General features: G+C 31.9%; 5 protein-coding genes across 7 annotated transcripts; 2 read left to right on the top strand and 3 right to left on the bottom strand.

Annotated features, from left to right (window-relative positions):
- The first annotated feature begins 18761 nt into the window (after positions 1–18761).
- LOC100263436 (protein COBRA) lies at positions 18762–23592 on the top strand. Its single transcript, XM_019225244.2, has 6 exons — positions 18762–19058; positions 20403–20482; positions 21214–21670; positions 22084–22243; positions 22366–22643; positions 22977–23592. Exons 1-6 carry the CDS (start codon positions 18956–18958, stop codon positions 23267–23269), a joined length of 1371 nt encoding a protein of 456 aa, XP_019080789.1. The 5' UTR covers positions 18762–18955; the 3' UTR covers positions 23270–23592.
- Positions 23593–23666: 74 nt separating this feature from the next.
- Positions 23667–26258, bottom strand: LOC100244586 (COBRA-like protein 4). Of its 2 annotated transcripts, XM_010662269.3 has the most exons (6): positions 25965–26258; positions 25798–25877; positions 25270–25726; positions 24692–24839; positions 24333–24610; positions 23667–24237 (listed from the first exon to the last, which is right to left on the bottom strand). In XM_010662269.3, exons 1-6 carry the CDS (start codon positions 26113–26115, stop codon positions 23957–23959), a joined length of 1395 nt encoding a protein of 464 aa, XP_010660571.1. In that variant the 5' UTR covers positions 26116–26258; the 3' UTR covers positions 23667–23956. The 2 variants fall into 2 exon arrangements, with proteins under 2 accessions (XP_010660571.1, XP_059598399.1); XM_059742416.1 differs by having other exon boundaries at positions 25798–26206.
- A 6433-nt stretch (positions 26259–32691) lies between these two features.
- LOC104881630 (uncharacterized) lies at positions 32692–34050 on the top strand. Its single transcript, XM_010662285.2, has one exon. It carries the CDS (start codon positions 32692–32694, stop codon positions 34048–34050), a length of 1359 nt encoding a protein of 452 aa, XP_010660587.2.
- Positions 34051–45667: 11617 nt separating this feature from the next.
- On the bottom strand, positions 45668–46942 carry LOC132255040 (uncharacterized). 2 transcript variants are annotated; one of them, XM_059742583.1, is made up of 6 exons: positions 46844–46942; positions 46649–46741; positions 46296–46531; positions 46127–46202; positions 45914–46033; positions 45668–45775 (listed from the first exon to the last, which is right to left on the bottom strand). In XM_059742583.1, the coding sequence occupies exons 1-5, from the start codon at positions 46913–46915 to the stop codon at positions 45920–45922; spliced, it is 591 nt and encodes a 196-aa protein (XP_059598566.1). In that variant the 5' UTR covers positions 46916–46942; the 3' UTR covers positions 45668–45775; positions 45914–45919. The 2 variants fall into 2 exon arrangements, with proteins under 2 accessions (XP_059598566.1, XP_059598565.1); XM_059742582.1 differs by having other exon boundaries at positions 45668–46033.
- On the bottom strand, positions 46921–48649 carry LOC132255079 (uncharacterized). The gene is made up of 6 exons (XM_059742725.1): positions 48317–48649; positions 48063–48203; positions 47878–47973; positions 47201–47781; positions 46999–47088; positions 46921–46924 (listed from the first exon to the last, which is right to left on the bottom strand). Exons 1-6 carry the CDS (start codon positions 48647–48649, stop codon positions 46921–46923), a joined length of 1245 nt encoding a protein of 414 aa, XP_059598708.1.
- Between the last annotated feature and the right edge of the window lie 3516 nt (positions 48650–52165).

Here is a 52165-nt window from a genome sequence, read left to right as displayed (position 1 = left end):
TATTTGAAATTATGTTTAATAAACATTTAATTTAATAAAAGTAAAAGTATGATAAATTTTGACTACAAATCACAATATCACGTTTTTTGGGTGCTAAAATCACATATATCACGTGACAATATTTTATAATGCTAATGCAATATTTAATTGAGAACGACCAACCTAACCCTATGGTGGGTTGGTGCTTTGCAATTGCATTTCTCTGAAAGGGAACATTATTTTTATTTTATTTTATTTCTTTTTTAACCTTTCCTTTATAATTTTTTTATTTATCTCATATTTTTGTTATTTTTCAATTATAAAACTCGGGCTATAGACTAAGATTTTAAAAAAGGTTAAGAGAGGTTAATTGCTGGGGTGGGCTTCAGCTACATTGACTTGGCTTATCCCCTGTTGCTTTGAATGGAAAGTTCAATTTTTGAATGGTATTATTTGGAGGCTGAACAAGGTATCCTTCCTTCCATGAATATTTTCTTTAAGTTATGACGAGCTTTGAAGATACATAATGCGAATTGATTTTAAAAGGTCAACTATAGATTTACTACTTCTTCAAATGTATTTTGCCTTTTTAAGCTTACAAAAATGGATTCCCCATTGTCTTCCTTTCATTTTTTATTTTTTTTAGAAGAAAATGTCAAAATTGTTCCGTTTATTTTAATGAAACGAAGTTGCTTTTGTTGTCTCTTTTCTGTTGGAGAATCACAAATCATATAAAATGATTATAAAATATGATCATCTAAACAATATAAATGCTAGAATCTCATGTTAAATCTATAGGATAATAATAATATCAGAAGACATACTTGAAACAATTGAAATTATGTATTTGGGTCTTTTCTTCCCCATCTGAAACGAGTATTGTAACATCGAAATAACTCACTGATGGAATGTGAATAAATAACAATTTTTCTATTTACTTTCATTTAGATTGGGGACCATAACTCTATTATACCCCTTATTATTTCATTTTATTTTATTTATTGGTTCATCATTAATAAATAAAATAAAATTGGTTTCTACACATTGCAAAACCCATACAGTCCATATATATATATATAGATGCTTTAAAGGTTCATCATTAACTTAATTGATCACATTTAATTAGGCTCAAAAATAAGATAGCTTAATGTGCTATGTGTTAATATGTACGCCCATAATTACCAAAATATTTAACAATCTCCCACTTTGGTCACATATGTCATTAAACAATTGAACATTACAAAAATGAGTTCAATATTTGCTATCTTAACCATAAGCATATCAAAACAATCTGGTCCATTAATTATACCAATATAGAATCAAAGTGATCTTCATTACATGTTTCGTAACTATAAACCCATCAATGATCACCACGTTAATACAATCAACAACATAGATCAAGTATGGATGTGTAGCATGAAAATTTCATGTAAAGTGATCTCATATCATGCCTATTTCCAATTGGTCCAACTTTATAACTCAAAAGAGTTCAACACACTTTCAAACTTTATGCAAAACTGCAATTGAAAGAATATAACTTTATTTCAGAGTTTTCAATAAGCAAAACAAGAATGATACTTAAGTCTGATAAGAAAACATATCATTAACTAATGAACATCAATCAACAAACTCCCACCACACAAGCGTATCACTAAGATGAACCACACCCATATAAGCCACATGCTCATGAAATACTTTAGGTGGTACACCTTTGGTAAGTGAATCTACAATCATGAAGTTTGTACTAGTGTGTTCAATAGACACCTAAAAACTATGAACTCTCTCTTTAACAACTAAAAACTTCAAGTTAATATGCTTTGATTTTGACAAGCTTATGTTGTTCTTAGAATATAATTCTACAACTTTGTTATCAATAATACGCAATCTAGTGATAAAATTCTACAACAATATTGTTTGGTTCAATGCCTCATAACAAGTTATAAATTATGCTTTCATGGTGAAAATGGCTATAAGTAATTGCTTAACACTCTTCCATGAGACAACTCCTTTAGCTAACATAAGTGGATCTTTTGCTATCAATGCAACTAGCAAAGTTGAAGTCGGAATACCCTATGATCTTTAAATGATTAGATCTCCGATATGTGAGCTTGAAATCTTCTATTCCCTGTAGATACTGCATGACCCATTTTGTTGCCTTCCAATGGATTATTCTTGGGTTACTTAAATATCTGTCAAGTATGCCAATTATGTACGCAATATCTAGACACGTTACAAACTTGAGCATACATGAGACTTCCTACTATTGATGCATAAGGGATGTTCTACATCTCTTTCTTATCAATTTCGTTCTTTGGGTATTGAAGCAAATTGAATTTATCAACCTTAGTAATGGGGGTATCTCATTGTGCACAATCCTTCATGCCAAATTTACTAAGCACTTTATCAATATATGCCTTTTGTGATAAGCCAAAAATACCACAAGAATGATTTCGTTAAATTTGTATGCACAAGTTTTTGGACAATTTTTATTTAGTAAAAAAGATTTTTTGAGAAATTTTATTTAAAAATCAATTCTTTGAACGATTTAACTAAAAACACTTCTGAGCAATTTTATTAAAAAAAATAATTTTTGGGCTAGTTTATTTACTAAAAAGAATTTTTCTAGACTATTTTATTTTAAAGTTGATTTTATGAATTATTTTATTTACTGAAAAAAAAATTATGGGTTGTTTTATTAGAAAATGATTTTCGGGACCTTCTTTATTTACTAAAAAGAAATTTTCTAGACTAATCTATTCTATTTAAAAATTAGTTTTGGATAGTTTTATTTGAAATTTTTTTTTGGAAGATTTATTGAAAGAAATCAAAAGAACATGAATTATTGTTTTAAAAAAAACATTACTACATGAAAACATGGATAGTATATAAAAATGAATAACTTTAACATCAATAAAACAAGTGAGAACTACTTACAATTTACAATAAATATATAGATGAATAAAAACTTAAAAGCAAATATACATAAATAGAATATTCATAGTGAATAGAAAACTCAAAGAGAAATATATGAATAGAATGTTTGCAAAATAAAAAAAATAAAAAATAAAACAAATAAAATATTCAACTATCATATACAACTAACAAATATACAACAAGTTGAAACTAAAAAAAAAAAAACCTAAAAAATGAAAACAAAACAAAAATAAAGAGGTTAGAAGGGGAAGTGTACTCGTAGGTAGCTCACAGCAAATCAATCCAAATAAAGAGACTTTTCTCAATAGTACGGTAATTTTAAAAAGTTATGCTTAAATTATTGTAGTAGAAGAAGTTATTACAAATATATGGTAATTTTTGCCACCTAGGAGAGAGGAGAGAGGGTGAACGGATAAATTTTTTTAAAATTAAAATCATCTTTTCAAATTTCAAAAGGTGAAATCGTCTTTTCAAAAGACGATTTTAAAAAAATTTCAAAAGGAAACTCGTCTCTTCAAGAGATGAGTTCCATGAAAATATATATATATATATATATATATATATATATATATATATATATATATATATATATATTTAAAAAAATTCCCCATTTATAAAAAAAAAAAAGAAAAAAAAATTCCTTAAGGGAGCTCGTCTCTTCAAGAGACGAGTTCCATGAAAAAAAAAAAATTATATATATATATATATATATATATATATATATATATATATATATATATATATTTTAAAATTCCCCATTTATAAAAAAAAAAATTCCTTAAGGGAACTCGTATTTTCAAAGAGACAAGTTCAATGAAAAAAAATATATATTTTTTTATAAAAAAAATTCCCAAATTAAAAAAATAATAATAATAACAATTCCTCAAGGGAACTCGTCTCTTGAAGAGACGAGTTCCATGAATATATATATATATATTTTAAAAAAATTCCCAAATTATAAAATAAAAAAATAAAATAAAAACAATTCCTCAAGGGAACTCGTCTCTTCAAGAGACGAGTTCCCATGGAAAAAAAAATTCCTCAAACAAAAAAAAATAACAATTCCTCAAGGGAACTCGTCTCTTCAAGAGATGAGTTCCTATGAAAAAAATATATATATATATTTTTTTAAATTCCCAAATTAAAAAAAAAAAAAAATCCTCAAGGGAACTTGTCTCTTCAAGAGACGAGTTCCATGAAAAAAAATATATATTTTTTTTTAAAAAAATTCCCAAATTATTAAAAAAAAGAAAAAAGAAAAAAAAGGCAATTCCTTAAGGGAACTCGTCTCTTCAAGAGACGAGTTCCCATGGAAAAAAAAATATTTTTTAAAAATAAAAATTCCCAAATTAAAAAAAAAAAAAGAAAAAAAAAGTTCCTCAAGGGAACTCGTCTCTTAAAGAGACAAGTTCCATGAAAAAATATATATATTTTTTTTAAATTCCCAAATTAAAAAAAAAAAAAAAAAAACAATTCGCCATGGAAAAAAATAATTCCCAAATTAAAAAAAAAATTTCCTCAAGGGAACTTCCATGAAAATATATATATATATATATATATATATATATTTTAAAAAAAAAATCCCAAATAAAAAAAAATCCCATGGAAAAAAAAATATTTTTTTTAAAATTCCCAAATTATAAAAAAAAAAAAAAATTCCTCAAGGGAACTCGTCTATTTCAAGAAACGAGTTCCCATGAAAAAAAAAATTCCCAAATTATATAAAAAATAAAAATAGAAAATAAAAAAATCCCTCATGGGAACTCGTCTCTTGAAGAGACGAGTTCCCATTTCCCATGAAAAAAAAATTGTTTAAAAAAACATTCCCAAATTATAAAAAAAATAAAAAAAATAAAAAATATTCCTCAAGGAACTCGTCTTTTCAAGAGACGAGTTCCCATGAAAAAAAATATTTTTTTTAAAAAAAAAATCTTCAAGGGAATTCGTAGAGACGAGTTCCCATGAAAAAAAAATATTTTTTTAAAAAAAAATCTTCAAGGGAATTCGTAGAGACGAGTTCCCGTGAAAAAAAAAATTTTAAAATCTCAAATTAAAAATATATATTTTCAATGTCATTAAAGCACATGTAATGGCTTGTTCTGCTCCAAAAATAAAATTATTTCAAACAAAAATTAGATTTTTAGGACATGAAATTTTTCAAGGAAAAACAAAACCGATTCAAAAATAGAATAAAGATGAAATAAAAGATAAAAAACAATTGCAAAGATTTTTAGGTTGTTTAAATTATGTTTCTGATTACTTCAAAGATTTGAGAATGAACCCTTATATAAAATACTTAGAAAAATACACCTATATGGACTGAGCATCAAAAGTCACATCAAAAGTCATGAATAGTAGTGAATAGTAGTATTTGTCTACTTTCTACTACTTGGCAAGCAACGTGGAGGATGGGAAAGTAAAGTGAATTTTTCTCTTTTCAAGTCTTTGACAAAGAAAATAAATTCTCCCTCTGCAGACTTCATTACCCAACTGTCTCTACACGTGATGGATTTCAAACTTTTTCAAGATTGCAGATTCAATAGAATTTCAAATCCGAATCCTCGCCCATAAATAGAGCCTCAACTTTCTTTATCAAGCAGAGTCGGGAAGAGAGCTTCAAGAGCAGAAAAAATTTAGAGAATGCAAAATTTTGAAAGTTCAAAAAATTTTCTCTTGCAATTTTCTTTTTTCAGTCTGAGTCATCCCTCTGCTGTAAACCAGCCTGTAATCATCAACTCTCTGTAAGGTATATTTTCAATAAACGAATTTTTCATATTCATATATTTGCGTTATTATGTTTAAATTTCTGCAATAAATTATATAGTATTATAAATTAAATATTTCTGTTTTTATACTTGAAGATTATTAGACAGAATTAATTATTACGTGCATGAATTAATTATTGTGTGCATGAATTAATTTAAATAAATTTAGTAATGGTGGTTAGTGTTAAATTATTAAAAAATTAATATTATTCTTAAATTATTGAAATAATTCTTGTAAGATATTAATAGCTAAAAATTAAAAATAAATAAAAGTAGAAATAAAACTAAATTATTATTTGATTTATTTAAATGGATATTTTAATGTTTATATATATATATATATATATATATATATATATATATATCAAAGAAATTTTCTATAATGTAACATAGTAATAGTGAGTATTAAATGTATATAATATATATATATATATATATATATATATATATTTAAATATTTAAATATTACATAAATTTAAATATCCATTTTAACAAAGAAAAGAAATATATAATTGTAAAATGTTAGAATATATAATAAAATAAAATAAATAAATTTATTAATGGTTGTTAGTGTTAAATTATTTTTTTCCATATAATATTATTTAAAAAATATTAAATTAAAAGAAATTTAAGTAGAACATTATCAAAATTATGAATTTATTTTCTCTATTTTATGAAAAATAATATTAGTATTAAATTATTGAAATAATTCTTGTAAGATATTGAGACCAAAATATAAAAAATAAATAAAACTAAAATATTATTTGATTTATTTAAATGGATATTTTAATGTATAATATATATATATATATATATATATATATATATATATATATATATATATATATATAAGTAATTTTCTATAATATAAAATAGTAACAGTGAGTATGAAAGGTATATAATATATATTTAAATGTTAAAATATTATATACATTTAAATATCCATTTTAAAAGAGAAAAGAAATATATAATTGTAAAATGTTAGAATATTAAAATATTAAAAAATATTTGAATGATGCAGGAAATACATTATCATGGATCCTGAACTAGTAGATCGTTCAGTTCTATATAACCAGGAAATACATCGATCTTCACTTATATGGGAAGGAAATGATCCCGGAAAGATCCATTGTCGACGTCGTGAAGCCAGTTTTTTTCGTAATAGTGTTTTGGATGCACGTATCATTCCATATTTGCAACAATCTGGATTCTACGGTGTTACTCGATTAGGTTTTATTTCATTGGATTGGCACCTTATTACAGTATTCATATAGAGATGGCGTCCTGAGACCCACACTTTCCATGTACCTCAGGGAGAGTGTACCATCACACTTCAAGATGTTAGCATTATTTTAGGCTTACCGATTGATGGTGTTGCAGTTACCGGTACCACGTGCTTAGATTGGAGAGAGGTGTGTGCTACATTATTAGGAGTGGTGCCTGGATATAGAGATATATCTGGACAAAGACTTCGTTTGATGTGGTTGACAGAACATTTTCCTTCATTGCCACCTGATGCTGATGTGGAGTCCGTGAGATGCTATGCTAGGGCATTCATCTTACAGTTGATTGGAGGTTTTCTTTTTGCGGATAAATCAAACAATAAGGTACACTTAATGTTTTTACCACTACTTCAGGATCTTGGAGTTACTGGTACTTACAGTTGGGGTAGTGCTTGCCTAGCTTGGCTATATCGAGAGATGTGTCGAGCATCCCGTATTGATGCACATGATGTATCAGGTCCTCTGATTTTGTTATAGTTATGGATATGGGATAGATTTCCTTTTATGGCACCTATGTGCTTACATCCGACACCACATGATGAAGTACTACCACAACCACCTTTAGGCATGCGGTATGTATTCAACCATAGTTATAGCATATGTAAACACATATATGCATAAATAAACAATTACTAAAACCTTTAATATATATTCTTTTTGTAGTTGGAGAGATGAATTCCGTACTACTTCGACGCCTATGCATGTGCTATCTCAGTATAGATATCTACTTGATCAACTTATGCCAGAGCAGGTGATAAATTCATTATTTTAAATAATTTTTTTAAACGATTTATAATGAAATTATTATTAAATAATGTGAGTTATATTTCAAATTTAATTGCAGATTATATGGGAGCCATATACTGATGATGTCATCTCTGCACTCCCAGATTACTGTACTATTGCCTCTGACTTGTGGTTGACTATTTCACCCCTTATCTGTTTCCACATAGTGGAGTGGCATAGACCTGATCATGTTTTGCGGCAATTTGGGCTAGTACAACATATTCCCGAGCAATGCGATACAGAATTGGGCTTACATAGATATGATTTGAGGGGTCGACATGATTTTGATGGGATGAGTATTCATCACCACTTATTCCAAGGTGGGAGGCTAGGTACGATCATTTTGCTAGAGCTGAGGCAACATATACTTCGTACGAGTATAACCACCCATATATGGTGTGGTATCGTTCGATTACTCGCCTTTTTTTTACTCCACATGGATCTTCGTGGGAGATAGTGGTAATTACAATGTCTTTTTATTTATTACTATATTTTCTTCTTATTACAAAAGCATCTAACTTTGTATTCTTAATTCTTACAGAACCGCAGTTTGCAACAAATACATTTATGGACTACTCCAGATACACCGAATATCGGTCATCGTGATGCAATTCATCAATTATGTGCAACCACTTTAGAGGCTATACACGAGGCTGATCGGTTAGTTATTCCCCCTAATGTTGTTGATACGGAGAGACAATCATCGGATGAGGGGGTTGGGATAAGAGCTAGTGGGGTGCGGAGTAAAGGTGGTGGGGTACGAACTAAACATTCAGAGATCCACGAGGCCGATGAGTTTCTTATTCCCCCTAATGTCATTAATGTGGAGAGACATTCATCAGATGAGGAGGTTGGGATGACAGATATTGGGGTACGGACCAGAGGTGGTGGGGTGCGGACTAGAGGTGGTGGGGTACATCCTACAAGTGGAGGCGTTTGCACTAGAGGCGGAGGTGTTCGAACACGTGGAGGCCATATTTCTGATGATCCACATTTCCATAGAGATGATGTAGCTATACATTTTCCACCATCAGCTCTACAACATTCTTCCTTCAATTTTTCTACACCACTTGACCAGTCACTGCCTTATTCATCAGTTTCATCCATTGTTGAGGGGGTGATACAGGAAGATGTTCGGACATCATTCATGCAGGAGATATTCCATTCTTATATTAATGGGCCTTCTTTTCATATACCTATGTCTTCCAGTATCGATGTATCATTTACTCCACCTACAGCACCACTCATTGCTTTGTCACCACAGTCATTAGGACATCCATTTAGAGATGATGTGGCGACACAAATGCAATACTTTCCGTCACCACTTGTTGAACAACAGCGAGAGGCACAAGTGCAAGATGAAGGACGTGGACGAGGAAGAGGTCGAGGATGATGACGAAGACGAGGAAATAAAGCAACATTAGATGGTCCCTCAGATCAATCCGAGTTGGAAAGATGTCACCAACGACCACAACGAAGAAGGAAGCCTCCTTCATGTGGCACACATTGATGACTTTTATATCTTGTATGGAACATAAATTGATGATACATGTTTTTTTTTTTTTTTTTTCGTTTATTTGTATTGATGATGAATACTAACTTTTATTGGTTGCTAGTTTATTGGAAATGATTTGCCAACAAAAAAAAAAATACAAAAAGGAAATCGTCTCTTCAATAGACAATTTCTCTTTTGGAATTTTTTTTTTAATTTGGGATTTTTTAAAAAAAAATATTAATTTTTTTTAATGGGAAATCGTCTCTTCAAGAAACGATTTCCCTTTTGCAATTTTAATAATTTTTTTTAACGGAAAATCATCTCTTCAAGAGACGATTTCCCTTTTAGAATTTTTTTTTTTAATAATTTGGGATTTTTTTAATGGGAAATCGTCTCTGGAAGAGACGAGTTCCCTTGAGGATTTTTTTTTTATTTTTATAATTGGGATTTTATTAAAAAAAATATTAATTTTCTCATGGGAACTCGTCTCTTGAAGAGACGAGTTCCTTTAAGGATTTTTTTTTTAATTTGGGATTTTTTTAAAAAAAAATATTAATTTTTTTTAATGGGAAATTGTCTCTTAAAGAGACGATTTCCCTTTTGGAAATTTTTTTTTTAATTTGGGATTTTTTGAAAAAAAATATTAATTTTTTTAATGGGAAATCGTCTCTTCAAAAGACGATTTCCCTTTTCAAATTTTTTTTTATTTGGGATTTTTTTAAAAAAAAATATATTAATTTTTTTCATGGGAACTTGTCTCTTCAAGAGATGAGTTCCTTGAGGATTTTTTTTTAATTTTTTTATTTTTATAATCTGGGATTTTTTTAAAAAAAAATATTAATTTTTTTTCATGGGAACTCGTCTCTGCAAGAGACGAGTTCTCTTGAGGAATTTTTTTTTCTATATTTGGGATTTTTTTAAAAATATATATTATTTTTTTTCATGAGAAATCGTCTCTTCAAGAGAATTTAAATTTTAAAAAAAAATAATTTAAATAATTAAATTTTCAACTAGAACTTACAATATCATTGAGCGGTTGTGTTAGAAGACTCCTCTTTGTTAAGACATTTTCACCGATTGTGACCCTCTTGTTCACAAAGCCCACATCGTAATTTAACACTTGGTTCTCTCCAATCCATTTCATTCCTAATCCTTGAAGATCTTGGTCTTCCTTTATCACGTACTAGAGTTGGATTAGGATGAACAATTGGAAAATTAGGCTCTGGCCAATAGGCTTGATGTGGAATTAGATTGAATTGAGGTGTATAGCAACAAGCATATACATCCATCCTATAATGTTTGTCAACAAATTGCCAACTATCAATCCTTGCAGGTGCACATACAGCCAACACATGTGAACATGGTATACCAAATGATTGCCATTTATTACAAGTACATGTTCTTTCTTTCAACTTTACAATTTGTATATTGTTTCTTTTATCCATATGAAACCCATGGGGAGCAGTTGTAACTTCAAATATCTCATTTGAACGATGAAAAATATTGGTAGTGTGTCCACTAGCCCTTGATTGATATTTTGTTATTTTGTTAATGGCATAGGAAGTATACAAATCTCCATTTGCCATTTGAGTTTGTATCTCTGTTCGACGAGTCTCGAAATATGAAACACAACAATAGAAAGTTAATCGAACAAGAGCAGTGATAGGCAACATTCTAGCCCCTTTGAGCACTCCATTTATGCATTCAGCAATATTTGTAGTCATCCACCCATACCGATGTCCTCCATCATGTGCCAAAGTCCATTTCTTCGTGTCCAACCTGTTAAACCATTCTAAGCATTTCTCATCTAATCGTTTTAACTTAGTCATACATGCCTCATACTTTCGTGGTTGATGTTGAGACCCTGCTCTATACACTAAGTCTTTTAACATCTTATTTCTATATTTATCATTGAAATTGCTTGTCATATGCCTAAGACAATATCGATGGTGTGCATAAGGCGGGCTCCAACCAACACTAGGATCCCTAATGGCGGCTTGTATTCCTACATGACGATCTGAAATGAGACATATGCCTTCTCTTTGTGTGACTTGAGTCCTTAATATATAAAGAAACCAAGACCAACTATTTGATGATTCCTCTTCAACTATTGCAAATGCTAGAGGGAAGATATGACCATTAGCATCGATTGATGTTGCAATCAAAAGTTTCCTTATGTATTTTCCATATAAAAAAATACCATCTATTTGTATTATTGGTCTACAATGCTTAAATCCTTCAACACATGCCCCAAAAGCCCAGAACGCACGCATAAAACGTACATTTCCATTGCAACCTGCTAGTAATGATGTCTTCCAAACAACCTTAGTCCCAGGGTTAGTAAGTTTAACAATATTCATCCACTTAGGTAAAGTTTGGTAAGATTCATCCCAATCACCAAATATCCTTATCATTGCTTTCCTCTTTGCTTCCCAAATCCTCTTGTAATGAACATTATAACCAAATTTATCTTTCACTATTTGATGTAATGCAGCAATTGAAATTGTGTGATCACTTTGGACTACATTTTGAACTTCTCATGCAATGAAGGTTGAGTCTAATTGTGAGTGGTCTTGTGATAGTTTAGGGTAAACACAAGTGTGAGGACCTATGTACTTTGTTATCTCAAACAAACCATGACATTTACGACGACATGCATGAAGCCTCCAATTACAACTCTCAGACCATTTTTTACACTTTACAGCCCAAATATCTGGCTCAGATTCAATAACAATCAAATGTTGATTCCTACATATAGAATAACGTTTAACAGCATATTGTAAGTCTACCTTACTCTCAAACCGCAAACCCTTAAACAATTCATCTGATTCATTCCATAAGCCAATGCGTGCTATTAAATCCTTGTCAGCGATGGAGTTAATTACATCCTAATTCAATTCTCTAAATATTGGGGAAGGGGCATCATGTTCACCACCACCTAGCAATGATGCATCATTTTCTGTATTTTCATTATCCTCCATGTCCATAATATCCTCATTACCATCATCTTCATCAAATAACTCTACATTGTCATCATCATTTCCAGGTAAAATATCAACATAATTTCCAACTGTCATTACAATTGACTTAGTAACCCCTGCCATATCTACCCTAACTATAGGTTCTATGTCATTATCATAACTTTGCATATACTTAGGGGAAGATGTGTTATTTTCTACCATATGTTGACTTGGACCTAGACTTTCAATATGCAATGGGATAGTAAAGCTACTAGGCATAGGGTGATAATCAATGGAAGAAGTTTGACAATACATTTCAATAGTATTTGGATGAGGAGATTGTGCGACAACGGTAAACATTATCCTTACATCACCATCATCTCGAATAGGCAAAGGGACATAATTAACAGTACCATTTCCATTTGGAAAGGGAATTAGATATCGAAACACCATATTTAACTTGGTATAAGTACGATTAATATTCAGAGCATGACACAATTTTGTTTCTAACTCATCAAATGTTATCATACTATTGATTAAAACGCCTTTATCAGGAGGACGATTATAACTTACCCCAAATTCACAATCAATAATTTCACCCCTAGTATAGCACAACACCGTGGTGTAACCGTCCATTATAAAACCTATTCAAAAGATCAACAAAAAAGTATCATCATCAATAAACTTTATGATAATAAACAATATATATTTTGCAAATCTATTTTACTAATATTATGGTGCATTGTCCATTACAATATATTTATTTTCTTTTTAAAAAGGGATATTTAAATGTATATAATATAACATTTTAAAAGTCCATTTACATATTATATAAGATAAGACCAACTCTCGGATAATGTTCTACTTATATTTCTTATATTTTTATATTTTTTTAATTAATATTATATACAAAAAAATAATTTAATACTAACAACCATTACTAAATTTATTTATTTTCTTTTATTATATATTCTAACATTTTACAAATATCTATTTCTTTTCTTTTTTAAAATAGATATGAAATGTATATAATATTTGAATATTTAAATATATATATAATATACCTTTAATACTAACGGTTACTATTTTATATTATACACAATTATTTTATACATATATATTATATTAAAATATCCAATTAAATAAATCAAATAATATTTTAAATTTATATCTACTTTAATTTATTTTTAATTTTTAGCTCTCAATTTCTTACAAGAATTTTTTCAATAATTTAAAACTAATGTTAATTTTTATAAAATATAGAATACAAACTCAAAATTTCAAATAATGTTCTACTATATTTCTTATATTTTAATATGTATACATATATATAATGTATGCAAAAAAATAATTTCAAAATAATTTCACACTAATAATATTATATATTATAACATTTTACAATTATATATTTCTTTTCTTTGTTAAAATGAACATTTAAATGTATATAATATTTTAATATTTAAATATAGATTATATACCTTTAATACTCACGGTTACTATGTTATATTATAGAAAATTACTCGTATATATATTATACATTAAATAGCCATTTAAATAAATCAAATAATATTTTAGTTTTATTTCTACTTTTATTTATTTTTATTTTCTAGCTCTCAATATCTTACAAGAATTATTTCAATAATTTAAGACTAATATTAATTTTTTTACAATATAGAAGATAAATTCATAATTTCGGATAATGTTCTACTTAAATTTCTTATATTTTAATATTTTTTTAAATAATATTAAATGCAAAAAAAATAATTTAACACTAACCACCATTACTAAATTTATTTATTTATTTTATTTTATTATATATTCTAACATTGTACAATTATATATTTCTTATCTTTTCTTTTTTAAAATGGATATTTAAATGTATATAATATTTTAATATTAAAATATATATTAGATACATTTAATAGTCACGGTTACTATTTTATATTTGTGTTAAATTACTTTATATAAAATAAATCAAATAACATTTTAGTTTTAGTTTTAGTTTTATTTTTATTTTTATTTTTATTTTTACATCTCATTTTATAACAAATTTGTCAATTATTTAACACTATTATTAATTTTAAAAAATATATAAGATCAATTCATAATTTTGGATGATATTGTATTTGTATTTTTAAAATTTTAATATTTTTTAAAATCATATATTATGCAAAATATATAGAAATATAATTATTCTATTATTATTATTTTTCATTCTCATTTTATCAATATTTTATTTTATTTTTAAATTTAAATTTTAATATTTTATTAATAAACATAAGCAATGATCCTATTATTTAATTTTAATTAAATAAACTAATATCATTTTTATTTTTTTAATGATTTAATTCATTTATCTTTATATAATGATAATTTAGAATAAATAATATTCTAACAAAATTATCATAAATCAAATAAATTTTAAAAAAAATACATATAACAACAAATATCTAATCTATCATGCATTACACAATAAATATGAAATAAAGGCAAAAATATTACCTATCAATAAAAACTGATATAATAATAAAAAGGCAAAAATATTACCTACCAATAAAAACTGATATAATAATAAAAACTATAGATCATAAAATAAAATAAGGCAAAAATATTACCTTAGAAGATATGCTCAAAGTCTACCAAAGGTGAAAAACTGAGAAGTGAAAATTTCAGTTTCAAGTGAGAAGAGTGGGAAAATGTAAGTGAAGAGTTTCAAGTGGGAAGAATGATAAAATGTAAGTGAAGAAGTTTGAAGGTGAAAATGAGAATGAAGAAGGTAATTTATAGTGTATGAGAAGTTGTAAAAATGTATGATGAGTGGTTAAAGTTTGAGTTTAAAATGGAATTGGTAGAGTGTAACGATATGATACCAAACGTTCTTCTTCGAAATAGCAAACGGGCTAGCTATGATAGCAAACAGTGTTGTTCAAAATAGCAAACGGTATTGTTCATAGCAAACGACTTACCTATGAAGAGACGATTTCCCTTTTGGATTTTTTCTTTTCTTTTTATAATTTGGGATTTTTTTATAATGAAGAGACTATTTCCCTTTTGGATTTTTTTTTTATTTTTTTTTATAATTTGGGATTTAAAAAATAAAAATAAAAATATTAATTTTTTTAAAGAGACTATTTCCCCTTTGGAATTTTTTATTTTATTTTATAATATGGGATTTTTTTAAAAAAATATATTAATTTTTTTTAGTGGGAACTCGTCTTTTCAAGAGATGATTTCCCTTTTGGATTTTTTTTTTTATATTTGGGATTTTTTTTAAAAAATATATTAATTTTTTTTCATGTGAACTCGTTTCTTCAAGAGACGAGTTCCCTTGACCATTTTTTTTCCATGGGAACTCGTCTCTTGAAGAGATGAGTTTCCTTGAGGAATTGATTTTTTTTTTTTAATAATTTGGGAATTTTTTAAAAATATATATATATATATATATATATATATATATATATATTTTTCATGGAACTCGTCTCTTGAAGAGACGAGTTCCCTTGATGAATTGTTTTTTTTTTTTTTTTTAATAATTTGGGATTTTTAAAAAATATATATATATTTTCATGGAACTTGTCTCTTCAAGAGACAAGTTCCCTTGAGGAAATATATATATTTTTTTAATTTGGGAATTTTTATATATATATATTTTTAAAAAATATTTTTTTTATGGGGAACTCGCCTCTTGAAGAGACGAGTTCCCTTGAGGAATTGTTATTATTATTATTTTTTAATTTGGGAATTTTAAAATATATATATTTTTTCATGGAACTCGTCTCTTGAAGAGACGAGTTCCCTTGAGTAAATGGGGAATTTTTAAATATATATATATATATATATATATATATATATATATATATATATATATATATATATATATATATATATATATTATGGAACTCGTCTCTTGAAGAAACGATTTCCCTTTTTAAATTTTTTTTAAAATCGTCTTTTGAAAAGACCTTTTGAAATTTGAAAAGATGATTTTGGTTTAAAAAAAAATTTATCCGTTCACCTTCTCTCCTCTCTCCTATCTCCTCTGTCCTAGTTGGCAAAAACTACCATATATTTGTAATAACTTCTTTTACTACAATAATTTAAGCATAACTTTTTTAAATTACCGTACTATTAAGAAAAGTCCCCAAATAAAAACTTTACACCTCTAATTCACTCCAAATAGGATACAAACAATTTCACTCTCTTATAAAATAAAAAAATAAATAAAAAATAAAAAAAAGGGGAGAAATGAGAGAGAAAAGATGGTCTCCTTTTACCTAGGGTTTTGTACCCCTTTATAGGTTTTTCCAAACCTCTTTTTCTTTAATGAAATCTGGCCCTCCACGTGTCACACGTTCGTGCTCAACCAAAGAAGTCCTACAAGAGGACTCATGCCTAGAAAATAAGACAAGCCCAAAGTAAGTAAATGAAATCCAAAATCCAAGACCCAATATAAATAGCAAATAAGCCTAGTCAACCATATCCAAACAAATAGGCCTAAATGCAACAAATCAATTGAAGCTCAATTCAAATGAAGCCCAAAATCAGAATCTCATGCCCATGTCTAAAGCCCAAATGAATGTACTAACTAAGCTTTAAAAAATAGATCCAAATGTTGAAGGCCCAAATAAGGAATATCAATATGCACAACACAAACCCAATTTAGTATCTAAAATTAAAACCCAATGACCAAAACATATCAACCCAATCTTAGGGCCAAACTCAATTAATGCCTAAAGCCCAAAGTAACAATTCAAGTCTAAAGCCCATAAACAAACCCAAGTTCTAAAAAATGCTACTGTCCAAATCAAGGAGACTTACCCATCTATGTAGTCCCAAGAATGTCTGGCATGACAACATGGTGATGAGATGCGTTAGTAGTATAACCTCATTGATAGTAGGATTCATTATGAAGTTTCAATCCCTTTTTGGATTGACAATTTTATACATACACATTCTTTTACTGCTATCTTACCCTAATTTTGATGCATAAACTAAGTTCTCGTATCATTTGAGAAGTTGCATCAAAATATTATACATAAAATTGTAATATAGGGTTCCATTATGATATCAAATTCTATCAATTAAAAAATGGGATTAATCATGATATATCATGTACATAATTTGATCTAATTATTTTTTATTTTATTTGAATTTCATTTGTTTGTACTTTAATCAAATTTATTTATACATTTGTCTCTTATATTTAACAAATTTGAGGGATGAAGATTATAATCAATGTTTTAGGTTGGATCGTCCAGTTTGATCATAGCCAAATCCGATCTTGGTCACTACTTGAGTCGGAAAGATCATTAAACTGTCATTGAAACGGCGGTTGAACCGTTGACTTGATGAATCAGGCTGGACTCCAATCTTTAGTGAATGGGCCCAATCTCTTGGGCAGATTTGGGCAGGTGGGCTACCGTTTGGGCCACTCATATGGGAGAAGATAATATGGGGATTGATTAGAACTTTGATATAAAGTAAATCCAACCTCTTATTTCCCTTTCGTAGAAGATGGAGTCAAGTGTTAATACAAAACCAATGGTTAAATGACACTTGGCCCAATTAGACCTGGTCTTTGGATGGGCTGTCTTCCCACTGTCCTGCAGTGAATGTGTACGCGGCTGATGTCAAGGTTCACACTTGAAGAAGCATATACAATATTTATTATTATCTCATTTCATAAAGCACTATACTTTTCTAATTCTTCAAGGAGTGCACGCCTCCTCCCACTCTGACTCTCTGCCTAACACTTTCTATGAAACCTCCACCTTCTTCTGCCTTCATATTATCAACATTAATTTGCTAAATAAATATTCTATGTGCGTGGGTTCACATCTTCATGATCCTCCCATTGAATTTTCATTTCCTAACTTTTTTAGGACATTAATCAACTTGGTGAACTCAAGTTTTGGGGGGAAAAAAATGATTCTTTCATGTCAAATAGCCACCAAAAAAGGGGAATCATATACAAAAAAAAAAAAAAAGTATAGAGAATATTGCAAAACATTCTATATCATGATTTTCCAACCCAATAATTTCAAACTTTTGTGTGTGAATAGGGGCACAGACCCTGATTTCTCTTCCCTACTTTACTCCGAACCACTCTTTTTTTTTTTGGTCATAATTTTCAAAAAAAGAAAATTACAATATTTTGAAGAAGTCAACAGGTTTAGGTAATGTAATGGGCTAGATTTTCACTACAGCTAAACCTTTGTCCACACACAGGAAGTCTACAATGGCATGGAATAAGGTTCGGGTAAGTGGATTTTCTGTCAAAATAGTCTATTTTTGAGGAAATTGCATACTATGAAATTAAATAAAAATGGGTTTATCTCTGACCCAATCAGATGAAAATGGAAATATGTTAACTTTCAAATTAAATTTCCAAAAAATTAGGCATAAAGTGAGAAGGCATGACTCCTGAGTCATGACAGGGAAGGAATAAAAGGGAAAAAAAAACCCAAAAAACAAAGGAAAAGGCACAAAATAAGAATTAAATATTGGAAAGATGATAGGTAAGTGGGTCTATATAGTATAGAATATTTGTAATGTAATTAAGATTTTGGAGTGGCCTCTCAAAAGTCTATCTCTCAAACTGGACTTGCCATGTGACCTTGTGACTTTGTGAGCAGAAGCCAGCTACACACAGCCTGCCTACAAGCTCCTCTCCTTTTCTTCTCTACCTTCCTCAAGTCTGCTGCAGATCTTGGAGTATCTCACAAGACAATCTACACAATCTGCAGCAACGAAATGGGGTTTTGTTTGTCACTCATCAGCAGATCCATTTCCAGTTTCTGTGGTTGCACCATTTTGCTTCTTTTTCTGCTTTCTTGCTCCTGCTTTACTTCTACAGGTGGGCATTTTTCTCCTTCTTTTTCGTTTAATCTTTTCAAAATTTGGAGTTTTTTTGGTTGTTTCTTTCTTCAGTTTATTGGGTTTAGTTAGTGGCATGGATTCTTTTCATTTCCATGAAAGCTGCTTTTTTGGGTGATGGTCGACTGATGGGTGGGGAGTGTTTGGGAGATTTGGCAAATTTTTCCCCTGGATTTCATAATGAGTTCTCTTCATTGATGGAAAAGGTTCTTTGTTGTTGTTGTTGTTGTTTCAGCCCCTTCTGATTTTTATGATGAAAGGGTTTTTATTGGATGACTGAGATTGTTCTCTGCTTTCTGAGAACACTTTGGGAGTAAAAGAGTGCTGCTTTCTGACGATATTGTTCTCTGCTTCCAATTGCTTTATAAATGAAAGAAATGGAGAACTGGAAAAAGAAAAAAAATTGTTTATTTTAGATGGTCGGGCTCTGAATTTTTTTAATCTGAGGGAAAATTGGGAAAACAAAATTCAGATTAAATGTTTAATTTTTTTTTTCTTTTAGGGTTTATTTCAATGCATGGTATCCTAATAGTTAGGTGTCAGTTTCATTATTTTCTTCATTTTCTTGGGTAAATTAATGATTGCCCAAAAAGCAGCTAGCTATTGTTTTCAGGGATATTTCATTTAGATTTAGGGTACAAACAGAGATATACAACCTAATAATGGGTAATCATCTGAAAAATGGGGCCATGAGAATTATATAATCAGACAAATAGAAAATGGATTTCTTTTTCCTCCTTCCTCTATTGTCCATTGATTTCTTATACCTCTTAATCATGTTAAGGCTGATCATTTTGGTTGAGAAATCAATTTCTTTTTCAAATGTGAAAGACTCTTCTCCTATCTTTCATCCATCCAATTGGTTGGATTAGTATATACAACAATTCAATTTGTGGCAATTGGTTAGGATTATAGTAAAATTCTAGCATTTGAGTTGGTTAATACAGTAATTGAAAGCATGGATGAGATAGTGATTTGAGTATTGAAGGTCTGCTGCATTAGAACTTTGTGCTGCATATTCGGTTATAAAGAAAGAATAAACTTGTGATGTATTTCTGTAGGCTTATTATATAAAGTTTAATAAATTTTGTGAGGACTGAGGAATTCTGATCATAAAAATTTGGGTTTCAAATCCTTGGTATGATAAAAGTGGTACATTGCATGTGCTTTGTACATGGACATTTCTTTTTCCCCTTGGCATATATTTATTATGATTGACAAAAAAATGTTTTCTAATATCTCTATTGTGTGTCAGTGAAATATATATATTTCTCAGAAAAGGGATTGAAGATTTAGCCTTATCTTTTGGGTTTCTCCTTTTCAGAAGCCTATGATGCACTGGATCCCAATGGAAATATCACGATCAAATGGGATATTATGAGCTGGACTCCAGATGGCTATGTTGTAAGTACTTGTTCATTATATACTTCCTAACTAATATAACAGGGGTCGACTCAGATAATAGTGATCTTGTAGTTCATGCTTGTGTATGTTAAGTTTAGGTTTTATTTCCCTCCTTTACACAGACCCTGTTGTGCGCACTATCTATAATCCATAATCCCAGCTAAAAAAAGAAACTTTGAGTGTGAGTTGTTTTTATAGTGCTTCAAGTTATTGATCAGATTTGACAAGAAACCCAATCAATTGTCTGTTCATTTTTTCTGAATTTCGTTTTGATCACATCCCATAGGTTTCCTTTTGCATTGATTTTGGAGCAAGGGTTTTGCCAAACTTTTGTAGCCTTTAAAGTGGTGTTATAGTTATTGTTCTTATCCAAAGTGTCTATTAATGTTCTTTACCATCTAGTAGGTTTTTAGTTCCAATTTCATGCTTAAAATTGTCTCAGGTTTATAAGTTATTTTGGATTAGGACAATCTGATTTCCACTTGAGCTACATGGGGATATGGTTCTAGGTGAGTCAATGGCATGAATCTTATGTATGTATAAGAAACTGGCTCAAAAAATGGGCATCATTGCATATAGTATTTTAGTAAATTTATCTTCGAGACTCGTGGTTGTTGGCTGCAGCACTTTAAGTTGAAATGCTATTTACCAGGAACTTTTAATTAAAAGTCAGGATTCCTCTCTTTAGTGCATTGTGTAACTATGTGATCAACTCTTCTTGGATTGGATAGGCTGTTGTCACTATGTACAATTTCCAGCAATATCGTCACATTCAATCGCCAGGATGGTCACTGCAATGGACATGGGCAAAAAAGGAGGTGATATGGAGCATGTTGGGAGGCCAAACTACAGAGCAAGGGGATTGTTCTAGATTTAAGGGAAATGTACCACATTGTTGTAAAAAAGATCCTACTGTTGTGGATCTATTGCCAGGAACTCCCTACAATCAGCAGATTGCAAATTGCTGCAAGGGAGGTGTAGTCAGTTCATGGGTGCAGGATCCTGCCAATGCAGCAAGCTCATTCCAGGTTAGTGTAGGTTCAGCTGGTACCACCAACAAAACAGTTCGAGTTCCTAAGAACTTCACCCTGAAAGCACCAGGGCCTGGCTATACTTGTGGACCTGCGAAGATCGTTAAACCTACTAGATTTGTGACACAAGATGGAAGGAGAGTCACTCAAGCTTTGAGTAAGTTTCTTGATGTAGATTACAGAGTATTTTGGATACATTTATGCACTTCATTCAACATCAGTGACCTAGATGGTACTATGATTTCTCAAATTTATAGCTGGTGATGTAGATTAATCTTAAATTTACGAATAGGATGGTTAAGTACTATTACACAGATGGTGTTGAACTGCAGTGGAATTAATAATGCTGTTATTTGCACATACTGTGGAGGTCTTTATCACCAAATGCCTATGCTTTTCTTTTGCCCAAATCTTGTTGGTTATGTTATATACCAGAGATTGCTTGATTTTGTTTACTCTTTTATTTGACAAGGGAGTGATTCTTAAAGGCAATTTTTGTCTTCCCTAATTAAAAATTTGAGCTATTACCCATAAATGTACTGGGCCTAAACTTATTTCTCTCTGTGACAGTGACATGGAATGTTACATGCACGTATTCACAATTCCTGTCTCAGAAAACCCCCACTTGCTGTGTCTCGCTCTCATCTTTCTACAATGACACAATTGTACCCTGCCCAACATGCACCTGTGGTTGCCAGAACAACATTACTCAGCCAGGGAGCTGTGTAGAGTAAGTTCATTCAGCCAAGTCAATATTACTTTTTGTTTGAGCCTCCTCCTGAGTTTGTAGCTGAATATTTTTATTTATACCCTTTTATTTAATTTTAAATTCTTTTCCATTCTGGTTTACAGGGAAGACTCGCCATATTTGGCTTCAGTTGTCTCAGGTTCTGGGAAGAATAGCTATACTCCTCTAGTCCAGTGTACGAAGCATATGTGTCCCATTCGAGTCCATTGGCATGTTAAGCTTAGCTACAAGGAGTATTGGCGAGTGAAGGTCACAATTACGAATTTCAATTACAGGATGAATTATACGCAGTGGAACTTAGTTGTCCAGCACCCCAACTTTGATAATCTGACCCAGATTTTCAGCTTTAACTACAAGTCATTGACACCCTATGCAGCTATAAGTAAGTTTTAAGCCTTCAGTTGTGAGGCTCTTGTTTTTTCCTATATTCTTTGCATTTTATGCCATGGACAAAAACTTGGAATAATGGTGGCATGGATCAATCACAAGTTTAAACTAGAATTATCATCTGTGTGGCTGGGGTAGTAAATTTCTTTGATGGGATTCATGAATTTGTTGATCTGAATTCTTAGTCGTTACTTTTGTGGATATAGGGACTGAGAAGTTAAAACTGGCATATCATCGCTTTGCATGACAAAATGTGCATGTTTCCCTTTTTGGTTTATGACATATTGAAAATTGAACATGGGTATAACAAGTTCTTTTTTCCCAACAGATGATACTGCCATGCTATGGGGGGTTAAGTTCTACAATGATCTGCTCGTGCAAGCTGGCCCTCTTGGAAATGTACAGTCAGAGCTACTCTTTCGGAAGGATAAATCAACTTTCACTTTTGAGAAGGGTTGGGCTTTCCCTCGAAGAATCTATTTCAATGGAGATAATTGTGTCATGCCTCCTCCTGATTCCTATCCGTGGTTGCCAAATGCCACCTCACGGACAAGTACCTCCCTACTTACTCTAATAATGGTTCTCTTGTCAGCCTTGCTATTGTTGAATGCACATGTTTAAAATTCTACCAGTGGCATAGAGTAGCACTTGTCAGTCCCAAAATTTCCAACCGAATCAGTTGGACCCATAAATTATGGCAACAATTGAAGTACATATATACGATTTGCCAAGGACTTCCATCTTGCATCTATGTGCACGATCATTTGGCAAAACATACTTTAGTTTCTTTTCATGTATGGGTAGGCTGATTCCTGTGCCAGTTTTTGTTACTCCTAGCTGTTGTATTGCATACTTATTAATGTACTTAATCATCATTTTTTGTGCTTTGTAATAAAACCAAGAACCATTTAGCAGGAAAATTAAAGCTAATTACTGTTTTTGTACTGATTGTTGTTTCTAAGGACTCCTATTTTTAATATATGAATGAGTTACTTTATTTAACCTAACCACAACTATATTGAAAAAAATGGCCTCTCTGCATGTTATGAGAATAATGGAACAGAGTTACAGAGATGTAGGAAGTATTAAATTACGAGCCCTTTAAAAATTCACTGTGATTTCATTAGAGTTCAGATCTAGTCTCTCTCTGCTCCCTAGTTCATATATATATATATATACCTTAGCTTTATTGTTTTCTTCAAAGGATTTTTGAGACAATGTGCCAGTGTTCCATGTGGACGTCGCCTTGGTTTCAAAACTTGTATCACTGTTTCAGCATTGCGAACTCTTGGAAAACAATCAAGACAATCACCAAACAGTGACCAGCAGGAAAATCACCGAAGAAATGAAGGTTGAGAAAGCAAGTAGGTTTTGATGAGCAGAGTTGGGCAGAAATGGATATGTCTCAGGTAGGGGCAGCATGCACTCATCACCATTGAAGTAGACTTTCCGAGGAAATGCCCAGCCTTGCTTAAAGGTGAAAGAGTTGTCCTTCTGAAAAAGCACCTCTGACTGAACATTACCAAATGGCCCAGCCTCCATGAGCTGGTCATTATAGAATTTCATGCCATAGAACATACCTGTGTCATCTGCAGACAAAAATTACATTCAATATGAGACTAATACCCATAAACCCATCTCCTTCCCTTCCCAGAAAATGAAAGTGAAATCGGCAGGCACTCACTTATGGACTCATAGGGGACCAGAGGCTTGTAATCAAAGCTAAAAACTTGAGTAACATTGTTGAGGTTTGGATGCTGAACAACAAGGGTCCACAATGTGTAGTTCAGCCTGTAGTTGAAATTGGTTATGGAGACCTTCACACGCCAGTAGTCCTTATAGTTGATCTTCAGATGCCAGTGCACCCGAACCGGGCACATGTGGTGCGTGCATTGCAGCAGAGGTACGTTATCTTTTCTTGGAGTGTTTATTCCCACCATACTCAGAAGTTTGGAATCGCTCCTGCATCACCATCAATGGGTTTAGGTGCATACCAAAAAAAAGGGATATATGCAAATGCAGGTGGTGGATATGGTAGCTTACTGGACACAGTTATTTTTGTTTTGGCAGCCACAAGCACAAGAAGGGCAAGGAGTGATTGTTTCATTGTAGAAAGAAGAGAAGGAGACACAGCAACTTGGATTTTTCCGGGCGCGGAGCTGTGAATAAGTGCAAGTCACATTCCATGTCACTGCATACATTACAAGGGTAGACATGAAGGAAAAATGTTAGCAAGGTCCTGAAAATTATTTAGCCAAAGATGATTCCGTATCTTAAAACCAAAGAGAAAGGAAAGAGCATTATGGTTCTAAAATTGGGTAGATAAAACTCAGGATTGCTGCGGTAAACAACAAAATTCAGCCATCCCAAAAGTAGACTAACATTAGATCTTCAGCAACTAATTTTTCAGCTATGCCATTTATGTTTCCCTTATCGATATCTCTATGACAAATAAAACAAACATAGCCTGGAGTCCTATCGTGTCAGTGGGGAAAGAATGAAGCCTTTTCCTTTTCCTGAATTTTCTTACCAATCAAATGGATAGGAAAACAATCAAACAAAAATAATTGAACAGGAAGAGACTGTGGAACAGTTGGATCTCATGAGAGAACAGAACTCACTAAGTGCCTGAGTTTTGCGGCGGCGGTCAGGTGTGAGGAAATTGGTGGGGGGCACAATCTTTGCAATCCCACAGGTGTAGCCAGGACCTGGCCCTAGCAATGTGAAGTTCTTGGGAAGCTTCACGGTCTTGTTGGAAGTACCAGCTAGCCCCACACTCACTTGGAAGGCAGAGACAGAAGCAGCAGGATCTTGGCCCCATGAGGACACCACTCCCCCTTTGCAGCAATTAGAGAACTGTTGGTTGTAAGGAACCCCAGGGAGCAAGTCTACCACTGTGGGGGTTTTCTTACAGCAATGTGGTATGTTCCCTTTGAACTTGGAGCAGTCTCCTTGTTCAGTGGTTTGAGCTCCCACCATGGACCATATCACTTCTTTCTTAGCCCAGGTCCATCCCAAGGTCCAACCTGGGCTTATGATGTGCCGGTACATTTGGAAGTTGTGCATTGTCACCACCGCCTGCAACATTTTGTCATCAATACTATTCGAAGATTCCGATCCAAAGGATCATATATGAAATTCTAACTCACCACATAGCCATCTGGGGTCCAAGACATGATATCCCATTTGATAGTAATGTTTCCATTAGGATCCAAGGGATCATATGCAGCTGCATACACAAAAACAGAACAGGAAAATTGAACAAGCGGAACAAAATTAAAACGAATTGAAGCCTGAGAACCATCTAAAAGTTCACCTGTGTAAGAAAACATCATAAGAAAGAAAAACGCAGAGATGACAAATCTCATCTTCCCAAGCATTTCATGTTGATATTGTCTGCAATGAGTGTTGTGTTCAAATCTCATGCAACTTTGGCTCATGGGGTTTCCAGGTATGTGAAATCCCATGTTTCAAATTTTCTAAGAAACAGGGCCTTTTTGCAGGGATGAATTGCAGTGGCTATTGAGGAAGCATGGATGGCAGTGTTATGTATTTGAGAAAGACAGTCTATGCGGAAGGAAGTGTGTGGAATTGTGTAGAGTTAGGAGATGGCTTACCTACTGGTGGTTAGAGCTTGAAGCATTTTTCATATTTCCATATCTTGAAGCAACGGTTTTCAAGAATAGCGGGAAAGGACTGACCATAACATCTCAACGGTCGTGTTCAATTAGAAAGGAGACAGGTAATGGGCAAGCAGTTTGGACATTGAAAGTTACCCAAATTACCCTTATCAAAGGGATAAGGCATCTCAGCTATGGAATGGCTTTATTTATGAAAAATAAAATAAAATAAATCAGGCAATGGAACTGTTACGTCAATGGATGATCCTAGAAAAATTTTTAGAATCCGCAAACTTGGTTATTCTTTTCGATAAAAGAACAATTCTCAAAGTTTATAAATTCATTTTGGCATCAATATATTTGCTTGATAACATATTTTAATTATTTTAATTTGTTTTCATTTTATTTTTAACGACTATTTTTTAAAAACAATTAGACAAATATGAAAAATGATTGGAAATAAAAACTCTTTAAAAGAAATTGAACGATTCTCAAGAAATTTGAGAAGTGTTCTAAAAAAACATTTTTTGAGGTTATTTTTAAAAGCATTCCAATTAGACACTTGGTTTTGGTACAGTAACATAATTGAGCAAGGGCATTTTGGTAATGGAGTAGAGCTTCCATAAGCCTGTAGCCAACAGAATCCCAAATCCCTTTCTTTAAATCTAGCTTTTGTTTGCATGCTTTTGGTCAGAAGGAAGAGTTGGGGGCAAGGAAAACAACGTAGGGACAAGTAGTGAGTCCCCTTCTCATAACATGACCCCTCAACTGTATCCACCACATGCATTTGAATGCTTCCACCCTCATATTTTCCGATTCCTTTGGTTATATGCTTTCATGAAGACAGCTAACCAAGACGGAGTCCTCCATAGTTATAGAAGAACCCAGACGAAAGTGAAGCCTTCAAGTTTTTCATTGTAGGTGGGGGGTAAGCCTCAAAAAGCGTTAGGCCTAACACTATTTATTGAATTTGGTTATGATAAATTGCCAGATAGGAGGTAGACAGATGGGAGAAAATTATTAAAAGGCCCATGGGTATGAATATGATTCACGTTCCCCATGGAGTTTTAATTGCCTTATTACAATTTGTGGCTATTTTTTCAGTACAAATTTATCATAATGAATGTGGGACAGGGCATTGAGTAATTGGCAGCCATCATCACAACTAGTCCTAGCAATGTGCACTTCTTTAAAAGCCACCATCATTTCAGGTCATGTGGCATTCTTCAACCTTCAACCTTCAAATCTAGCATTTGAGAATTTATCCAAGTGAACTAGCTCATTCTCCACACATTTTGGCTGGTACTGTAGTTTCCATTTTGAGTTATTATATAAGGGCCACACCCCCAAAATAGGGAGGTGGTTCAAGGAAAATTGATGACAATAGCACTTGTATGCGCTTTCAAAAGAATATTTTTCTTCCTCAAAATCCTAATAGTTTACTGAAATTAGAGGAGATCGATGGAGTGAGCTCAAAAAGTAAGACAATGTTGGATTTTATTAGGAGATAGGCTTCAATAGCAGAAAGAAAAATAGAATTTAGAAAATTAGAGACTTGGAAAGAATATGATATGATAATAATAATGATTTTTTTGTTTTTTTGTTTTTGGTATTCACATTTGAGAACTTGAGTATAAGGAAGGATTTATTTGATTGATTCTTTCCTTGTGTTATGGAAAAGGAAAATAGAAAGTTAATTAAAGAAATCATCGAGGACAAAGTTTGTACACCCGAGAGTCACTTAAGTTAATTTCTTTTAAAAACATTGGAATATATATGGGGAATTTGTTTATAAAATGATGGAAGTCCTTTTTTTTTAGTGTCTATATGCTCAAAGAGATCATCAATAAGATTTTTATCACCTTAATTTCTAACTTTGGTAACTTGTGATCTTCAAATTATCATAAACCTATTAGCTTACGTAACTTTGACTAATAGGAGAAAACCTTCTTAAATACGATTTCTCACCTTTGTAGTGGGTCTTTTTCGAAGAAGATTCATTAATAATAATATTTTTGTAGCTCATGAAATCATAAACTCTTTTAATAGGAGAAAAAATATATTATGGTACATGACAGTTTGGTTATCATATGGAAGAAATTTATAATATGCTATAATGGGGATTCATGATGATAGTTTCATCCAAGTAAGATTTTCACATGGATCGAATGAGTTACAAAAAGCATTTCCAATATTTCCTATTTTATTTTAATCAATGGTATCCTATAACAAAAAATTCAGCCATTAGGAGCCATTGGTTGAACAAATCCTTACTCGTCCTACACTTTTTGTCTAAAAGAATACTTGGGTAAAGGGCCATTTAAACATACCAAAAACCCTACGAACCATCTATGTATTCTAACTCATTATAATGGGCCCAAAGTTTATTTTTTATGTGATGGAAAAAAGGGCTTTTGGGTTACCTTCTAAAGTGTCCAAGGATTTCTATTGATTGATTTATTTATCAATTTTCTCACCTTAAGTCATAAATGGAAATATGAACACCAAAACTACTTTGTTTTTACAACACAAGTACCTTACCTTCATTTCCACAGAGAAAACCAGAAAACTTCAAGATAAAGAATTATCTTTATAAGCATGATCTTTCATATTTTCTCATAGAGAGAGAAAGTCAAAGAGATTTTTTTTTTTTTTTTTAATAGTGATAGTTTCTGGGTAGTTTTAAAACTCCCCAAAACTACTCCCCTTATTTCTCATTTATTGAGTTGGGTTGGATCAATCCACTTACACACCCAAGCCCAACTTCAACATCATGTTTGCATGTGAATGCATCGTTTTTTTATAAAGCCTCATAGATTGCTTGTTCTAATATCGAAAAGATTTTGTCTAATTTTTGTAATATGATCAAACCAACTTTTGAATTTTCATAAGTTCTCATTTCAAATTCCCAATAATATTCAAGGGGATGTGAGAAAGAGTTGGAAAGGGTTCCTAGTATTCCACTTTCTAATGATATCAATAAATATATCGAATGTCCTATTATTTAAAGTAAAATAAAATGTATATTTTCTAAAGTTTAGTGGAAAATGTGCTTTCCATTAAAAGTTGGAAAAATAGTTTTAATTAAAACTAATTTAGTTAGCTCATTGCGTAAGGTAATGAATAACAAGGAGATTAACAAAAAGAATCATGTGACAACCAAATATGGGCCTAGCAAGGAGATTCCTTTAGTTTGTGAAGATGTTTGTAAACCTAAATCTAAAGGAAGTCTAGGTCTAGATAAAAGAAGATGTTAATAGAGCTTTAATTATTAAACCGAATTGCAACATTTTTTCAACAAATAATAGCATCTAAGCTAGAATCATGAGAGAGAGAGAGAGAGATATATATATATATATATTAATTAAAGGGGAATTTATGTAACCATACACCAAGGGGCAAAATTTTGCCTTTTGGAAACTTAACTTTTTACTTTTCAAATTCAATAGATTTTGTGAAAAATAAATCACATTTCATACACTGTAATAGTGATATTGAGACCCTTCCAAAAATACCCTCCTATAATTTGACATCTCTCCTAGTTGGATAAGTTGCTTGTTGTCCACTTAAACCAATGACATGACTCAGTTACATGTCATCAGCCAGCTAGACATTCCACATGGATTGATGTTTTAAACAATATTTACCCCCAAATATCTTCTTCTTTCTTCAACCAAACCCTAACACCAAAAACACATGTTCTTTCTTCTTCGTTCACAGGCACAACCCATCACAAGGCGAAAGGATCCATAAAAAATCTGGTAGGTTCTCAAATCGCGATAACCCATCAACCCCAAACGAACCTCCAAACTTGATCTCTTATTTTGTTTCTCCTCCATCACCATAAGGAAGACGACATCTTCATTTTCCCACCAAAAATTAATCTGAAAACAAAAGTCCAAGTGCGAACCCCTTAACAAAGGCCAGGTAGACAAAAAAAAAACCCATTTCCTTCTTCTTATTTCAGGAGTGACAGTCATTTTTATCCTGGTTGTACTTCCTATTTTGCTTTTACATCGAAAAAGGAGAAAGAAAGAAATTGAGAGAACGAGATAACGAAGAATAAAAATATTGTAGTTGCATTTAACTTTTAAAGCAAGGGTTTTTCCAGGTGATATATATATATGTTATTAAATTTTGTAATAACTTTATATTTTGATTTGTCATTTTGATTCTTTGAGATTTGAATAATGTCATAGTTATGTGATTTGTGCAATTTTGTGATTTAAACTTGATTACATTGCATATTTCTACATGTTCAATGTCCATTAATATTGTATCTAAATTTATATTTTAATTTATTTAGGGTTTATTTGAAATGAAATATGGCTTAAATTTTGATAAATGATGGGAAAATGAGATGGTGGTAAGCTATATTGATTTTGTTTTATTTCTGAATTGTTGTGTTTGTGTTGTATGTGGTTGTTGGGAAGAATACGGAAAAGAGAAGAAAAATATGAGTATTGCATGTGAAGGGAATACAATTTTTAGGAATGTTCAAACAATTTGTTGTTTAATGTTGTTTATATGGGATTCGAGATGTTTTGTTGTTTAATGTTGTTTATCTGGGATTCCAAAATGAGTAATTTGAGTGATCTTTTATAGTTGTTAATTGGTGAATCTAATGCATGGGAAAAGAATTCATGTTTAGTCATGAGTAGATGAGTATAAATTTTAAAAATGATTGGGATTAAAGTTTGAATAAATTTCTTAATAAAAGTTTTGAATTTGTAATGAATAAGGATTGAATTGAAGAAGAAAATAAAACAAATTTAGTAAAGCGGGCATGAATTTATGTGGGAATTAGGGAAAATAGTATTGGAGCCTTAGGTTCAAAATTGATGGTCACAACCACAAATATGAAATTTGTTTTGTTTATGTGTGTAGTAGTCATAGTAAGGGTCTACCCTTAGATGAAGGGGTTGGCCGTAATCCAGTTAATGACATTTGGATGAAATTATTGTTTTCGTAAGAGGTTGCAGTAAGTGAATTAAAGGCTGACCCATTTGTTTGGAGGTAGGCCCTTAGTTGTAAATATTGTTGTGGTTTAATCTGGATAGTAGGCAAAATAAAGGCTGACCCATTTGTTTGGAGGTCGGCCCTTGGTTGTAAACATTGTTGTGGTTTAATTTGGGCAGTGGGCAAAATAAAGGTTGACCCATTTTTTTGGAGGTCGGCCCTTGGTTGTAAACATTATTGTGGTTTAAGTTGGGCAGTAGGCAAAATAAGGGCTGGCCCAATTGTTTGGAGGTCGGCCCTTGGTTGTAACATTGTTATGGTTAAATTTGGGCAGTGGGCAAAATAAAGGTCGACCCATTGTTTGAGGGGGTGGCCCGAAGAGAGTGAAATTAGCACAATTTGGCTTGAAGAGTTACCAAAACAATGGTTAGCCCATGAATTGAGAGGTTCACTCCCTAACTTATATAACATAACAAATTACTACGAAGTAAAATAGAATAATTGCATTGCTTAATGTTAAGTATACACTATGCATGTCTATATTTACACCATTAATTGTAAACTATGAAATGTAAATGAAGCTCGTTTGTAAAGTTTCAAAGATAAATGATGTATTAATATATGATGGTCATAGGCATGATAATCAGTTTTGTTATAAGTAAGTTGGTTTATGCAGTGTTATTAAGAAATTAGTTAATTGTTTCAGCTTGACTAAAGGTTCATGCTTCTAAACAGGGGCTGCACATGATCGAGTAGCATTTAAATGGATCCAAATAATACAATTTATTGTTATCTGCACATTGGAGGAGAGCTAGTAAGAGATGAACATGGCAATGTGGAATATATGGGTGGGAGACGAGAGGGTCTAAGTTTAGAACGATCAATGACATATAATGATTTTGTTTCAAGGATTTGTGGGAAAATGAACATCAATATAGTGGGACCAACATTTTCATATACTCTCCCGTTTGATTTATATGCACTTCAACCATTGAAAAATGATGAAGACTTGACAAACATGTTTCAATTTAGTGACCGATGTGCACGTGTATATATATGTTTAGCATCAACAGTTGAAGACGATGAAACGATTGAGAATGGAGGACAAGGGTAAGTTATATCAAAAAAATATATAATCTTAAATGATTCCATGTATTTATTTATTTTGTAATATTTATGCTTATTCATTAGATGTTATAATGCAGCTTGAACGAAACAATCGTAGGGTCTAACTCACTGGTCCCATATTCAACAAGAGATGTTGATATTAGAATGCAATCACGAGGATTTCAGCAAAGATGTGCTGAATCACATGTTGGTCCACTAGAGTCAAGCCATTTTGAGAGTGCAATATTGGGTAGTGGGCATACCTTCTCAACTGCAAATGAATTTCGGGATGCAATATATCTCATGTCAGTAGGAGGCCGTTTTAGATATAAGTTTAAGAGGAATTGTCTTAAGCATATGACTGTAATATGTGTTGTTGAAGGATGCCCTTGGAAAGTAACTGCTCGTGCTGTTGGGAGAACAAAAATAGTTCAAGTGCATACATTTAGAAATGAACATAACCACTCTTTAGAAGATGTGTCAATTTCCGAACCAGTAGTTCATTGTAATCGAGCCACAGCTATGATTGATGATGTTATTCGTTCAAATCCAGATTACTTACCCCGTCAAATATGTAAAGACTTTCGTCGACAATACGGAATGCAATTGAATTATTGTCAAGCATGGAACTTGAAAGAGAAGGCTAAAGAACGAATTCATGGTGTGCCGCAATGGTCGTATAAGTTGTTACCTTGGTTATGTACAAGGCTTATTGAAACAAATCCAGGGACGATTGCTGAATATAGATGTTCGGATGATGGTCATTTTATGCAATTGTTTGTTGCCCTTTCAGTGTCAATACATGGGTTTCAACTGGGATGTCGGCCTATTATATCAATAGATTCATCCCACATGAGTGGGCCATACAATGGTGCTTTATTTTCAGCTTCTTCCTATGATGCTGACGATGGCATGTTTCCACTTGCTTATGGCTTATTTAACTCTGAGAATTACGAGGATTGGCTTTGGTTTTTAGAGAAATTGAAGATGGTCATAGGTGAAAGAGATGTTATAATAATATCTGATAGGCACCAAGGGATTATCCGTAGTGTTTCAGAGGTATTTGGTAGTGAAAACCATGCACATTGCTATCGTCACATTAAAGAAAACTTCAGTAGCTTTCTAACAAAGCTAAACACTAAAGGGAGGAAAGGAAAGGAAAATGCTTTGCAAATGCTTGATTCTATCGCCTATGCTAGGTTAGATTGTGATTATGAGGTTGCAATGGATACTTTAAGGACATTTAATCATGATTTGGCGAAGTGGGTTGAAGAAAATAACCCTCAACATTGGGCAATCTCTAAATTTAAGAAGATGCGTTGGGATAAGATGACAAGTAATTTGGCCGAGTCTTTCAACTCTTGGTTAAGACATGAACGACACCATAACATTTGTGTTTTCTTCATCGAGCATATGGATAAGTTAGGATCTCTTTTAGTCGAGCATAAAAATGGACTTGTAAAATGGAATGGGTGTATTGGTCCTAAAACAGAAGAAAAGATTGCATTGAACATTGGAAAAGGTGAAAATTATATCACTTATTTACACTTGGGTAGTTCGATGAAAGTATCCAATGGAAAAGCATTCCTGGAAGTGAACTTAATGGAGCGAACTTGCACATGTAAAGCATGGCAAATGTCTGGAATCCCATGTGATCATGCTTGTGCAGCTATACGGCGAATGGGGTTTGATGTATCTGATTATGTTGATGACTAGTATAAGTACAATTTGCAAGAGAAGATATACTCTGGAAGCATGCGTACTTTGGTAACGCATGACATGCCAATGATTGATGAAGATGGAACCGTTCGTGATGCCTTGGGTCATACTTATCCCTTTCTTAATCCTCCAACCACAAAGCGACCTCCTGGAAGACCTAGGAAACGTCGAATCGAGTCTCAATTCATGTAAAAAAAAACAGTTCATTGTTCTCGTTGTAATCAGCTTGGGCATAATCGTGCGACATGTAACAACCCATTGCTGTAAGTTTTTTTTTTATTAAACTTCATAATGTAAGATCGACTTTATATTAGTATGAAATAGTTTGGTAATCTTCGTTATTGTTTCCTTGATTATAAGCAATGAGTAATTTATTGGATTTGAAGTGTTTGGTGTATATATATTGTGATTGTATGTTGTTCTTCAATATTATGGGATATGTTACATGATAATGTAATTGTAATAGCAAAATATGTACCTTGGTCATTATTGTTCAAAGATGGCATTGAAGTGACATAGATTCATATGGCGTCCTTGGCAAAAAAACGAGATTGTTAACTAGTGGGCATAATCTTGGCGAACCTTTACATGTAGGGGTTGCTGCTTTTTGGATGATGACCCTTAAGCATATTATTTAGTTTTGTGTGAAATGGGCAATAGCCAAAATAAGGTTGTGCCTGTTAGATCATAGGCAATCCTATCGTTTTTCATCTTTAAAATTGGTTTCGTGTTATGTGAGGTGTCTGTAAAAGGGAGGTTGAACCATTAACACCATGGGAAGGCATTCAAACATTAGTTTAGTATGTTATGTGCAGAAGGCAATCTAGGGGCGCACCTTCCAGTTGAAAGGCATGCCTATGTGTTAATAATATTATATAACTATACTACATGCAGAAGGCAAAGCAGGGGTGCAACCTTGGTTGCATAGGTATGCCCATGGGTATGATAACTTTATTGGGAAATTCTATATGCAGTATGCAAAGTAGGGGCACACCCTTGATTTTAGGGGCATGCCTATTGCTAAAACCATTATATTGGTAGGCTATGTGCAGTAGTCAACCTAAGAGCAAAAGCTTTATGGAAGACACATAAATGTGGGTGAAAAACTTCTTTTTGTTAAGCTACTTGCAGTAGGAAAAAGAAAGACATGACTCTCTGTCAGAGGCATGCCTTTAGGATGACTAGAGTTGAGGTGTGGGTTGGGCAGTAAGGCAAATGGAGGCATATTGATAGCTTAAAGGTTGGCCCTTGATGTTCATATGAAATAAATGTTGGAAATGATTCCTTGTTGATTCAAAATCATAGATTTTTTCTAAAAATTTAATTGTTCAATTTTTAATTTATTTTTTATTATCTTAATTTTTTTAACTACTTTTTTTATTTAGCTCATTAATAATTTTTTTTATTTATCCGTTTACTTTTATTTAATTTCAAAATTTTGTATTTTTAAATATTACAAAAATAGTTGTGCTTAGAATATGTTACAATATAACAAAAAATATAATGAAGTCCAAATATTTTATAACTAAAAATTAATTTGATTAGATAAATGATTAATAATTTTAATTATTTAAATAAATTAATTTTAATAGAAAAATTGCCACAACATATTTGTAATAAATTTTTAGAAATCATATCTCAAATCAAATATTTGATATAAATCAATTTAGTTTTTATTTAAAATTTCATAAAATATATTTTAATAAACGTATTTTTTAATTTAAAAATAAATAACTTAAATATATTAAATGTAATTATGACCCATCCATGCTCAGATGGGGGTCCCGGAATCACTAGACTTGGATGTACCAAATTTAATGAAGGATGTACCAAATTTAATTATGGATGTACCAAATTTTGTTAAAGATGTACCAAGGGCTCCAAAGTGTGATCCGAAGTGGGGATCGGCTCTAAATCACTCTGTTATGGGTTTCTAAATAAAATAGTGGCTCATCCATGGTCAGAAGGGGGTCCCGGAATCACTAGGCTCGGATGTACCAAATTTAATGAAGGATGTACCAAATTTTGTGAAGGATGTACCAAGGGTTCGAAAATCGTTCCGAAGTAGGGATCGACCCCCAATCACTTTTTTATGGGTTTCTTAAAGAAATTACAGACCATCCATGTTGAAATGGGGGTCTCGGAATCTGTCGGATCGGATGTACCAACTTTAATGAAGAATGTACCAAATTTTGTGAAGGATGTACCAAATTTTGTGAATGATGTACCAAGGGTCCAAAAATGCTCATCGAAGTGGGGATCGACCCCCAAGCACTTTGTTATGGGTTTCTAAATGAAATTATTGACCATCCATGTTGAAATGGGGGTCTCGGAATCACTAGGATCGGATGTACCAAATTTAATGAAGGATGTACCAAATTTTGTGAAGGATGTACCAAATTTTGTGAATGATGTACCAAGGGTCCAAAAATGCTCTTCGAAGTGGGGATCGACCCCCAATCACTTTGTTATGGGTTTCTAAATGAAATTATTGACCATCCATGTTGAAATGGGGGTCTCGGAATCACTAGGATCGGATGCACCAAATTTAATGAAGGATGTACCAAATTTTGTGAAGGATGTACCAAGGGTTCGAAAATGCGTTCCGAAGTAGGGATCGACCCCCAATCACTTTTTTATGGGTTTCTTAAAGAAATTACAGACCATCCATGTTGAAATGGGGGTCTCGGAATCTGTCGGATCGGATGTACCAAATTTAATGAAGAATGTACCAAATTTTGTGAAGGATGTACCAAATTTTGTGAATGATGTACCAAGGGTCCAAAAATGCTTTTCGAAGTGGGGATCGGCCCCAAATAACTTTGTTATGGGTTTTTAAATGACATTATGGCTCATCCATGGTCAGAAGAGGGTCCCGGAATCACTAGGATCGAATGTACCAAATTTTGTGAAGGATGTACCAAGGGTCCGAAAATGCGTTCCGAAGTGGGGATCGACCCCCAATCACTTTGTTATGGGTTTCCTAAAGAAATTATGGACCTTCCATGTTGAAATGGGGGTCTCGGAATCTGTCGGATCGGATGTACCAAATTTAATGAAGGATGTACCAAATTTTGTGAAGGATGTACCAAATTTTGTGAATGATGTACCAAGGGTCCAAAAATGCTTTTCGAAGTGGGGATCGGCCTCCAATCACTTTGTTATGGGTTTCTAAATGAAATTATGGACCATCCATGTTGAAATGTGGGTCTCGGAATCTGTCGGATCGGATGTACCAAATTTAATGAAGGATGTACCAAATTTTGTGAAGGATGTACCAAATCTTGTGAATGATGTACCAAGGGTCCAAAAATGCTTTTCGAAGTGGGGATCGGCCTCAAATCACTTTGTTATGGGTTTTTAAATGAAATAATGGCCCATCCATGGTCAGAAGAGGGTCCCGGAATCACTAGGATCGGATGTACCAAATTTTGTGAAGGATGTACCAAGGGTCCGAAAATGCGTTCCGAAGTGGGAATCGACCCCCAATCACTCTGTTATGGGTTTCTAAATGAAATTATGGACGACCCATGTTGAAATGGGGGTCTCGGAATCTGTCGGATCGGATGTACCAAATTTAATAAAGAATGTACCAAATTTTGTGAAGGATGTACCAAATTTTGTGAATGATGTACCAATGGTCCAAAAATGCTCTTCGAAGTGGGGATCGACCCCCAATCACTTTGTTATGGGTTTCTAAATGAAATTATGGACCATCCATGTTGAAATGTGGGTCTCGGAATCTGTCGGATCGGATGTACCAAATTTAATGAAGGATGTACCAAATTTTGTGAATGATTCCAGGACCCTCTTCTGACCATGGATTAGCCACTATTTCATTTAAAAACCCATAACAAAGTGATTTGGGGCCGATCCCCACTTCGAAAAGCATTTTTGGACCCTTGGTACATCATTCACAAAATTTGGTACATCCTTCATTAAATTTGGTACATCCGATCCGACAGATTTCGAGACCCACATTTCAACATGGATGGTCCATAATTTCATTTAGAAACCCATAACAAAGTGATTGGGGGTCGATCCCCACTTCGAAGAGCATTTTTGGACCCTTGGTACATCATTCACAAAATTTGGTACATTCTTCATTAAATTTGGTACATCCGATCCGACAGATTCCGAGACCCACATTTCAACATGGATGGTCCATAATTTCATTTAGAAACCCATAACAAAGTGATTGGGGGTCGATCCCCACTTCGAAAAGCATTTTTGGACCCTTGGTACATCATTCACAAAATTTGGTACATCCTTCACAAAATTTGGTACATCCTTCATTAAATTTGGTACATCCGATCCGACAGATTCCGAGACCCACATTTCAACATGGATGGTCCATAATTTCATTTAGAAACCCATAACAAAGTGATTGGGGGTCGATCCCCACTTCGGAACGCATTTTCGGACCCTTGGTACATCCTTCAATAAATTTGGTACATCCTATCCTAGTGATTCCAGGACCCTCTTCTGACCATGGATTAGCCACTATTTCATTTAAAAACCCATAACAGAGTGATTTGGGGCCGATCCCCACTTCGAAAAGCATTTTTGGACCCTTGGTACATCATTCACAAAATTTGGTACATCTTTCACAAAATTTGGTACATCCTTCATTAAATTTGGTACATCCGATCCGACAGATTCCGAGACCCCCATTTCAACATGGAAGGTCCATAATTTCTTTAGGAAACCCATAACAAAGTGATTGGGGGTCGATCCCCACTTCGGAACGCATTTTCGGACCCTTGGTACATCCTTCACAAAATTTGGTACATCCGATCCTAGTGATTCCGGGACCCTCTTCTGACCATGGATGGGCCATTATTTCATTTAAAAACCCATAACAAAGTGATTTGAGGCCGATCCCCACTTCGATAAGCATTTTTGGACCCTTGGTACATCATTCACAAGATTTGGTACATCCTTCACAAAATTTGGTACATCCTTCATTAAATTTGGTACATCCGATCCGACAGATTCCGAGACCCCCATTTCAACATGGAAGGTCCATAATTTGTTTAGGAAACCCAAAACAAAGTGATTTGGGGCGGATCCCCACTTCGGAACGCATTTTTGGACCCTTGGTACATCATTCACAAAATTTGGTACATCCTTCACAAAATTTGGTACATCCTTCATTAAATTTGGTACATCCGATCCTAGTGATTCCGAGACCCCCATTTCAACATGGATGGTCAATAATTTCATTTAGAAACCCATAACAAAGTGATTGGGGGTCGATCTCCACTTCGGAACGCATTTTCGGACCCTTGGTACATCCTTCACAAAATTTGGTACATCCGATCCTAGTGATTCCGGGACCCTCTTCTGACCATGGATGGGCCACTATTTCATTTAAAAACCCATAACAAAGTGATTTGAGGCCGATCCCCACTTCGGAAAGCATTTTTGGACCCTTGGTACATAATTCACAAAATTTGGTACATCCTTCACAAAATTTGGTACATCCTTCATTAAATTTGGTACATCCGATCCTAGTGATTCCGAGACCCCCATTTCAACATGGATGGTCAATAATTTCATTTAGAAACCCATAACAAAGTGATTGGGGGTCGATCCCCACTTCGGAACACATTTTCGGACCCTTGGTACATCCTTCACAAAATTTGGTACATCCGATCCTAGTGATTCTGGGACCCTCTTCTGACCGTGGATGAGCCACTATTTCATTTAAAAACCCAAAAAAAATTGATTTGGGACCGATCCCCACTTCGGTACGCATTTTCGGACCATTGGTACATCCTTCACAAAATTTGGTACATCCTTCATTAAATTTGGTACATCTGACCCTAGTGATTCCGGTACCCCCTTAGTGCCATGGATGGACCATAATTTAATTTGGCAACCCATAAGTGATTTATTTCAAAATTTAAAAAATACTTTTATTAAAACATATTTTATTACATTTTAAATAAAAAGTAAATTGATTTATATCAAATATTTGATTTGAAATATGATTTCTAAAAATATATTACAAATATGTGGTGACAATTTTTCAATTAACATTCATGTATTTAAATAATTAAAATTATTAATCATTTATCTAATCAAATTAATTTTAAGTTATAAAATATTAGGACTTCATCAATTTTTTTTTGTAGCAAATTATGAGTAGAACTATTTTTCTAATATTTAAAAATACAAAATTTTGAAATTAAATAAAAGTAAATGGGTAAATAAAAAAAAAGTAATAATGAGCTAAATAAAAAAAGTTGTTAAAAAAATTAAGATAATGTAAAATAGAATGATAATATAATTTTGAAATAAAGTATTAGGTAATGACAACGTTTTTTTTTGTAGGAATGAGCATGAAGGAAAACTATGGCCACCGCCTTCATGTCATACACATCCCCAATGGTATTATAAACTTTGGAATCTTATGTTATATGCAATACACAAAATAAGGGCCCACCCTTTATTTCACAGGCATGCCTATGTGTCGAAGATGCCATGTGCAGTAGCCAAATTAGGGACAGACCTTTCATATGACATGCATGCAAGTGGGTGAAAACCTAATCGTAGTTATTATTTGTGCACTATCAAAAAGAGAAGCATGCCCTTGTGCAGGTGGCATGCCTTCATAGTGACTTTATCTTACTTGTTGATTGGACAGTGTGGTCATGGGAGGCAGACCCAACACATGAAGGGTTGGCCCTACACATTCACATTGAAATAAAATGTATGGATAATTGATTCATATGTGTTAAAGCCTAAAATATAGAGTCAATACATACTAAGATTGGAAAATAGGCAAAATGTCATTCAGACATTCAAAATAACTTAAACCAACCTCATAACTAGCATCACATTTACACATAAATATTGCATAGAGTGTTGACAATTGGTGCAAGAGAGTATAAAGTTTACTGATGATTAATGAAAGCATGCATATTGATAAGCATTGGAAAGCGTTAAAGTAAAAGGAGTTAAGAAGTTGTTTGAGAATGAGATTTTATAAACTTATTACAAAATCCATGAAAATGTTGTGCGCACACATACGCATTCGGTTGTAAGACGGATAGAAAGTAAGGTTATTCCTCTCCATCAGTCGGTGCATCTTCGTCTTCTTCATCTCCACCATCATCATCACCATCTTCCTCGTCATCTGTCTGTGATGGCGTAGGAGGTAGAGCATCAGGGTGCAATGCTTTCCATGCTGCAATGGAACGATCGCATTGTTGACGCACAATCTTCAATTGATTGTTCATTGATTTGCACATTGCGTAAATATCCCCAAGCTGAGAACTTTTAGTTGACCTACGCGACGAAGAGGATGATGTTTGTTTGTCTATCGACATTTTCATGCGCATAGGTTGCATGCGCGGGATTGACTCATAAGGCAGTGTCTTGAAATCCAACCCTGCATTTTGTAAAAGCAAGCAAACAGTTGAACCATATGGTAATGCACGTGTGCTCACATTACTACGCCGTGCCTCTATCATGTTATGGCAAATAAGTGCGGGCAAATTAATTTTACTGTGACGTGCCATGTGAAACAGAATATGCAGAACATATAGTGTAAGCTCATTAAGATGACCCTTCTTATTCAAGACAGTATGAAACAATATCAAACTTAGAATCCTGTATTTTGGAAGTAGAGATCTACGTTCAACGCTTGTACCCAACTGAAAAGAATGGCCGCATAATTCCTTTGTTATTGTGTCTGACATTGCCTTGATATCAATCTCTGGAATACAAAAGTTAATAGCTTTCTTAGGTGTTTCCAGAGAGAAGGTGCGTCCAATAAGGGATGGGGAAACCCGCACAGCAACTCCCTTGAATGAAGTGTGAAATGAATATTTCTCCTCATCAACATTTCTGATATTGCTGTAGAATGCTCGCACAGGAGTTGGATAACATTCTTGCGTTAGCTGTATAAATGGTCTCAATTTGTAAAAATCTAGTAACTCAGCAACTCCATGTTCTTCAAACCCAGCAATTAGTATGACACGCTCAACGGCAATTGGTCGTTTTGCTATGAGCTTATCACATTCGTGCTCATCAGGTGGGTGGCGAGGCATGAAAGGGTCATGTTGGACTTCCTCAGGTACAGTTGACGTTGAGCCATGTCTAACCTTCTTTTTAGGCGGCATGATGTTTGGTCCTTGTAATGGCACTACATATTGTTAAAAGTTCAGTGATGGAAGTTAGAGATGAAAAGTTTCAATTCATTGCATCCAAGCCAACCACAAATAGCTTAAAAAGGAATTCAAGCAACTCCCAAAAGAGTGGTTGCCACAACCAAGAGAAAATATGTGCAGAAAACAATGAAAAACAAACCTTATTGTTGTTGTTATTGTAGCAAATTGTTGACGATTATGCCAGTGAAAATCTTACAGTGAAATGGTAGAGTAGCTAAAATGGAGGAATGGGTGGGTGGAAGAGGGAGGTTGTGATGTGCAACGTGTATAGTAGAAAATGAGGTGTAAATGGGAATGAATATGAGTTGTTGAGGATGTGATGTCAACCAAACTGAGTAAATGGTTGAAGTTGGAATGGAGGTCCGCCTGTGCACGAGATGTGGCTAGTACATACATGCATTTAATGTTCCATAATGAGTGCATAGTTACAAGTCACTAAAAAAGGATGGGATGAAACAACGTGAATGAAGTCTTCTACAAGCCTACAATTGGAGACTATCATTATGTGGAGTGAATGTGAAGTTATTATGTGGTAGGTGCATCATAAATATTGGTAATATGAAGTCTTCTACAAGCCTACAATTGAAGACTATCATTATGTGGAGTGAATGTGAAGTTATTATGTGGTAGGTGCATCATAAATATTGGTAATATGTTGACCTCTAGTTATTAAATGTCCACTGTGGTACAATCAAATCAAATGCAACAAAAGGATGTACCAAGTTTTTGTTCTCGTTGACATAAAATGGCCAAATATTTATCAAATAAGTGTAATGTAGTTGATATAAGTATGAATAAATATAATATTTATTAAATTTTTATAAGAAAAGTAGCATTAATTGATTTAATATATTTAAGAGATTTATTTTAAAATTAAAAAATACGTATATTAAAACATATTTTATGACATTTTAAATACTTTAACAAATGTATCATTAAATTATTAAAAATGCTAAAAAAAAACTTTCACAATTGACAAAAAATGTGCATGGACTCCAATTTTTTCCCATAAAAACAGTAGTAGAAGTTTATTTAATTCAATTTGGAAAAAAATGACCCATATCATTAAAAATAATTATTTTTAAAAATCATCCGTAAATATAAAATTCTATGACTTTATTAATCTGATAGCTACACATAGAAGCTAATCACCTTGCTAAACAAAGATTTATTACCAGTATGATATTTTCCATCATGCCAAACGCTGCACGAGTATGCAATTTCGTTTTGTAAATGCTTATATCATCCACAATCATTTAAACCTCCATAAATGATCAATAACTATTTGTATTTCATGGCATTGGCAGAATTGAACCTTTTGGGAATACAAGAAATAATGTTGATGGGACAAAATTAGAACTTCTAACAAAGTACATAAATTGGAAAGGTAAGACAAATTGAGAAACCAAGAAAGAACCACCAGATTTAGCACACATTTAGGGTTCCATTATGAACTTTCATCATGAAACATTTCCTAGAATCAATAGCTAACTATTGTCCCCAATGCAAACCAATTGGCATCTTTTGCAATAGAAATACTTGTGGTTGATGAGCCCAATCATAGAACTTCATGAGCTTTCCCATAATACCTGTTTATAAACAGTGCCTGAAAGGCATTCCAAACAACAATAATTACTATTTAAAGATTAATGAGTCATACTTATTTCCTGAAAAAATGTAGAGAGGGCACAAATAAGATAATGCAATTAGCATTCATTAACAAGTGTCTGCTCTAATAGAAGAGGCCAAATTCATTGATATGCTACAACCAATCAACTATTTTTTGTACTTATTCACAGAATGGATGGCAAAACATACCCTCAATAAACCATGGCCAAGTGAAAACAAGGTGACTAAACAGAAAAAAACTCAACTTAATTAGCTAAGTAAAAGTCAAACCATTTAGAAATAGTGTCATATTGATCCATTTGGATACCAAGGAAAAAAAATGGCCACATAATGACAAAGCTTTTGGGCGATCAGTTAGTTGATATTAAAAATAGCAGACATGTTATGTTAGCATGGAACAGATAAATAAATTAAACATATATTCCATCAAGAGATTATTTTTTTACTATTTATGTAGGGAACGACTTATAGCAATACACCATGATCTTGAATATCGCATTAAGGCCAGCTTCAAAATGCACAAGATTCATAGGCTATCAATAGTCTCATATGGAGAAACAAAAATAGTGGTGTCGAAGATATTCTGTTCTTTCAATAGAAGAAATGTTCAAAATTGTACCTTAACATTTTAGAGTTTTTGTCAATGAAGAATAATCGGAACAAACTCTAACAAATTATATCTTATGCTCTCTCTAGCTTTTAACATGACTGTCCATATTAGATTGTGTTGATTGGTTGGGCTCTTGATGATTATAGAGAGGTGTTTTTGTTAATCTCTCAATCTAATTGCCTTTATGTCTTATTTCTAAACTTCTTGTGTACATTTGTGCACCTTCTTTTAATTAGGTGGTGTTAATAATATTAACTATTGCAAAAGAAAAAATAAATTGTACCTTAACATTTGATATGCCAGGATTATCATCGGTCTGGACTGAGTAGAACTTGTTAAACTTCATGTTTTCAAATGCTGCTTTAGTCTATTAACTCATTTCTGCAAGGCCTTTTTCTAGGCTTCTCTAGCCTACAAGAAAAGGAATTGACAAGTACTCAACATATTTGAAATTTATGTGCAAGACCAAAACTATTGTAACGATTGGTATCTGTTATAAAATACCTGTCTATTGGCTTTTTTTGCATCTCGGACATTGTCTTTGACAAAATTATGAGCAACCAAAACAATTTAAGTTCATGGTATGGTTAATTACATGCAAGAGCAAGCAATTACATGCATATCATCAATTACAGATCACCTTAAATGCATCATTTTGATCTGCATCAAATTCATTCTCCTCAATCAGCTTATCAGTGACCTCCTAAAGATAAGAGAAGTACAGTTAACCACAAGATGTAAATAAAACATAATAAAAACCTATAAAGCTTATGAGTAATGAAGGAACTTATTCTTTTAGAGGGTTTCTTCCACAACACTCCCCTAGGAAATATTAAAGCAGGAACAAGTCGTCTTTTGTCTTATTAAATGTCTAACCATCAAAAATCACTCTAAACTAAGTTTAGTATCAATTGATTTATAGATGCGAGACAACTAAACCCACAATAAGATGGTAACAAGGATTCTTTCAGCTAAACAGAAAATACAGCCATTTGACCAAATTGGTTTACAGGGTTGTTGAATTATCTAATAATTAGCTCATGATTATACATAAACATAGAAAATTGGGGATAAGTTTAAGCAACCAGACCATGTCATTACAATATTATCAACTGATTTAAACATGTTATATGGAATAGCACAAACGATTTATGGAAGCATTAAGAAATTGTCAATAATATAGCCTTATAAAATAAAAATGTCATTTACTATAGTTTTATATATATAGGGAGGAGATAGCACCTAACCTGGTAGTCAAATGAACCATGCATGCATTGGAAGCAGTCTTGATAACTTATCCCTTCTATTGTACCATAAAAAAGACATGACATAGCCTCAAAATCTATTATTCACTATCGATGACCAAGTTGAAGTTTAAATTTGAATGTATAGTTAAAAAATTGAATGAAATAAAACAAAAGAAATTAATTGTGAAGGTTACCCAATACTATTCTGCATCGTTGGTTGACCAAATATTAGCTGTAACCATTTCACCAATTTCGTTTTCGCTATCAAGAACCATATGAGTTGCAAATTTCAATCTTTCAAGGCTCATGCGTTCCTACACATTAAACTTATGTTAGACCCTACATCCCGGTAACATTTAACATGTACATTTGAAAATAAAACCATAACATCATATTTAACAACTTACAGAATTAATGGTTCTATTAAGACCACTTCCATCCCAATGTTGCATATAGAGAATAGCATACATCCCAGTATGACATCTGCAATAACAAGTATGATTTGTGACATGTTATTAACATAGGACCCAATTAGGATTGAAAATGAATACATGAAAAAAAAAATATGTAACTAACAATTTTGGATCGCCATCGATATCTGCATACTGTGGATGTAAATTATTTATATTCACATCATTCCGTTTGAAGGAATTTCTTAATAACTGTGACATAAATCCAACTACTTTGAAAGCTTCATTAACAAAGTGAACACGTTGAATGCTATTATATGATGAAAGTAGATCCACCCTTTTAGCCTCCAAATTGATTACCATGATGACCCATTCATTAAATTGGAATAAGGGGATATAAAACTACAATACAGACAATCATCATAACAACAATGAAGGCTTAAATATTTGAAATATAAATTCAAAATTATTAAAAAATTGTCATCAATCTATGTAATCAATACAATAGTCAAGCATTACCTGGTTGCAACATTCAAGATTAACACAATAGCTACCTAATCTTTTCTTGAGTGTTGATTTTGAGGTAGACTTGCTCATTGAACCACATATTTCCTGTAAAAAGTTGTTGAGAGCATAGTAACAATGTATGACTAAAGCTATACATGCATCTTATATTAGGGACAAGATTTGGTGTACTCGAGGAAAAAACCTCACCCCAAAGTATGGATTAAAAAAGTGTCTGCGATAAGGATTCTCTTCTTTTGCATTCATGTATCGACAAAACATGGAAATCACCTACATAATGCCTCTTCATTAGTTAAAATGATCAATGGAAAGATGAAGGTATTTTTTTCTTATTTATCATAAACCTTACCGGAATATCAATGAAGCTCTCCCCTACTAAGCATTGAAATTGTTCCCCTGTCACGCCATAGCCACCATATGCACAAAGCATCTCACTATTAATCACATGAAACACAAGACGTGAGTAATTTTTTTTGTTTTCTAGATAAATCCATAATCATAGTCTTTTAAGAACAATACTTGCTAAACGTGTGATTTGGGACTAACCTTGGATCTTTTGACTCGTCAAATACATAGTCGGCAACATGTGTCTCTTCCTCCGTCAACCTTTTATATTTTGATACACATAATTGTACAAAATGTGACTTACACGCAGCTGCTCGTTGCCTATGACGACGTACTTTCATTTTTACTCTTTGTGGTCGTATTTCTTCTGAGGCTTGTGGTGCTACATCCACATTGTTGTTCATGCACGATTGCACTAACACCAACATATTGTGTGGCCCAGGGTGAAGGGGATCCTCGTTTGAAAAGAACACACCATCTTCTACGTTGGGTCTTTCTGACACCCCTTCATTTGTACATCCAACGTCATCTTCAAAAGATCTTCTTTGACCACCAGAATGAACAGGTGAATGTTGTGGATTATTTGTATAAAATGGTGCACCACTTTCATTAACATGTTCATGAAAATTTGACGGTTGGCCTTCATCTGTGCGATAATGTGAAGAGGTGAAACGAGTCCTCAACACTTTCACGTCACGGTTGTATGATGCAATAAGACTATTAAGATGACTTTGTGCATCGGTGATTTGACGTTGTGTTGCCTCCATGCGAGCACAAATAACCTAAGTCAAACATAATAAAGGAACATTAAATGACATATATTTAAACTAAGCCTTAATATAAGTTACTATTCATAGTCATTAGATATGAAGGATTACATCAAAGTCTTCATTCTCATCTGGGTCAACTGGGTCATCAACTGTAGGAGCCTTATTTTTTTCTGTTTCATCTTGCTCCGCCGATGTGCTAACCAACTATCATTGCAAAACATGTAAATTGTCATCCCAATAATATAATTACAATGGTAATCAACTATCTTAATATAACTAAAAGCTAATTATACCTCAACTTTGCCAAATCCTCCAAGCATTTCTAACTCCAACTTGATGCGTTGCTTGACCAAAAAATCATTCCATGCAGCAATGCGAGGAGTGGTAAGTTCCACATACATGGCTGGAAAATTAGATATTGAAAAGTAGAATATCTGTTGCATTATATAAGACATAATTAGTGGTAACATCATGGCCAACATAGTGTATAACCATTATTGAATATCTAATACATGGACATATACTTATAAATAAGACAAAAAGTTACCTGTAGAAACATCAAACACCCTTTAATCCAAACACTTTCCTTCCTCCTATGTTCATATATAGCTTGAATCAAAAATTCTAAGACATATTCTCCCCAATTTATGTTCCCAAGTAACTGCTCTCGGGGTGTATACCATAACGAGTGACTACCTTCCAAACGAGAAGTTGGTGCCAATAAGGTTGCACAAGCGAAAATCAAGAAGACCCGCTTAAATTCCTCCATATCATCGATGCCAACCATCATTGACTCTATATCTTGCAAACTCGGCATTTGACTAGCTTTAACACTTCCTTTCTCAACAATTAACTTTCTTCCACTATGTGGAATGCCCATCGTCATCCCAACATCATGACATGTCAAAGAAACCTTCTTACCCCCAAATAACTCGAGTTGGGAATAAGCAATGTTTGTGTTTTTTATCAACCAAAAACATAAATCTAAATTAACCTCCTTACAACCTAATTGCAATAGCCCACCAAAACCAAGTTCTCGTATTGCATCCTTCTTCACTTCTGAGAGCAAATGGATTCCAGAGAGGAATCTACGGCCAGAACAACGACACCGTATGTTCATATTATCACTGCATTAAACAACCATAATTCATTAATAAATTAATCAAATGTTAAAGACATGTGAACATGAATATAGTGTTCCTATATACATTCATCATAATTATTACACAAATATAACATATATTAACAAAGAAATGGGAAACATTTTGTTACATCATGTAAATGATAATCATTGAGATCGGTTTCCTCTAGCCTTTCAATAATATGGTTATCAATAAGGGTGAAATTGTTATATATAGGCTCACCCACTATGATACCCATTGCAAAAAAGAAAAAAAAATAGACAATGTGCATTTTAGTGGGGCAGCCAATAAAAACAAATGGTACGCCTCAAAGTTACATACTCATCTAACCAAATCAATATAGTTTAGGGAAAAGTCGGATTTGATTCACTAATAAGAAAATATATGGTAAAAAGAATCCCAAATATTTTAAATTAGTATTATCTTCATCTATTTAAATATAATTTGAAATACATGCAATGAGTTATCCAATTATTCCAAAAAATGTCATTTTATTTTTTATGTTATTCAAATCAATTGAGAACTACACTCCTCCATATAAATGTTTCCTTATTATTTTAGATTTTTTTTATTATTATTTTATTATTTAAGATTTTTTTTCCTCTAGAAAAAAACACCTTATAGGATTCTTATTTTAGTTTTCTAAAAGTTTAGGAAATATTGTCAAACAAATCATATTTAATCATAATTACCAATTCAAGAAGTAATAAGATTGTTTATTAAATAATAAAGAATAAACTTCGTAATATATAATTATTTTAATATTATAACAAATTTATTATTGAAAAACTCTAATAACAAATTTTATTCATTATTATATTAAACAATTATTAATATTATATAATAAATAGAAATTTATTATTGGTTTATTTATTATCAAGAATACAAATCTATTTTTAACTTATTAATACTATAATAAATTCTGTTTTTTTTTTTCAAATTATTACTTTATAATGTTTTTAGAGAAAAAAAATTCCCAAATAATAAAATAATAAAATAATAAAGTAATAATAATAATAATAATAATAATAATAATAATAATAATTTAAGATTATTGACAACTACACTCCTCCATATAAATGTTTCCTTATTATTTTAGATTTTTTTTATTATTATTTTATTATTTAAGATTTTTTTTCCTCTAGAAAAAAACACCTTATAGGATTCTTATTTTAGTTTTCTAAAAGTTTAGGAAATATTGTCAAACAAATCATATTTAATCATAATTACAAATTCAAAAAGTAATAAGATTGTTTATTAAATAATAAAGAATAAACTCGTAATATATAATTCTTTTAATATTATAACAAATTTATTATTGAAAAACTCTAATAACAAATTTTATTCATTATTATATTAAACAATTATTAATATTATATAATAAATAGAAATTTATTATTGGTTTATTTATTATCAAGAATACGAATCTATTTTTAACTTATTAATACTATAATAAATTCTGTTTTTTTTTTCAAATTATTACTTTATAATGTTTCTAGAGAAAAAAAATTCCCAAATAATAAAATAATAAAATAATAAAGTAATAATAATAATAATAATAATAATAATAATTTAAGATTATTGACAACTACACTCCTCCATATAAATGTTTCCTTATTATTTTAGATTTTTATTTTATTTTATTATTTTATTATTTAAGATTTTTTTTCCTCTAGAAACAAACACCTTATAGGATTCTTATTTTAGTTTTCTAAAAGTTTAGGAAATATTGTCAAATAAATCATATTTAATCATAATTACGAATTAAAAAAGTAATAAGATTGTTTATTAAATAATAAAGAATAAACTTCGTAATATATAATTCTTTTAATATTATAACAAATTTATTATTGAAAAACTCTAATAACAAATTTTATTCATTATTATATTAAACAATTATTAATATTATATAATAAATAGAAATTTATTATTGGTTTATTTATTATCAAGAATACGAATCTATTTTTAACTTATTAATACTATAATAAATTCTGTATTTTTTTTTTCAAATTCTTACTTTATAATGTTTCTAGAGAAAAAAAATTCCCAAATAATAAAATAATAAAATAATAAAGTAATAATAATAATACTAATAATAATAATAATAATAATTTAAGATTATTGACAACTACACTCCTCCATATAAATGTTTCCTTATTATTTTAGATTTTTATTTTATTTTATTATTTTTTTATTTAAGATTTTTTTTCCTCTAGAAACAAACACCTTATAGGATTCTTATTTTAGTTTTCTAAAAGTTTAGGAAATATTGTCAAACAAATCATATTTAATCATAATTATGAATTCAAAAAGTAATAAGATTGTTTATTAAATAATAAAGAATAAACTTCGTAATATATAATTATTTTAATATTATAACAAATTTATTATTGAAAAACTCTAATAACAAATTTTATTCATTATTATATTAAACAATTATTAATATTATATAATAAATAGAAATTTATTATTGGTTTATTTATTATCAAGAATACGAATCTATTTTTAACTTATTAATACTATAATAAATTCTGTTTTTTTTTTTTTCAAATTCTTACTTTATAATGTTTCTAGAGAACAAAAATTCTCAAATAATAAAATAATAAAATAATAAAGTAATAATAATAATAAAATATCTAAAAAGAATGGAAATATTTATACAAAGGATTCTAATTGTCAATGGATTAGGATGACATGACAAGTAAAGGGCTATTTTTGGGAATAATTAAATCATAAATTAAAAAGTGCATGCATTTTAAATTATTTTTAAATAAATGAAGATAATATTGGAATTTTCTTTGTCAACCAATCAGTTTTGAGAAAAAATGTTCTTGTAACGGATAAGCTCCAGGAGGTTAGTTTTTGTATATGTATATATATATATATATATATATATATATATATATATATATATATATATATATATATATATATATATATAATATATATATATATAACAGTTCATGTAAATTTTGATTTTTTTTAAAATTAAAATATAATATTTTTTTATATTGATAAATAAAAGTCATATTGTTTTAAACTACTTTATTCAACAAACAACAAGATCGGTGGCCCCAACATTGATATGGTTACAAAAATAGCTATAAAAGAAAATATGACATATCAAAATCCAATTCAATAAAAATCATAGTCCTCAAACCTCTGTTTCATTAAAAGGTACGTAATCCTACAATTCACTTCATATGACTCATGAAGTTAGCGCCATCACGATGAATTGTCATAATTGAAACAAA

Source organism: Vitis vinifera, chromosome 14 (genome assembly GCF_030704535.1).
Source record: "Vitis vinifera cultivar Pinot Noir 40024 chromosome 14, ASM3070453v1".
In the NCBI taxonomy this organism is placed as follows: domain Eukaryota; kingdom Viridiplantae; phylum Streptophyta; class Magnoliopsida; order Vitales; family Vitaceae; genus Vitis; species Vitis vinifera.
The sequence above is the reverse complement of the archived record's forward strand: the minus strand, read 5'-3'. Positions and strand labels throughout refer to the sequence as shown.

Coding starts and splice junctions, on each gene's coding strand:
- LOC100263436 (XM_019225244.2), top strand. CDS start 18,956: ATGGGGTTTTGTTTGTCACTCATCAGCAGATCCATTTCCAGTTTCTGT. Junction 20,483..21,213: donor GGACTCCAGATGGCTATGTT/GTAAGTACTTGT, acceptor TGGATTGGATAG/GCTGTTGTCACTATGTACAA. Junction 22,244..22,365: donor CAGCCAGGGAGCTGTGTAGA/GTAAGTTCATTC, acceptor TCTGGTTTACAG/GGAAGACTCGCCATATTTGG.
- LOC100244586 (XM_059742416.1), bottom strand. CDS start 26,115: ATGGGATTTCACATACCTGGAAACCCCATGAGCCAAAGTTGCATGAGA. Junction 25,727..25,797: donor GGACCCCAGATGGCTATGTG/GTGAGTTAGAAT, acceptor AAAATGTTGCAG/GCGGTGGTGACAATGCACAA. Junction 24,238..24,332: donor GGTCCCCTATGAGTCCATAA/GTGAGTGCCTGC, acceptor TTTTGTCTGCAG/ATGACACAGGTATGTTCTAT.
- LOC104881630 (XM_010662285.2), top strand. CDS start 32,692: ATGACTGTAATATGTGTTGTTGAAGGATGCCCTTGGAAAGTAACTGCT.
- LOC132255040 (XM_059742582.1), bottom strand. CDS start 46,915: ATGTTTTGTCGATACATGAATGCAAAAGAAGAGAATCCTTATCGCAGA. Junction 46,742..46,843: donor TTTTTAATCCATACTTTGGG/GTGAGGTTTTTT, acceptor AACTTTTTACAG/GAAATATGTGGTTCAATGAG. Junction 46,532..46,648: donor ATCTTGAATGTTGCAACCAG/GTAATGCTTGAC, acceptor TCTGTATTGTAG/TTTTATATCCCCTTATTCCA.
- LOC132255079 (XM_059742725.1), bottom strand. CDS start 48,649: ATGGGCATTCCACATAGTGGAAGAAAGTTAATTGTTGAGAAAGGAAGT. Junction 48,204..48,316: donor GGTGTTTGATGTTTCTACAG/GTAACTTTTTGT, acceptor ATAATGCAACAG/ATATTCTACTTTTCAATATC. Junction 47,974..48,062: donor GAGGATTTGGCAAAGTTGAG/GTATAATTAGCT, acceptor TTGCAATGATAG/TTGGTTAGCACATCGGCGGA.